The sequence below is a fragment of the Phyllobates terribilis genome, unplaced genomic scaffold (genome assembly GCF_046119375.1).
Source record: "Phyllobates terribilis strain yellow unplaced genomic scaffold, ASM4611937v1 Scaffold_5__5_contigs__length_657084704, whole genome shotgun sequence".
Taxonomy (NCBI): domain Eukaryota; kingdom Metazoa; phylum Chordata; class Amphibia; order Anura; family Dendrobatidae; genus Phyllobates; species Phyllobates terribilis.
Window position 1 is genome coordinate 7237221 of NW_027362765.1, and position 71793 is coordinate 7309013.

The 71793-nt window shown below is 48.9% G+C and overlaps 3 protein-coding genes across 5 annotated transcripts in view; all 3 read right to left on the reverse strand.

Annotated features, from left to right (window-relative positions):
- Positions 1-3291: 3291 nt before the first annotated feature.
- On the reverse strand, positions 3292-45621 carry LOC141270824 (uncharacterized). Its single transcript, XM_073680926.1, has 4 exons — positions 45489-45621; positions 45307-45404; positions 38628-38718; positions 3292-7401 (listed from the first exon to the last, which is right to left on the reverse strand). Exons 1-4 carry the CDS (start codon positions 45619-45621, stop codon positions 6689-6691), a joined length of 1035 nt encoding a protein of 344 aa, XP_073537027.1. The 3' UTR covers positions 3292-6688.
- Positions 45612-46159, reverse strand: LOC141271733 (oocyte zinc finger protein XlCOF29-like). The gene is made up of 2 exons (XM_073681829.1): positions 46005-46159; positions 45612-45875 (listed from the first exon to the last, which is right to left on the reverse strand). The coding sequence occupies exons 1-2, from the start codon at positions 46080-46082 to the stop codon at positions 45651-45653; spliced, it is 303 nt and encodes a 100-aa protein (XP_073537930.1). The 5' UTR covers positions 46083-46159; the 3' UTR covers positions 45612-45650.
- A 21372-nt stretch (positions 46160-67531) lies between these two features.
- The window catches only part of LOC141271727 (uncharacterized), a 390989-nt gene continuing 386727 nt past the window's right edge, over positions 67532-71793 (reverse strand). For 2 of the 3 annotated variants that reach the window (XM_073681822.1, XM_073681821.1), the window contains exon 7: positions 67532-71793. This exon is cut by the window's right edge and continues 2230 nt beyond it. The gene's annotated coding sequence lies outside the window, so the exon portion shown is untranslated. The other variant, XM_073681823.1, reaches the window with a different exon arrangement.

Genomic DNA, 71793 nt, shown 5'->3' on the forward strand with positions numbered 1-71793 from the left:
GTACCCTCGGACTGCAGGGCAGCTTGAACTTGTTTGGATGTTAGTTGAGGTTCTTTATCCACCATCCACACAATATTGCGTTGAAATCTCTTGTCAATTTTTCTTTTCCGTCCACATCTAGGGAGGTTAGCCACAGTGCCATGGGCTTTAAACTTCTTGATGACACTGCACACGGAAGACACAGGAACATACCGGTCTTTGGAGATGGACTTGTAGCCTTGAGATTGCTCATGCTTCCTCACAATTTGGTTTCTCAAGTCCTCAGACAGTTCTTTGGTCTTCTTTCTTTTCTCCATGCTCAATGTGGTACACACAAGGACACAGGACAGAGGTTGAGTCAACTTTAATCCATGTTAACTGGCTGCAAGTGTGATTTAGTTATTGCCAACACCAGTTAGGTGCCACAGGTAAGTTACAGGTGCTGTTAATTACACGAACTAGAGAAGCATCACATGATTTTTCAAACAGTGCCAATACTTTTGTCCACCCCCTTTTTTAGGTTTGGTGTGGAATTGTATCCAATTTGGCTTTAGGACAATTCTTTTTGTGTTTTATCATAGAAGACAAATTAAATGAAGATAATAATACCAAAGAATTTGTGATTGCAATCATTTTCAGGAAGAAACTGAGTATTATCTGACAGAATTGCAGGGGTGCCAATACTTTTGGCCACCACAGCATAAGTCAGACTTACTACTAAAGAATTCAAAATTTGAGTAAGAGAGCATGTTAGGGACATTATCAAAGCCAAAACGGTGGAAAACCCTAGCACTCTCAAAACTTTACCACACCATTTTTTACATCACCATCAATGCAGCCCAAGAGAATTCCGCATCATAGATATTGATCAAGTCACCATGGGAGCAAGAGGATGGTACCTGGGGAGGATTTTAGCACAATTGGAGAGTAAGTGGATCTATCGACTGGGTACCCTAGCACCGGCAGGACTTAAATGAAAGCTTTGCGTTCAGTTCCTTCCTATAATAGAGGCTAATGAGTAGATGGGGGTTTCTTTTAATATCTTATGGTTTTATTGTATATGTATTGGTGCTTGTTTTTAATTGTTTTTATTCATCCTTAGGAAAGCTTTTGCCTGGGTAGATGGGTCGTGCGGGATGTCCGTTTCCAGTGGCTGGGGGACCAGCTCAACTGTACGAGCAAGGCAGTTGCGCGTCTATCCTCGCGGATGACCCTATAAGTGAGGGATAGAAGTCTACAGTGACAATATAGTCGACTATGTGAATTAATGTATCAATAGGTTAGATGTGGTTCTTAAATGTATAGGGGTTATTTTATACTAATATATACAGTGGGTACGGAAAGTATTCAGACCCCTTTAAATTTTTCACTCTTAGTTTCATTGCAGCCATTTGATAAATTCTAAAAAGTTCATTTTTTTTCTCATTAAAGTACACTCTGCACCCCATCTTGACTGAAAAAATAAACTGAAATGTAGAAATTTTTGCAAATTTATTAAAAAAGAAAAAACTAAAATATCACATGGTCATAAGTATTCAGACCCTTTGCTCAGACACTCATATTTAAGTCACATGCTGTCCATTTCCTTGTGATCCTCCTTGAGATGGTTCTACTCCTTCATTGGACTCCAGCTGTGATTAATTAAACTGATAGGACTTGATTTGGAAAGGCACACACCTGTCTATATAAGACCTCACAGCTCACAGTGCACGTCAGACCAAATGAGAATCATGAGCTCAAAGGAACTGCCCAAGGAGCTCAGAGACAGAATTGTGGCAAGGCACAGATCTGGACAAGGTTACAAAAGAATTTCTGCATTACTCAAGGTTCCTAAGAGCACAGTGGCCTCCATAATACTTAAATGGAAGATTGGGACCACAGAAGTCTTCCTAGACCTGGCCGTCCAGCCAAACTGAGCAATCATGAGAGAAGAGCCTTGGTGAGAGAGGCAAAGAAGAACCCCAAGATCACTGTGGCTGATCTCCAGAGATGCAGTAGGGAGATGGGAGAAAGTTCCACAAAGTCAACTATCACTGCAGTCCTCCAGCAGTCGGGCCTTTATGGCAGAGAGGTCCTACGGAAGCCTCTCCTCAGTGCAAGACATATGAAAGCCCACAAAGAGTTGGCTCAAAAACAAATGAAGGACTCCCAGACTATGAGAAATAAGATTCTATGTTCTGATGAGACGAATATAGAATTTTTTGTGATAATTCTAAGCGGTATGTGTGGAGAAAACAAGGCAGTGCTCATCACCAGCCCAATACAATCCTAACAGTGAAACATCGTGGTGGCAGCATCATGCTATGGGGGTGTTCTTCAGCTGCAGGGACAGGATGACTGGTTGCAATTGAAGGAAACATGAATGTGGCCAAGTACAGAGATATCCTGGATGAAAACCTCTTCCAGAGTGCTCTGGATCTCAGACTTGGCTGAAGGTTCACCTTCCAACAAGACAATGACCCTAAGCACACAGCTAAAATAACAAAGGAGTAGCTTCAGAACAACTCTGTGACCATTCTTGACTGGCCCGGCCAGAGCCCTGACCTTAAACCCAATTGAGCATCCCTGGAGAGACCTGAAAATGGATGTCCACCAACGTTCACCATCCAACCTGACGGAACTGGAGAGGATCTGCAAGGAACAATGGCAGAGGATTCCCAAATCCAGGTGTGAAAAACTTGTTGCATCATTCCCAAGAACACTCATGACTGTACTAGCTGAAAAGGGTGCTTCTACTCAATACTGAGCAAAGGGTCTAAATACTTATGACCATGTGATATTTCAGTTTTTCTTTTTTAATAAATTTGCAAAAATGTCTACATTTCTGAGAAAAAAATGAACTTTTTAGAATTTACCAAATGGCTGCAATGAAACAAAGAGTGAAAAATGTAAAGGTGTCTGAATACTTTCCGTACCCACTGTATTTATGTTATGTATCAACTTTTGCATATTTATTGTAGGTTTTGGGGTATTTAAGTTATATTTCTTTTTAATGTGTATGGACTATCTAGGGTCACTACTAGTGTTGAGCGAGTATGTTCTATTAAACCTTTTGCCAAGTATGCTCGGGCCAAGCTCCGAGTATTTACAGCTGATCGGTGATATGGTTGAATCGCTCCCGTGTGCATGATTTGCGACTGACAGTTTTATTACATGTGAGGAATGTCTATTTCTTACACATTCCTCACATGTAATAAAGCTGTCAAACAGTTGCAAATCATACACACGGGAGCGATTCAAACATATCACCGAGCAGCTGTAAATACTCGGATGCTCGGCCCGAGCATACTCGGACAGAACATACTCGCTCAACCCTAGTCACTACCCTTGCCCTTATATTGAGCACTTATGCACTTTATTTATATAAAATTGGAAATATATAGCTATCCTAGCTTGTTTTTATATAGTATGGGTTTCACAATACTACATACTCTTTGCACTAGGCACTTTTTTCTTTTTATAATTTGGTCTTTAATGCTCATTAAGATAAGTGTTCCAAACTGGGTTTTTATTTTATATTTATTTCTATTCGGGAATATTTACTATATTTCTCTCCTTCGATTCCCTATATTGTATGAGGAATGTCCTATTACATTTTATATATAGATCTCTCTATGTCCTGGGCCCTATACCCCTTGACTGAATCCAAATTGATAGATTGATAGAGCGCACATATCCCTTCAGACTTCCGGCACACGTGACCGCTATGCGTTTCAGCATGCTGGTCACGGCGCGCTTCTCAGGAAGTCCCATTTGCCATAAGGGACGGACCGATGCGTGTATGCGCCACCCACTCCAGGCATGTGACAACAAGCAATAATGCGGACACTCCGACGTGGCAATTTTTTATTGGATGGTGTAATATTTATATATCACGGCCCCTATTTTTATAGACAGGCCCTCGGAAGAAGCATTGGCGAAACGGTGTCGGGGTGGGGAGGACACTGCATGTGGTGACAGCGGATTGACTAGGTAACTTTACTCTGTGTATATATGATTGATCAAGCCTGCAGTTTATCTGTATTCATAGGCCTGTTTTACATCATGACATAGCAATCCATTACCTGTATGACCATCATAGTCACTTAAGCACTGGCACCTTAAACGTTGGCATTTTAGGCTGTATTTTGTGAATTTTTCCATTAGGATAGTCTCTTCAGTATTGATTTAAATTAATTTTTGAGAATCTATGTTACCATCATGTGCATGATTCATGTCACTTAGTAACAAGTACATTGTATGTATACGTATATGGCATTATATTAATTCATTTCTTGTTTATTAGTGATGTTCAATTTTTTGGCCTTTTTAGGGGGGTTAATTTTCCCTCCCAGCTCATGTATGTGTCACTCCCTTATAGAGGTTGTTGCCCTGTCTTGTTAATTGGTTTTATCAATTTGATTAAATAAAATCTATATCTTTTATAAGCAGCTGGTATCTCTTCATTGTCCAGACGTTTAGTACATATTGATCTGGATATTTTGGTTGTTTATTCATGTTGAAGTGTCCAGGAATGGATTAACATAGGACATTTAATGTAATTAATTGTAAGTTACGTTGTCCATTTACTTGGTAACTGGAATTATTGATACTTGGATTGATAATATTGTCTCTTCTTTTCATGTACCTATATTTGTAGACTCACATGGTTGTCTCTCTGTCCTTTTTGTAGTTTTCACCCATGACATACTATTTTATTGGTTGTGCTCTATTTAGGAGTGTCCGTGGGACCTTCTTTTTAGATTTTGGATACACAATAAAACATTATGATGGTGACCTGACTCTTTTTGGGGCTCTGTCACTCCACTCTTTTTGTAGCTTGTACTTTATTGGGAGTGCCCACATATGAACTATGGTTTATCTATACCGCCATGTTCTTCGGTTTATATGCTTCTGACTATACACAATGCAACCTAGCAGAGATCTGCAGCATGTACTTGCAATGCTAACACCCTGCCTCCCTTTTCCTCTCCCTCGTATTAAATCTCACCCTACGCTATCTGAACCTAACAGAGAACTAATCTTCACTCTAAGTAGCTCTTAAAAGAGCTTTTTGGACTCAGAAACACTCCCTATACGCTGCTTTCACTCTCCCTACATTCACACTACGTTGAGTCCGCATGTAAAATGCGCAAGATGGCGCCGGCAGGGCTTAAATATCCCCCTACGATGCTGTAAGGCCAGCCAATCACAGTAATGCCACAACAAAGATGGCAACGGCATTACTGTGATTGGCAAGCAAGCCCAGCATGTTCATTGGCTGCAAATAAAGCGCCAAACATGCTGGGCGGGTCACTCGAATATACCGAGGTGAATAGCTAATGACTCGTCGAAGAGCCTGAATTGTGTACTATTCGTGAGAGTAAAGAATAGTGCCGAATGTATTCGCTCATCACTAGTAAAAAGACATAAATCCAAGTGACACATTCATTCCTGCTCCGAGTGTGTCAAAGGTTGTCATAACTCTGTCTCTCTGAGATTTGAAGTTACCTTTTAATACAAGTAATTTCATGTCCATGATGCTGTGATCAGGGATACAAAAATGTTTGGCCACAAGTAGATCTATTCTTTTTTTCTTTTATTGTGTGGCGATGAGAATTCATCCTTGTTCTAAGTTTTTGCCTTGTCTCCCCTACATACAGACCCCCAGTTGGACCTTTGGTACATATAATTAAGTACACTACATTAGTTGTGATGCAGCTGAAAGTACCTGGGATCTTGTGGTCCTGATGTGAGTTGGGAATCTTTATCTTGTCCGTGGTCATTATAAACGGACAGGTTTACATTTACAGTTGGTGGGGATGAATTGTATAAGTTTCACCACAAAGGTGAAACTATCCTTCCGGTCAGTTTGCTTTCCCTCCCAGTACCTTTTCATTCTAACAATGTTAGGTTTCTGGGAGATTATACTTGTTCTTTTTATTTGTGGTTCTCCTTAGCTTGCCTTCTTTGCCCTATATGAATGTGTTTTAGTTTCTAACTCAGGGTTTTCGTATTTTACTTCATACTTTCCTTTCCCCTGGTTGACAGTATGTTGTGGCCTCCCCTCTGGTTCCTCAGGAGGTACGAGAAACTCCTCAATTAGAGAATTAGGTCCGTAGTATTTTTAGTTGTGCAGCTAGGGCCTTTCTAGTCTGTACAGAGACTAGTTGGGTGTAGCTGCGGCATTCTCCTCTGTGTGGGTTCTCCGGTGGCTATCAAGATGCGCTTTCTGGTTAAAACATTTCCCACATTTTGAACATGAAAATGGCTTCTCCCCTGTGTGAGTTCTCTGATGTTCGATAAGCGTTGATTGCTCTGTAAAACATTTCCCACATTCTGAACAGGAAAAAAGCTTCTCCCCTGTGTGAGTTCTCTGATGTTTGATAAGACTTGATTTCCGTACAAAACATTTTCCACATTCTGAACATGAAAATGGCTTCTCCCCTGTGTGAATTCTCTGATGTTTGATAAGATTTGATTTCTTTGCAAAATATTTACCACATTCTGAACATGAAAATGGCTTCTCCCCTGTGTGAGTTCTCTGATGGTCGATAAGCGTTGATTGCAATGTAAAACAGTTCCCACATTCTGAACATGAAAAAGGCTTCTCCCCTGTGTGAATTCTCTGATGTCTAATAAGATTTGATTCCTGTACAAAACATTTCCCACATTCTGAACATGAAAATGGCTTCTCCCCTGTGTGAATTCTCTGATGTGCAATAAGATTTCATTTCTGTACAAAACATTTCTCACATTCTGAATATGAAAATGGCTTCAACCCTGTGTGAGTTCTCTGATGGCTGATAAGATTTGATTTCTTTATAAAACATTTCCCACATTCTGAACATGAAAATGGCTTCTCCCCTGTGTGAGTTCTCTGATGTGCAATAAGATTTGATTTCACTGTAAAGCAGTTTCCACATTCTGAACATGAAAATGGCTTCTCCCCTGTGTGAGTTCTCTGATGTCCAATAAGATCTGAATTCTTTGTAAAACATTTCCCACATTCTGAACAGGAAAATGGCTTCTCTCCTGTGTGAGTTATCTGGTGCCTAACAAAATCTGATTTCTGATTAAAACATCTCCCACACTTGGAACAAGAAAATCTATTCTTCGCTTTGTGAATTTTTTCATGCTTAAGAAAAGACTTTTTGAGGGGAAAACTATTTCTATATTCTGAACGTGAAAATGGCTTCTTTGCTTTAGGAGCAATTTGTTTTTTAATGCTTATTTTGTGACTCTGATTTTTCTGAGTAGTCGGTAATGAATCAGAAGACAGGATCTGTTTCAAAGGATCAGAAGACAGATCTTTGATGTGAAGGGATGATGGTATATCTGGAGTAATGGCATTCACTTCAATTGTATCCTCTGAGATCTCAAAATTATCTGATTTGAAAATTGAAGATGTCAGCTGTCCCTCTGATCTCCTGGTACAATCATCTGCCAATAATAAAACCAATTATTATTTTTTAATAAAAAATCCATGTAACTATATATTTTTGAACATTTCTACTTAAACTGTCTGTAAAAATGGGAAGTTATGCAAAAAAATTGAATTATTCACCAAGACAATGACAGTTCACAGTCTAATAGATAACCTCATAGGATGAACCAGAAGAGCGTGGTGTTCAATTGTTTGTTCATTCTGCTTCCCATATATGGAATAAAAAGCCACCAAACAATGTTATGTAAGCGAAAATAATACCAAGAAAAACTTCTCATCTCACAAAAAAACAAGTCCTCACTCAGGTCCATCATCTGAAAAACAGAGGTTTCCACATTATTAGTGGCTCAAAGGCTCTTGAAAAGCAACATGGCTTCCATAAACCAATCCAGCAGTATCCGCTCTCCCAAAGTCAAATCTCCCCCTTGTTCTGAGCTTTGCAGTGTGCCCAAACCACATTTATCATCCATGTATTTGGCATTACTATAGTGAGAAGAACCCACTTAATTGATGGTGTGTGTCTCCTGGAGCACAATCCGGACACTATGTGTTGGGTTATAAAACAACAAATGTGCAATTTTCACTCTACAACATCCACAGCGTGCTAATTTCAGGAAAGTGGCTTTGGAGTCAAAATAGTCACTACTCCTATAGATTAATTCACTGAGGGTTATAATTTCCAAAATGGAGCCACTTTAAGGTGATTTCTACTGATCTGGTTTTCTGCCATTGTGTCATATAAGAGCTTCTGCAAATGGTGTGTCCTATCTCCTCTGGGATCTCCTACTGTGACATCTGCTTCTGTCACCAGGAGCCACCTTTTTCCCTTCCCCCATGACAGCACCATACGAGAGAGAGTAGGATCTGCCCCTATTACCGGACAGGAAGCCCTGAGCACAAAATAAAAAGGCAACCCCCACTTCCTCCTTCAATGTGGTTTCCTGTCCTCAAGGATGTAGAAGCCTGGAGCTCACGGCTGGAGCAGCCGTAAATCATGGAACACCAGTGAATCATGGAACACCATGCTGAGTTCTATAGCTACCTCTAGTGAGTGGCAATGAGCAGGGGCCCAGTTGGGCGCTGAAATGATAACATCAGTCTGGAAGAATCTAAATTTAATGATTCCGTACCTACCTACGTTTTTTTGGCCTAAGCCTCATGGCTTGTGTATTGAGCCTCATGGTTAGGCCTCATGGCTTGTGTATAAAGCCTCAAGGCTAGGCCTCATGGCTTGTGTATTGAGCCTCACGGCTAGGACTCATGGTTTGTGCATTGAGCCTCACGGTTATCCCCCTGATAGGAAATGGTAGGAGGAGCTGCGAGTTGTAGTCACCGGTGGGGGGCTGAAAATCCAACATTTGCCCCAATCTACCCTTCTGGCTTACAGTGATAAGAAACTTGATTGTGCCAAGAGGGCAGCACTATACCGGTCTGACCTCCTAAGGGAGGTATGAGTTGGTTGATAGACTACCAATTGCCCCAAACTACCCTCCTGGTATGGAATGGTAAGATAAACTTGATTGTGCCAAGTAAGGCAGCACTATACCGATCAGCCTTCCTAAGGGAAGTGCGAGCTGGACTCACTGGTAACTATGGTTGATAATCCAAAAATTGCCTCAATCTACCCTCCTGATTCGGAATGGAAAGATAAACTTGATTGTACTGAGTCGGGCAGCACTAACGGCTTGCCCTACTAAGGGAGGTATGAGTTGGACTCGCTGGTATGGGACTGACGAACCAGTAAATATCCCAGTCCATCTTCCTAATGGAGTTGCCCGACAGACATGATTATGCAGGATCTGGTAAAATTATTTCAAGACCAGTGTATCCTCCCAGTTAGAAGTGCAGATGGACAAATTGGAAATTAAGTCAATGGAACCATATTACACTATGTATTCTTGCGATTAAAGTCATAAACTGGTAGACTCAACTAAGTGGCGAGTTGGTTAAATATCCAGTCAGTGCGCTCTTGGAGTGATAAGATGGCAGCGCTGCAATAAACCTATAAAAGGAGGAATTAGTGGATGAGTTAAAATGTCCTTGTATCGGTGAGACTCCTGTGGTGAAGGAGAAGCATCTTTGCTAGTTAAGACGAATGCCTTCACACTGAGGTAAGACTGTTCTGATTATTACTCAAGCAAAGGATGATACGTACTTAAGGTACATGTTTAACGGGACGGGATGCTAATACCTTAGCTTAAGACCATCTGAGATTTGTCCAATACCGTAAGAGATCTAGATCTCTTTCTGAATGAGTTGCTTTGGAAAAAAAAAAGGGTATCAGAGGTGATGGTTATCACTCAGTTTACTTAGTTTCTTTGCTTGAAAACTAATCTATTTTTCATTTGAACTATTTTCATCTAACAATCTACATGGTTGGATTATAAAGTTGCAGAATTAATGCTATTATAGGGGAATAGTGTAAATACAATCATTCCTGAATAGTGTTGAGCATTCCGATACTGAAATATCGGGTATCGACCGATATTCGCGGTATCGGAGTTCCGATACTTTTAGAATATCGGATACCGGAATTGGAAGTTCCCATAATGCCTGCACTCTGCAGTGTCTCTGAAGGATGACAAGCTGGATGGCAGCGCTCAGCTGCGATCCAGCCTGTCATCAGAATGCCATCCCAGCGTGGGAGAATTCTCCTGATTGTTTAAAAGCCGGCGGGCGGTAAAAAGCCGCCGGCTTTTAAACAATCACACAGCCCCATACTGCTTCCCCGCAGCCTCCCATCCCGATCCTAAGTTAGGACCGGGCGGGGAGCGCAGCACCAAGGAGCGGGGAGTGAAGGACCCGGGCGGGGAAGCCGGCAGTGAAAAGACTATACCGCCGGCTTTCCCGTTCTGTGCTGCGCTCCTCGCTCCCTGATGTATGTGGTATGATGTATAATTGGTGTGTGCGCGGTGTCTGCGTGCAGGCAGACATAGGCCGATGTGACACTACTACTCCCATCGGCCTATGTCTGTCCCCCGTCCACTCGTGCCAGCTCGATGGGAGCAGTAGTTCCCATCAGCCTGATCCTGCTATTTAAATTGCCCTACTGTGTCCTTTAAACTGCCCCATATGTTATTTTGGCCCCCATAGGTTTATATTTTTGGCCCTATACATGTTTTATTTTTTTAGGCCCCCATATTTTTTTGTTTGTTTTTGGTCGCCAATAAATTTTAAATACATTTCATTGGTGGCCAGTGGTTACCTAAAATAAATTAGTTTATACATTACCTGTGCCCGCCGATCGCCACATAAAATAAAGTAAAAAATAAAAAAATACACCTATACTCACCTAGACACCTAATTCCCCGAAGCCATCGATCACCTGTAATAAAATATAAAATAATAAACCACAATTTTATCCTTACCCCTCCGTAGTAGTCCAAATCGAGTGTCCCACGATGATCTAAACAATCAGGAGAATTCTCTCACGCTGGGGTGGCATTGAAGGAGGAAGTGGGAGTTGCCTTCTTATTTTGTGCTCATGGCTTCCTGTCCGGTAATAGGGGCGGATCCTACACTCTCGTATGGTGCTGTCATGGGTTTCAGGAAAATCAAATTACCGGTAAGTAATTACCGTTTATTCATTCTGCAGGCAGTGCTGGTGATGGAAGACGTTGGAAGAAGCTCTTGGCGGCGCAGGCTCTGTCCAGCCACTAATAGCCCCAGCTCCCTGAGGAAGCCAGACATGGCGAAACGTGTTGGGGTGGCTATGTATATATTTTTGGTAGCACTAGGGAACCTGTGTATGTCCTAGTAAATAATCTGATCAATTAATCTATAAACTGCAGACAGAGGAAAACTATAATGAATATAATGAGCTCATGATATCAGATGTATCGTAATACTATACAGTTTCTAGAGACTTAATATCACAGTAAGGGCACAGACAAACTAGTGTAGTTTTAATTTACTTCTTTACCACATTTTAGTAAAGCAGTAATAAGACATTTTTTTATACACCCCTCAACCAGGGTTTTTTTTACCCTCTCGGTAATTTGTCAATATGCATATGACAGAAAATACCCAAAAGTGACACCATTCTAAAAACTGCATCCCTCAAGGTGCTCAAAACGACATTCAAGAAGTTTAGTAACCCTCCAGGTGTTTCACAGGAATTAATGGAATGTGGAAGGAAATTTTTAGTTTCACAACAGGAGAAAATGGACCCCAAAATTTGTTGTGCATTTTCTCTTAAGCATGCTGATATCCCATGTAGGGGAAAACAACTTTTTGAGACCATGGCAGGGCTCAGAAGAAAAGGATCGCCATTTGACTTTTTAAATGTAAAATTTGCTGGAATAATTAGCGGACGCCATGTCGCGATTGGAGAGCCCCTGATGTGCCTAAACAGTGGAAACACCCCACAAGTGACACCATTTTGGAACCTAGACCCCTCAAGGAACTTATCTAGAAGTATGGTGAGCACCTTGAACCCCATGTTCTTCACAGAAGTTTATAATGTTGAGCCGTGAAAATATAGAAAATCTAATTTTTCCCACAAAAATGTTTTTTTGCCCCACATTTTGCTTCTTCAAAAGGGTAACAAGAAAAATTGCACCACACAATTTATTGTGCAATTTCCCCTGAGTATGCAGATACCCCATATGTGGGGGACAACTACTCTTTGGGCGTACGACACGGCTCAGAAAGGAAGGAATGACGTTTCTTTGATGGAATGGTCTGCAGGTGTCATGTCATGTTTGTAGAACTCCTGATGTGCCTGAACAGAGGAAAACCTCCACAAGTGAACCAATTTTGGAAACTAGATCCCTTAAGGAATTTATCTACCTTATTATTTGGACTATAAAATGCATTTTTTAACAAAAAAAACTTGTTAAAAAGTGTGTGCGTCTTATAGTCCGGAGGCAGCTTCCTGTGATGGAGGAGAAAGCTGACACCGCATCCTCCCCAATCACAGAAACCGGAGGCTGCAGGAGCTGAGCAGCTGAAGGACCTTCTGCAACAGTAATTTCAAGACCTTTCAGGTCTGCGAGTGTCATGTCGCATTTGGAGAGCCCCTGATTTGCCTAAACAGTGAAAAACTCCCACGAAGTGACCTCTTTTTGGAAACCTGACCCCTCAGGGAACTTATCTAGATGTGTGGTGAGCACATTGAAACCACAGGTGCTTCACAAAATTTTACAACGTTGATCTGTGAAAATGAAAAAAATATATTTTTCCCACAAAAATGTTGTTTTAGCCCCAATTTTTTTCATTTTCACAAGGATAGCAGGAGAAAATGGACCCGAAAATTTGTTGTGTAATTTCTCCTGTGTACGCCGATACCCCATATGTGGAAGAAAACTACTTTTGACGCACAGTGCAAAGCTCAGAAGGGAAAAAGTGCCATATTGGAGTTCAGATTTTGCTGGACTAGTTTGAGGGTGCCATATCACATTGGCAGAGCCCCTGAGGTGCCAGAACAATAGAACCTCCCCCATAAGAGACCCCATTTTACAAACTAAACCTCTCAATGAATCAATCTAGGGGTGCAGTGATCATATTGACACCACGGGGGGGGGGGGGGGTCACAGAATTTTATACTATTGGGCAGTGAAGAAAAAATAATATTTTTCCCACTAAAATTTTGTCTTAGCCCTTGATTTTACATTTTCACACTGGGAAATGGATAAAAATGGCACCAAAATTAATCGCACAATTTCTGCTCAATGTAGAAATACCCCATATGTGGCTGTACAGTACTGCTTAGCCACACGGCGAGACTCGGGAAGGACGGAACACTATTCGCCTCCTAGAGCAAAGGATTCCATATAAAAAGCCCCTAAGTGCTAGAAGAACAGAATACCCCCTCAAGTGATCCCATTTTGGAAAATATATCCCTTTGGGAATTTACCTACAGGTGTAGTGAAGACTTTGACTCCATGGGTGTTTTCCAGAAACAAGCAGCAGTGGATGTTGCTGAGTGAAAATTGCAAACTGCCGTTGTAGTACCCAGTACATAGTAGTGCCTGTACATAGTGCCCAGCTCATGCTTCTGGAGACATGCACCAGTTAATTAGGCCGACTCTCATCGCTACAGAAATGCCAAACATATGGACGCTAACTGCGGTTTGGGCACACTGTGGTGCTCAGAAGGGAGGGGAGCATTTGCATTAGGGAGAGTAGAATTTGCTGAATTTCTTTTGGGGGACGAGGAGCCATTTTCACTTTTCCAGAACCTCTCTGCTACCAGTAATGTGGTTAGTCCCTCATTATATGGGAACTATTGGCAGTGAGACGTCAAACTAGTAGGAGACGCCCTCTAGTGGACGTGTTCATTATCAATGAATATAGGTGATACCATGGAAAAGATAATATAGTTTCTCTCACTGGTGACAAATTAATAAATTAGAACTAGTGATGAGCGAGTATGTTCTGTTAACCCTTTCAGCTAGCACCAAGTATCTTCAGCGTGCTCGGTGTTATGTTAAAATCACTCCTGTGTGCATGATTTGCAACTGTTTGACAGCTTTAATACATGTGAGAAATGGCTGCTTCTTAAGCATTCTTCACATGTATTAAAGCTGTCAAACAGTGGCAAATCATGCACACGGGAGTGATTTTAACATTACTCTGAGCATGCTGAAGATACTAGGTGCTCGCTCGAGCATGCTTGTAAATCTCGAGTAACGAGCATGCTTGTAAATCTCGAGTAACGAGCATGCTCGCTCATCTCGAGTAACGAGCATGCTCGCGCATCTCGAGTAATGAGCATGCTCGCTCATCACTAATTAGAACGTGTCAGTAAGAAGATAGATAGCATTCATCTTGAGACAAGTAGAAGCGCAAGGAAGCGCGAAACGGCCGTCATCCACAATATGTTCCACTTACTCCCCAGCTCTTAGGTTTTAAAGTGATGAAATAAAGACTGGTATTTTTACAGTCGGTGAGTGCTATCTATCCTCTTACTGACACAGAGGATTGCTCACTGATTCCATTGAGATATGCACCCTACTTGCGTGGGATGAGGTGTCCTGGCTGCTTTTGTAACATTGCTGCTTAAAGGGGTTGTTCGGTACTTTTAAAAAAATGCCAGTGTGTTTTAATGATAAATACAACCTTCCTTTTAATTACCTCGCGCTGCTGATACTGCCTGTGAGCAGGTGGCCGCTCACAGTCAGCACATGACCCCACGCTGACGTCACGACAAGAGAGGCGTGACTCAGCGCTGGGGTCCCCGCGGTGGCTGCTGGGTTGTGGGCGGAGTTATTCCCCTGCGTCACACCCAGCATCCACCGCACGCTTTCCCAGTGAATGAGAGCGCGTGGTGGAAGCCAGGTGTGACCCAGCAGCCACTGGTGGAACGCGGAAGAGGGACCCCTGGCTGCAGCCGCAACTTGTCGTGACATCAGCGGATGTCAGCGCCGGCTGCAGCCGGGGGTCACGTGCTGCCTGCGAGCGGCCACCAATAGCGCCGCTCACAGGCAGTATCAGCAGCGCAAGGTAATTGAAATACACAGGTGCCGGCTTTTTGTCTTTATCTCCGATAATAAATTAGAATGCTTTACATCAAGACCATATAAAGACCACACATTCATTGTAATTTTAAAATTGCACAAATTTTCTTTTATTGTTATTGGTAAATATATATATATATTAATAGAGAATCTTGAGTTGAGGGATTATTTGCTTATGGCAATTAGTTAATAAATTACTAATACCCTATGCTGATTCCAAGAACAGTTGAGGTGTTGCTGTCAGATTATCCTGAGACATAAAACTACACAAAGCAAATGGAAGACATTTATTAGCATCCTGAATAGGACCTGTGCACAATATATATCCTATGGGAATAAACATGCTAGAAATAGGAGGAAACCACTGTGGCTAAATAGAGCTGTAAGGGGCGCAATAAGTGACAAAAAGAAAGCATTTAGAGTACTAAAGCAAGTAGGTAGTGATGAGGCATTAAATAAATACAGAAAATTAAATAAATTCTGTAAAAACTAAATCAAGGCAGCAAAGATTGAGACAGAGAGACTCATTGCCAGAGAAAGTAAAAATAATCCCAAAATATTCTTTAACTAGATAAATAGTAAAAAACTAAAAAATGATAGTGTTTGCCCCCTTAAAAATAGTCTGGGTGAAATGGTGGATGTGGATGAGGAAAAAGCGAATATGCCAAATGATTTTTTTTCAACCGTATTTACACAAGAAAATTGCATGACAGAAAACATGATTAGTGATGCCAAAAATTCTCCATTAAAAGTCACTTGCTTAACCCAGCAGGAAGTACGGCGGCCAGTGGCATCCGCCAATGGCGGCAGGCCAAGCGACTGCTATGGGGCCCGTGAGTTGGGGGGGCCCCATAGCAGTCCCCCCCTCCTTCACTCACCGCTCAGCTGCTTGATTGCCGCCGCCGCCTCCCACCGACACTGTCTTCAGGCATGGCAGTGCGCTGTGTGGCTGTGTATTGTAGTAATGACACGGCAGGGGCGACACTGCGCTTTTAATTGTGCTTGTGTCGCCCCTGATGAAGGCAGGCCCCGAGGGGGTTCCTGACGAAGGGAGGCCCCGATGGGGGCCCTGATGAAGAGAGGCCCCAAGGGGGGCCCTGATGAAGTGCCGTCAATTAAGCAGCGCCGGTGGAGCAGGAGGGGGCCCCTGATGAAGTGCCAGCAATCAAACACCGCCGGAGGTCCTCCCTGCGGAGATGTTGGGGAAGCGGTGTGGGCCCCAACGGCGAGTGGACCGCTCGGATGGTCCAGGGCCTGTGATGGCCATCAGACAAGCCGGCGGCCCTGCACAGCTGGACTGGACACAGGCTTGTCGCCAGATTCACCAATCCCCATATTAAGTATATTTCTAATGTGTCTTGTGTGTATGTCAGTGTGTATGACTGTGTGTGTATATATATATATATATATATATATATATATATATATATATATATATATATATTATATATATGTCTGTTTTATGTGTTTTTAAGAATGTGTTCAAATATGTACGTATGTCTGTATGTGTAGTTATCTGTGTATCTGTTTGTGTATGTGCATGTCTGCTTACCGTGTGCACGCGCATGTCTGCGTAACGTGCGCGCATGTCTGCGTACCGTGGGTGCGCGCGCATGTCTGCGTACCGTGTGCGCGCGCGAGCATGTCTGCGTACTGTGTGCGCGCGCGAGCATGCCTGCGTACCGTGTGCGCATGTCTGCGTACCGTGTGCGCGCGCGCATGTCTGCGTACCGTGTGCGCGGGCATGTCTGCGTACCGTGTGGGCGGGCATGTCTGCGTACCGTGTGCGCGCGCATGTCTGCGTACCGTGTGCGCGCGCATGTCTGCGTACCGTGTGCGTGCGCATGTCTGCGTACCGTGTGCGCATGTCTGCGTACTGTGTGCGCGCGTTCGCATGTCTGCGTACTGTGTGCGCGCGTGCGCATGTCTGCGTACTGTGTGCGCGCGTGCGCATGTCTGCGTACTGTGTGTGTGCGCATGTCTGCGTACTGTGTGCGTGCATGTCTGCGTACTGTGTGTGTGCATGTCTGCGTACCGTGTGCGCGCGCATGTCTGCGTACTGTGTGTGTGCATGTCTGCGTACCGTGTGCGCGCGCATGTCTGCGTACCGTGTGCGCGCGCATGTCTGCGTACCGTGTGCGCGCATGTCTGCGTACCGTGTGCGCGCATGTCTGCGTACCGTGTGCGCGCATGTCTGCGTACTGTGTGCGCGCGTTCGCATGTCTGCGTACTGTGTGCGCATGTCTGCGTACTGTGTGCGCGCGTGCGCATGTCTGCGTACTGTGTGTGTGCGCATGTCTGCGTACTGTGTGCGCGCGCATGTCTGCATACTGTGTGTGTGCGCATGTCTGCGTACCGTGTCCACGCGCATGTCTGCGTACCGTGTCCGCGCGCATGTCTGCGTACCGTGTCCGCGCGCATGTCTGCATACCGTGTCCGCGCGCATGTCTGCGTACCGTGTGCGCGCGCATGTCTGCGTACCGTGTGCGCGCGCATGTCTGCGTACCGTGTGCGCGCGCATGTCTGCGTACCGTGTGCGAGCACGCATGTCTGCGTACCGTGTGCGAGCACGCATGTCTGCGTACCGTGTGCGAGCACACATGTCTGCGTACCGTGTGCGAGCACACATGTCTGCGTACTGTGTGCGCACGTGCGCATGTCTGCATACTGTCTGTGTGCTTGTTTGCGTACCGTGTGCGCGCACGCATGTCTGCGTACCGTGTGCGCGCGTGCGCATGTCTGCGTACTGTGTGTGTGCGCATGTCTGGGTACTGTATGTGTGCATGTCTGCGTACTGTATGTGTGTGCGCGTGTCTGCGTACTGTGAGTGTGTGCATATCTGCGTACTGTGTGTGTGCGTATATCTGCGTACTGTGTGTGTGCGCATGTCTGCGTAATGTGTGTGTGCGTGTCTGCGTAATGTGTGCGTGTGCATGTTTGCATACAGTATATGAAGGATGAGGGGACAGCCTGGGCCCTGTGTACTATACCTATATTTCTCTACGGTATCTGTGCATCATGAATGGTGTATGTGTTAAAAGGCCCACTGAGACTCTTTCGCCCGGGGCCCACGAAAATCTGGAGTCGGCCCTGGTTGATAGCAATGATGGAGGAGGGAACGTCATGTGACACTCTCTCTCCCATCATTCCTCCTCTGCGTCTGACGCAGCGGCGTGATGACGCTCCACGCTGTCAGACAGTGGAGCTGGCAGCTACTGAGGTGATGACACAGACGCGCTGCAGAGACTGAAGCAGTGGGGAACGAGGAGCGGTAAGTATGTATTTATTTATAAATCAGTGAATACTGATAAAACTGGAGGACTGGGGGCTGCATTTTACCCTATAGTGGGGGGGAAGCTGCATTTTACCCTATGGGGGGCTGCATTATACTGCGTACAGGACCATGGGGTGCATTATACTGTGTTGAGGACCATGGGGAGTGCATTATACTGCGTGGAGGACCATGGGGAGTTCATTATACTGTCGCATTATACTGCATACAGGACCATGGAGAGAGCATTATACCGTGTGGAGGACCATGGCGAGTGCATTATACCGCGTGGAGGACCATGGCGAGTGCATTATACAGCGTGGAGGACCATGGCGAGTGCATTATACCACGTGGAGGACCATGGCGAGTGCATTATACCACGTGGAGGACCATGGCGAGTGCATTATACCGCGTGGAGTACCATGGCGAGTGCATTATACCGCGTGGAGTACCATGGCGAGTGCATTATGTAACATACCTGGCGGCGTCCTTGCATAGTGGTCCATCTCCCACTGTGCAAGAGCGCGCACTTGATCTCCAGTCCAGTTTGCTAGCCTGGCTTCCCTCCATGCTGTCTGTTTGCCTCTGTGTCTGCTGCTTAAGGGCGGCACCCGATCACTTCCTGCTTTTTGTACCTGCTGCAGGCACACCCCTTGTGCGTCCTCAGCCTATTGCTGTCTGCCATCTGGTATTTAACCCAGCTGCTCCAATGAATCCCTGCCTGAGCATTGTGTTCTATCAGTTGGCCTTTGGTCACTGATATGCCAGGTCCCGTTTATGTTTCCTGCCTTCGGTTTCAGTTCCCGTGTCTGAACTGTGTCCTGTCTGTATTATCTTCTAGCTTGTTGTCTTCTGCCTATCCTGGAGGCTGTATTTCCAGGCCTGTGTGAACTCGCTCCTGCCTGTTCGTTCCGCCTTCTAGGGACCGCATACCTAGACCCGCTCCTGTATCTTGCTGCTGTGTCTGTTCTTGTCTGAATACTGTCCTAGCCTGTTTTGTTTTTCTCTATGTTCGTACTTTCCCTTTTTTCTGCAGAGTCTGAACTCGTACCTAACTCCTGCTCGTTGTCACTGTACTTCCGTTTGTGAGTTTGTGGTCCACTCGCTACTTCTCTGCAAGTACCCTGTGGGTATCTGGTTCTGCCTTTCCCTTCTAGTCTGTTCCGTGTGTACAGAGCCCTGTCCCCACCGCGTCTGCGGTTTTCGCTTTGCTCATCTCTGTCCACCGCGTCTGCGGTTTTCGCTTTGCTCAGCTCTGTCCACCGCGTCTGCGGTTTTCGCTTTGCTCAGCTCTGTTTACCGCGTCTGCGGTTTTCGCTTTGCTCAGCTCTGTCCACCGCGTCTGCGGTTTTCGCTTTGCTCAGCTCTGTCCACCGCGTCTGCGGTTTTCGCTTTGCTCAGCTCTGTCCACCGCGTCTGCGGTTTTCGCTTTGCTCAGCTCTGTCCACCGCGTCTGCGGTTTTCGCTTTGCTCAGCTCTGTCCACCGCGTCTGCGGTTTCAAATTGGTCTCCCAGTCTGTACTGGACCCTACCCAGCCTGCGCCCTAGTCTGCCTGTTCCTGTATTCCCCGGTGTGGGTCAACAGCCGTGTCCGGAGTCTGACCTGGAGTAGACCCTGGTTCCTCTGCTCGGTTTCTCCCTGGTGCACTGGCGTCGTATGCCGTCGTGCGACCTTGGTCGGATCGGGCAGATACTTAGTTACGCCCCTCCAGGCACTCTCCGGTTCATGGCACAGTGGAATCACTACATAAACACGCACACGCCAGTCAGTCCGGGCGTGTGCATTACAGCATGCTCAGGCCATGGTTCCCGTTGAGCCCCACGGCCTTCGATCTCTGAGACGTTTTCCAGCGAATACATGCATTAAAAATAAATAATTTTTTTTTTCTCTAGCTGAGTTCCAGGCGAACTACGCACCCGTCCAGATGGATCTATCAGCTCTCGTTCCTGCAGATCCGCCACGGTACTATGGGGATCCAAGACAGAGTCGTGCATTTGTGGAGCAATGCATGCTACACTTCAAGTTCTACCCTCTTTGTTTTCCCACCGATCGGGTTAAGGTGGGATTCATTATGTCTAACCTAGCGGGTGATGCCTTGGAATGGATCAACCCCCTATTGGAAACACAGGATCCTATCGTCCTCGACATAATGGCCTTCCTGGTGGCCTTTCTAATGGTCTTCGATGATCCTAACCCGGAGGCTCCTGCTGAAGCTTCACTTCCCATCCCGGAGCAGCCCCGATGGGTAATGTGTGTGGGTAGCGCACTAGTCCTCCTGCCCGAAGAGACTACTGCCCAATCAGAATCCACACAGGATGACTACGCTCTCCGGAATACTTCTCCCAACCTTAAGAGGCAGTCCAGACGTGCTAGGCGTACAGGCAAGCCGTCACGCCAGGGTCTGTCCTCCCAAAGACCTCCTGACCCCAACCTTGAAGTCCCTGTTGAAGCTTCATTTCCCAGAATCCCGGAGGAGCCCTGATGGGTAATGTGCGTGGGTTGCGCACCAGTTCTCCTGCCCGAAGAGACTGCTGCCCACCCAGAATCCACACAGGAGGACTTCCTGCACCTGGTATCTGATACTTCACCCACTTTAATAGGTGAGCCTGTCCAAGGGTACTCCGAAGCAGAGGTTACCCCCGAGTCTCTACACCCCTCTGACCAGGCGGAGGACCTCCAGTTGTCTCCTGAACCCTTCGGGGTGCTATCTGGTAGCGAATGGACAGAGACTTTCCTATACTCTGCACCTGATACCTCGCCCGCTTCATTCAGTGAGTCCGACCTAGTGTACTCCGAAGCAGAGGTTACCCCCGAGTCTCTACACCCCTCCGACCAGGCGGAGGACCTCCAGTTGTCTCCTGAACCCTTTGGGGTGCTACCTGGTAGCGAATGGACAGAGACTTTCCTATACTCTGCACCTGATACCTCGCCTGCTTCGTCCAGTGAGTCCGACCTAGTGTTCTCCGAAGCAGAGGTTTCCCCCGAGTCTCTACACCCTTCCGACCAGGCGGAGGACCTCCAGTTGTTTCCTGAACCCTTCGGGGTGCTACCTGATAGCGAATGGACAGAGACTATCCTATACTCGGTATCTGATACCTCGCCCGCTTCTTCCAGTGAGTCCGACCTAGTGTACTCCGAAGCAGAGGTTACCCCCGAGTCTCTGCACTCTTCCGACCCGGCGGAGGACCCCCAGTTGTTTCCTGAATCCTCTGGGGTACCACCTGATAACAAAGAGACAGTGACTTTTCTACACCTTGTACCGGATACCTCGCCCATTTCATCCTGTGAGCTTGACAAGATGTACCCCGAAGCAGAGGTTACCCCCGAGTCTCTGCACCCCTCCAACCCGTCGGAGGGCTTCCAGTTGTCTCCTGAACCCTCTGGGGTGCTACCTGATAATAAGTGGAGAGAGACTTCCTTGTGTGCTATTCCTGGTACTCCCCCCGTTTCGTCTGTTGCTGAGGATGGCTGGATAGGAGGTAGCATCCTAGCTACCCAGAGGAGACCAGTTTTTCCGGTGGACAGTGGAAGTGATCTCCTTGAAGTAAAGGATTGGCCCTCGAATTCCCTGCGGAACATTCTGGCAGGCCTGAAGAAGAGGGGGTGTAAGGGGGGGGTACTGTAACATACCTGGCGGCGTCCTTGCATAGTGGTCCATCTCCCACTGTGCAAGAGCGCGCACTTGATCTCCAGTCCAGTTTGCTAGCCTGGCTTCCCTCCATGCTGTCTGTTTGCCTCTGTGTCTGCTGCTTAAGGGCGGCGCCCGATCACTTCCTGCTTTTTGTACCTGCTGCAGGCACACCCCTTGTGCGTCCTCAGCCTATTGCTGTCTGCCATCTGGTATTTAACCCAGCTGCTCCAATGAATCCCTGCCTGAGCATTGTGTTCTATCAGTTGGCCTTTGGTCACTGATATGCCAGGTCCCGTTTATGTTTCCTGCCTTCGGTATCAGTTCCCGTGTCTGAACTGTGTCCTGTCTGTATTATCTTCTAGCTTGTTGTCTTCTGCCTATCCTGGAGGCTGTATTTCCAGGCCTGTGTGAACTCGCTCCTGCCTGTTTGTTCCGCCTTCTAGGGACCGCATACCTAGACCCGCTCCTGTATCTTGCTGCTGTGTCTGTTCTTGTCTGAATACTCTCCTAGCCTGTTTTGTTTTTCTCTATGTTCGTACTTTCCCTTTTTTCTGCAGAGTCTGAACTCGTACCTAACTCTTGCTCGTTGTCACTGTACTTCCGTTTGTGAGTTTGTGGTCCACTCGCTACTTCTCTGCAAGTACCCTGTGGGTATCTGGTTCTGCCTTTCCCTTCTAGTCTGTTCCGTGTGTACAGAGCCCTGTCCCCACCGCGTCTGCGGTTTTCGCTTTGCTCATCTCTGTCCACCGCGTCTGCGGTTTTCGCTTTGCTCATCTCTGTCCACCGCGTCTGCGGTTTTCGCTTTGCTCAGCTCTGTCCACCGCGTCTGCGGTTTTCGCTTTGCTCAGCTCTGTCCACCGCGTCTGCGGTTTTCGCTTTGCTCAGCTCTGTCCACCGCGTCTGCGGTTTCAAATTTGTCTCCCAGTCTGTACTGGACCCTACCCAGCCTGCGCCCTAGTCTGCCTGTTCCTGTATTCCCCGGTGTGGGTCAACAGCCGTGTCCGGAGTCTGACCTGGAGTAGACCCTGGTTCCTCTGCTCGGTTCCTCCCTGGTGCACTGGCGTCGTATGCAGTTGTGCGACCTTGGTCGGATCGGGCAGATACTTAGTTATGCCCCTCCAGGCACTCTCCGGTTCATGGCACAGTGGAATCACCACATAAACACGCACACGCCAGTCAGTCCGGGCGTGTGCATTACACATTATACCGCGTGGAGGACCATGGCGAGTGCATTATACCGCGTAGAGGACCATGACGAGTGTCTTATACCGCGTGGAGGACCATGACGAGTGTCTTATACCGCGTGGAGGACCATGACGAGTGTAACGGGTCCGGGAGGCGGAACCTCTGAGCTACTATACAAGGGGGCGGCCCTTGTAAGGGAGCGGGTGGCAGTCTCTGGATGAACGGACAGGGAGATACGGCAAGTGATCAGGGCAGTCTCTGGGTGAACGGACAGGGAGATACGGCAAGTGATCAGGGAAGTCTCTGGGTAAGGGGTAGGTACGACCTGTGATGGCAGAGCCTCCGGGTAGGCTAGCAGGCAGATGGTAGATTGGTGCTCCCAGGTGAGCAAGCGAGAGTCTCTGGAATAGCAGGTGGTCACGGCACGTGACGGCGGAGCCTCCGGGCTGGCAGGCAGGCAGGTAACGGAGAAGCGCTCCCAGGTGAGCGGGCAAGAGTCTCTGGAATAGCTGGTGGTCACCGCACGTGACAACGGGACCTCCGGGCTGGCAAGCAGGCAGGTAACGGAGATGCGCTCCCAGGTGAGCGGGCAAGAGTCTCTGAGATAGCTGGTGGTCACAGCACGTGACAACGGAGCCTCCGGGCTGGCAAGCAGGCAGGTAACGGAGAAGCGCTCCCAGGTGAGCGGGCAAGCTGGTCCATAGACAGACTGACCGGAGTAGTAAGGCAGACCGTCGGACCTCAGGCAAGCAGGCAGGTAGCTGATATGCGCTCCCAGGTGAGCGGGCAGGCTGGTCCTTAGACAGACTGACAGGAGTAGTAAGGCAGACCGTCGGACCTCAGACTGGCAGACAGGTAACAAGTATTCAGGCAGGAATCAGGCAGGTAACTGGCAGGAATCAGGCAGGTAACTGGCAGGTAACTGGCAACGGGACCTGAGGGCTGAAGCACAGGTGAGACACAGGTGCAAACAACATTGCTCGGGCACCTCCATTTTGGAGGAGGTGCCTTATATATGATGAAGTCCTCCGGCCATTGGCCGGGGACTCCTTAGGACGGCGCGCGCGGCCCCTTTAAGAGGAGGGGAGCGCGCGCGCGCGCGCCCTAAGCACAGGGGCCGGGAAGGAGCGCGCGCTGAGAGCAGAGCGGGAGGAGGACGCCGGGAAGGAGCGCGCGCTGACAGCAGAGCGGGGAGAGGACGCCGGGCACGGAGCAGAGCAGGAGGAGGACGCCGGGACGGAGCGCGCGCTGCCAGCAGAGCGGGGAGAGGACGCCGGGACGGAGCGCGCGCTGACAGCAGAGCGGTGAGGGGAGCAGCGTCCCTGCCTAGCAGAGGGCAGGGACGCCAGCGCTACAGTACCCCCCCCTTTAGGCCCCCCCTTTTTTAGGCCAGACAGAAATTTAGCTAGGATGAGAGGGGCATGGATATTCTCCCGGGGCTCCCACGTTCTCTCCTCAGGACCAAACCCCCTCCAATCTACCAAGAAAAAGGTCTTTCCTCTTACCCTTTTGGTGGCAAGAATGTTCTCTACCTCAAACTCGTCCTCAGCAGAAACCGGAGCAAGAGGCGTACCTGTAGACTTAGAAAAAGAGTTAAGTACCACAGGTTTGAGGAGAGATACATGGAAGGAGTTAGGGATCCGTAAGTTGGCCGGGAGTTTCAATTTATAGGCCACCGGGTTGATCTGACTGATAACCTCCAGTGGGCCGATGAACCGAGGCCCCAACTTATAGGAAGGGATCTTGAGCCGGACATATTTGGACGAGAGCCAGACTTTATCCCCAGGACGGAATTGAGGAGGATCCAGACGTCCTTTGTCAGCGTGCCTTTTCATACGCTCGGATGACAGAAGGAGTGCGGACCGGGTACTCTCCCATATGGAGAAAGACTCGCTCTTGTGATTGTTGTACGAGAATTCGGCCCTTGGCAGGAGATCCACCCAGTCAGAATGGTGAGCATTAACGAAGTGCCGGAGGTAACTGGTCAGGTTCTGATTGATCCGCTCCACTTGACCATTAGACTGTGGGTGGTAAGCGGAGGAGAAGTCCAGAGTGACGTCTAGCAATTTACAAGTGGCTCTCCAGAAACGAGAAGTGAACTGTACTCCTCGATCCGACACGATGTGACGGGGCAGGCCATGAAGACGGAAGATGTGGCGGATAAAGACTCTGGCCAGCTCGGGTGCAGACGGAAGACCTGGCAGGGGAATGAAGTGAGCCATCTTGGAAAAGCGGTCAGCGACCACCCAAATGACCGTACAACCGGCAGAGACGGGCAGATCAGTTACGAAGTCCATCGCTATATGCTGCCAGGGGGCAGCAGGTGCTGGCAGAGGAAGAAGGCGGCCGGCCGACAGGTGTCTCGGAACCTTGTTGCGGGCGCAGGACACACAGGCAGAAACAAAGTCCATAACATCCTTGTGCAGGTTAGGCCACCAGTAGTGCCGGGTAATAAGCTGGAGGGTCTTTTTCTGACCGGCGTGGCCAGCTAGTTTAGACGAATGACCCCAGTGTAGGATCCTCTCCCGATCAGGTACCGATACGAACGTCTTACCAGGAGGGAGACAATTTAGACTCACGGGGGCCACCTGCATTACTCTGGCGGGATCTATGGGGCAGTCACATGGTCTACGAGGTGGTAATGTCTCTGCCTCCTCCATATCAAAGACATCAGCACAAGACCAATAAGGAATCGGAAGTCCAGGTAGATTAGCTGGGATAGGAGAGGGACGAACGGAATGAACGGGAACCAGACAGGTTTTATGACAGTCTTGTCCCCAGCGAAGGACTTCTCCGGTTTGCCAGTCAAGCACGGGTGCATGTCTCTGGAGCCAAGGCAGACCTAGCAAGAGGGCGTGAGAGAGTCCAGGCAGAACGTGAAGGGAGATACTCTCTGAATGCAGCATACCCACTTGCAGAGTAATGGATTCGGTGATGAATTGGATGGGGCGAGATAAGAGGCCCCCATCCACGGCAACAACAGACAAGGGTACAGCCAGAGGTTTGGTGGGGATGCGGTATTTCTCCACCAGGGACAGTGAAATAAGATTTCCGGCTGCTCCAGAGTCAAGTTGGGCTAGTTCGGAATAACGATTCTCCCCGCAGATGATTGAGACAGACAGCAGCAGGGATGGAGAGGATTTATTTTTGTCTAGATCAAGTCCTCTGAGCGAACCTAGACACAGGCGTTCTCCCGACCTCTCCGGGCAGGCACGGATCCGATGCTCCTTACTGCCACAGTAGAAGCAGCTCCCCTCGGCACGGCGAAAGTCCTGACGGGATTTGACCATCTTGGTCTGGTCGACCTGCATAGGCTCAGGAGAGTGTACCTGGGGAGAAACGGAAGGAGTGACGGGTTTCAGAAAAGTAGGACCCAGACGTGGAAGCCCCTTTTCACGGGTGACCTCTTTGGCACGTTCCTGGAACCGTAGGTCAATCCGGGTGGCAAGAGTTATTAGGTCATCGAGAGTGGTAGGAATGTCCCGACCAGCAAGTTCATCTTTAATACGGCCGGACAGACCCTCCCAGAAGACGGATACCAGAGCTTCGTTATCCCAGGCCAGCTCCGAGGCAAGGGTGCGGAACCGTATGGCATATTGACCCACGGTGAGGCTTCCCTGACGGAGGCGTAGCAGAGATGATGCGGATGAGGTCCTCCGTCCGGGTTCGTCGAAGGCTTTCCGGAAAGCCGTGAGAAAGGCAGGCAAGTCGGACACCAGGGGGTCTCCTCTCTCCCACAGAGGATTTAGCCAGGCCAGAGCCTCCCCGGTGAGATGGGACATGATGAATGCAATTTTGGCTCGGTCGGAGTTAAACTGGTGGGACAATAGTTCAAAATGCAGGGTGCACTGATTTATGAAGCCCCGAGCCAGGACGGAGTCGCCTCCGAAGCGAGGAGGTGCAGAGAGCCGGGGTCCGGAAAAGGATACCATGGTACTGGCCGTAGTTGCAGGATCAGACAGGGTGTTCAGGCGAGTATTAACATTCCGCAGATGACCCAGGATGGCCTCCTGTTGGGACTTCAGACGGGACAGTTCAAGACAGAGGTCCGAGAGCGAGGGAGCTTGGGTGCCACCGGGTTCCATGGCCCGAGCAAACTGTAACGGGTCCGGGAGGCGGAACCTCTGAGCTACTATACAAGGGGGCGGCCCTTGTAAGGGAGCGGGTGGCAGTCTCTGGATGAACGGACAGGGAGATACGGCAAGTGATCAGGGCAGTCTCTGGGTGAACGGACAGGGAGATACGGCAAGTGATCAGGGAAGTCTCTGGGTAAGGGGTAGGTACGACCTGTGATGGCAGAGCCTCCGGGTAGGCTAGCAGGCAGATGGTAGATTGGTGCTCCCAGGTGAGCAAGCGAGAGTCTCTGGAATAGCAGGTGGTCACGGCACGTGACGGCGGAGCCTCCGGGCTGGCAGGCAGGCAGGTAACGGAGAAGCGCTCCCAGGTGAGCGGGCAAGAGTCTCTGGAATAGCTGGTGGTCACCGCACGTGACAACGGGACCTCCGGGCTGGCAAGCAGGCAGGTAACGGAGATGCGCTCCCAGGTGAGCGGGCAAGAGTCTCTGAGATAGCTGGTGGTCACAGCACGTGACAACGGAGCCTCCGGGCTGGCAAGCAGGCAGGTAACGGAGAAGCGCTCCCAGGTGAGCGGGCAAGCTGGTCCATAGACAGACTGACCGGAGTAGTAAGGCAGACCGTCGGACCTCAGGCAAGCAGGCAGGTAGCTGATATGCGCTCCCAGGTGAGCGGGCAGGCTGGTCCTTAGACAGACTGACAGGAGTAGTAAGGCAGACCGTCGGACCTCAGACTGGCAGACAGGTAACAAGTATTCAGGCAGGAATCAGGCAGGTAACTGGCAGGAATCAGGCAGGTAACTGGCAACGGGACCTGAGGGCTGAAGCACAGGTGAGACACAGGTGCAAACAACATTGCTCGGGCACCTCCATTTTGGAGGAGGTGCCTTATATATGATGAAGTCCTCCGGCCATTGGCCGGGGACTCCTTAGGACGGCGCGCGCGGCCCCTTTAAGAGGAGGGGAGCGCGCGCGCGCGCGCCCTAAGCACAGGGGCCGGGAAGGAGCGCGCGCTGAGAGCAGAGCGGGAGGAGGACGCCGGGAAGGAGCGCGCGCTGACAGCAGAGCGGGGAGAGGACGCCGGGCACGGAGCAGAGCAGGAGGAGGACGCCGGGACGGAGCGCGCGCTGCCAGCAGAGCGGGGAGAGGACGCCGGGACGGAGCGCGCGCTGACAGCAGAGCGGTGAGGGGAGCAGCGTCCCTGCCTAGCAGAGGGCAGGGACGCCAGCGCTACAACGAGTGTCTTATACCGCGTGGAGGACCATGACGAGTGTCTTATACCGCGTGGAGGACCATGACGAGTGTCTTATACCGCGTGGAGGACCATGACGAGTGTCTTATACCGCGTGGAGGACCATGACGAGTGTCTTATACCGCGTGGAGGACCATGACGAGTGTCTTATACCGCGTGGAGGACCATGACGAGTGCATTATACTGTGTGGAGGACCATGGCGAGTGCATTATACTGTATACAGGACCATGGGGAGAGCATTATACTGCGTGGAGGACCATGGGGAGTTCATTATACTGCGTGGAGGACCATGGGGAGTTCATTATACTGCGTGGAGGATCATGGCGAGTGCATTATACTGCGTGGAGGACCATGGAGAGTGTCTTATACTGTGTGGAGGACCATGGCGAGTGTATTATACTGTGTGGAGGACCATGGCGAGTGCATTATACTGTGTGGAGGACCATGGTGAGTGTCTTATACTATGTGGAGGACCATGGTGAGTGTCTTATACTGAGTGGAGGACCATGGTGAGTGCATTATACTGTATGGAGGATCATGGCGAGTGCATTATACTGTGTGAAGGACCATGGCGAGTGCCTTATAATGTATGGAGGACCATGGCGAGTGCATTATACTCTCTGGAGTGTGGAGAGGTGTGGGGCCATTATATTGTATGTAGGCCCATTATACTGCATGGAGGGCTGTGTGGGGGTCACAGTTGGGGGATCATACTGTGTTGGGGTCACCATACTTTGCCTTGGGAGTTGAGGTGGGGTACAATAGGGTCATTATACTGTGAATGTGGAGGAATTCACCATGGGGGTATCATACTGTGTTTGGGGACACTTTTGTTGGCATTGTTGGCATCACACTTTATGGGGCAATGAAAAAGGAATCTAGGACTTCAGCAGGAGGAAAATTACTATGTAAAGGCTGCAAAGTTGTGAGATCTGCTCTTCTGTGACCCCGACAATTATTTACTTTTTTTTTGGGGGGGGGGGGGCCCAATTAGAACTTCTGCTATGGGGCCCCATGATTCCTATGTGCGCCCCTGATGGCGGTGTCTAAAAATCACTAAAGTTGACAAATCCCCGGGCCCGGATGGGATACACCCGCGAGTACTGCAGAAATTAAGTAACGTCGTAGATAGACCATTATTTTTAATCCTTAAAGATTCCATAATAACAGGGTTTGTACCATAGGACTGGCGTATAGGAAATGTGGTGCCAATATTCAAAAAGGGGACAAAAACCAAACTTGGAAATTATAGGCCAGTAAGCTTAACCTCTACTGTGGGTAAAATCCTGGAGGGTTTCATAAGAGATGCTATACTAGAGTATCTGAAGAAGAATAACCTCATGACCCAATATCAACATGGGTTTACGAGGGACCGTTCCTGTCAAACTAATCTGATCAGTTTTTATGAGGAGGCAAGTTCTGGACTGGACCAAGGAAATGTAGTGGATGTTGTGTATATGGACATTTCAAAAGCTTTTGATACGGTTCCACACAAAAGGTTGATACATAAAATGAGAACAATGGGGATAGGGGAAAATATATGTATGTGGGTTAAGAATTGGCTCAGTGATAGGAAACAAAGGGTGGTTATTAATGGAACACACTGAGACTGGGTCTCAGTTAACAGTGGGGTACCACAGGGGTCAGTATTGGGCCCCCTTCTTTTTAACATATTTATTAATGACCTTGTAGGGGGCATACAGAGTAATATTTCAATATTTGCAGATGACACTAAACTCTGCAGGGTAATCAATACAGAGGAGGACAATTTTATATTACAGGAGGATCTATGTAAACTAGAAGCTTGGGCTGATAAATGGCAAATGAGCTTTAATGGGGATAAATGTAAGGTAATGTACTTGGGCAGAGGAAACAAAATGTATAATTATATGCTTAATTGTAAAACACTGGGCAAAACTGTCACTGAAAAAGACCTGGGTGTATTGGTGGACGACAAGCTCACGTTTGGTGACCAGTGTCAGGCTGCTGCTGCAAAGGCAAATAAAATAATGGGATGCATTAAAAGAGGCATAGATGCTCATGAGGAGAAGATAATTTTACCTCTATACAAGTCATTAGTGCGACCACACTTAGAATACTGTGTACAGTTCTGGTCTCCGGTGTATAAGAAAGACATAGCTGAACTAGAGCGGGTGCAGAGAAGAGCGACCAAGGTTATTAGAGGACTGGGGGGTCTGCAATACCAAGACAGGTTATTACACTTGGGGTTATTTACTGTGGAAAAAAGAAGGCTTAGGGGTGATCTTATTACTATGTACAAGTATATGAGGGGACAGTACAAAGACCTTTCTACTGATCTTTTTACTCTGAGGCCTGAGACGGGGACAAGGGGGCATCTTCTACGTCTGGAGGAAAGAAGGTTTAATCATAATCACAGACGGGGATTCTTTACTGTAAGAGCAGTGAGACTATGGAACTCTCTGCCGTATGAAGTTGTAATGAGTGATTCACTGTTAAAATTTAAGAAGGGCATGGATTCCTTTCTTGAAAAGTATAATATTACAGGTTATATATACTAGATTCCTTGATAGGGCGTTGATTCAGGGAACTAGTCTGATTGTCGTATGGAGTCGGGGAGGAATTTTTTTCCCCAATGTGGAGCTTATTGTTTGCCACATGTTTTTATTTTTTGCCTTCCTCTGGATCAACATGTTAGGCTATGGGTTGAACTAGATGGACTTAGTCTTCCTTCAACCTTAAAAACTATGTTACTATGACACCCGGCGGCAATCGTGCGGCACAGCTCCTGTGCACGCAAAATCGCATGGGCATATCTATACATCCAAGGTCGGTAAGATCTTACCGACCTGGATGTATGGATAAGTCCAATGTCGTGAAGAGGTTAAAGGGTGATGAGCAAGGCAATCCCTGGGATCTGGAAAATGGGGTATATAGCACCAAGTTTGTTTGTGGTCACCATCTTTTGAGCTGCCAGGTGACCATGAACAGTGTCCCAATACATTGTGTCTGCAAACTACTCCAACAAAATCTGCATTCCAATAACTAAATGGCGCATCTTCCTTTCTTAACCTGCCAGGTGCTCAGACAGTAGTGTACAATCGTATATAATGTATCATCGGATTTGGCTGCGGAATGCATTCCAACAGCAGGAAGACTGTGTTCTGAGTGGGTGGAGTGCGTTCCAGAACAGGGGAGTTTGCGTTTCACTGTGGGATGAGGGATGGACGCCGTGCAGGACTATAGGACAAAAGAATAATAAGCCTGGAAATATCACAGGAGGCGAACAGGTGTAAGTGGATCAGCCTGTGGGCCGTGGAGGATGATGATCAGTGATTAAAATAAGGAGAAGCCGTTCTGCAACATAAAGAATACAAAATAAATACCAGGATAATGAAAGAAAATTAATCTCCCTTAAATGACATGCAAATACTGTATCTCAAAACACATATATGTACACTCCAACAGTGAAAAACTCATGGTTAACAAGAACAATGTGGTACATCTTATGCAGTTCTCCCATCACAGGAATGACAATAAATTATAATCCATATTGAGCCCCCTGGGGGTAAGAGTTTGAAGTTCATGGATCCAAAAGGCCTCCCTTATCTTCAGTAGGCGTACAAGGTCACCTCCGCGTGTAGGGGGAAGCACCAGTTCAATGACCTGGAACTTGAGTTGAGATACTTATTATACAGTGTAAGGTGGCGGTGTTCACACAGTGCAGTAACTGAGGCAGTGACCCAAGCAAGTCCAACATAAGCAGCTTTTATTCAGCAGACTCACGGGTAAACAGAAAAGTCCTCCGGTTCGCAGCCGGGTTAACACAAGTCCATAACAACGGGCTCAGAGCCTGACGGGTGCAGAGCCTTCCCAGGCATGGGTTCAGCTACTCACAGGTCCACCAAGCTTTCCTGCTATGCTCCTAGCAGGTTCCAACACTGAACAACACTAATCCTTAATGTAGGGTTTTTAAAGGACCTGTGGCAAGAGCCACTGGAAAACCCGGGTTGGAGTGAGGAGGCCGCCCCACTGCCTTCCTGTAGCCTCCTCTAAGAAATGAAGGCCCTGCCGGGTTTTACTTAATCTGCCTTAGCCAGATAGCCTGACCAGGTCCATGCTCACCTTCATTCCTGCATTGCAGCCGCAGCTGTGTCTGTGACTGCAATGCACTCCAATGGGTTTAATAGGTCTCTGCACATATTCTGGGGATATATTCCGTCCCTCGTATACGATCCCAGTCACTGCCTCACAACAGCTATTATGTGCACTCTATTGTAATGTTTTGGATTTTCAGATGATTATGAATTTCAGAAATACCTTATGACAGTTTGTTTCTAGTACTTTTTATGCTTTTGTCTGATATATGTAGTTTTTATTTTTATGTGTTTAAGCTGCAGTACACACTGATGAAGGTCTTAAGGACCAAAACGTTTGTACCTGTGTTGGACTAGTTAACTACTTTAAAATTATGCCTGTTTAAGTGCCAAGTTTCATTTGCCTTTTCAAAGGTTTTGGACCCTATTCCACCAGTGCTGCGGTTTTCTACACTATTATCTACTCCAGTACGTAAGCATGCTGAAGTGTCATGTCCTCTTCTACGTTCTCCAATATCATTGCACAATCTAACCTATCATGTGATTTCTTAAAAGTCCCCCCGTTGGAGATGCGAGGATGGAACTTGAAGCGAGAATTTAGCCACCTCCCCAGCATCGAGTTGCATTGTGCCACATTGACGGAATACTTGAGAGTATAAAGGATCCCAATGGGATTGATTCGTCCAACCCTGTATAGCGATTAGTCTGAGTACTGTTTGAAATTTGAACATATACTTAATAAATGCTCTTTCAATCTTATGACCCTAACAGTTGACTACTTACAGAAGGCTATTCTATCTATCAAGGAACAGGTAAAAAATATTGAGACTCAACTTGCTGCTACTAGCTCTACAACAAAACTCAGCACTCTACAAAACAAAATCAAGACGAGCATCGACCAGCGTCAAAGAGATAAGGAGAGCAAGAAAAGGAATAAGTTTGCGAGAGATACCGAAGATTATGAGCAAGAATGGGTCTATAGATGGCAAAACAGATACACCTCAAGAAATTATGCTCCCAGATTTGCCAAATCCACTACAGATTCTTCTACCTCCAGTTCGGACACGGACAGGAGGGACCTTTTTATCACTTCTGCTCATTATTTAGGTCAACGAAAAAGATATTACCGATGCAGAAGACCAGAAGAGGTGGCCAACACAAGCGGAAACATGGACTTCATCCGAGTTATCTGCTCCCAGGCACAGCACAGTTGGTGGTAAATATCTCCTCTAGGACTTTGAGTATTGCACAACTTCCTGTACTACAAATGGGGTTATTTTTTGTCACTAACAAGTACAACATATTAAATCTTGATATGGAGTTACAATGTTTTTATCTCTCACTACGCCTTAGGACACACTAGGCAATACCTTTTCTATTCCCTCTACCCTCTCTGATATTAATACCTTCATCACGGCTGCCAGTCTCTGCCTACGCCCCAAAAGTTCATACAGTCCTCCACATGGCTTATACGCGCTCGAGACCTTCATTGGTTTTGTGGATAGTGCCTTTCAGGACTAAAGTTCCAAGGTAGATAAAGGGCTGCTTCATTACCAGTCCAATATTTCTCCCCTTAACAGTCAGGTCCTCAGAAGCCTTCAGGAAGAGAGCAATCTTATCATCAAACCGGCAGACAAAGGGGGCGCCATAGTAGTGATGTATAAAGAGGATTATCTCCTGGAAGTCAATAGACAACTTAACGATAACTCCACATACCAACGACTACCCCATGACTCAACACATCAAGTCAGGACTGCAATAGCATCTGTGATGGAACATTTTCTCTCCAGAGGAGTGATTGATAGTAAGGCACATGATTTTCTCACTAAGCAACATCCCATCACACTTGCCTTTTATGTACTCCTCAAAATTCACAAAAGCCTTGACCATCCTCGCGGTCGTCCTATAGTAACCTCAACAGATTTGCTTCTTTCACCTTTAGCAATTTTCATAGACAAAATATTGACACCTTTAATTAAAAAAAAAGTCCCTCCTTTTTACTAGATACAGGAGCTTTTCTCAGTTTTATCACTGACCTAAAATGTGTCCCCCACTAAATGCATCTTGGTTTCTTTTGATATCAACAGCCTCTATACGGGCATTCCACACTACAAAGGTATACATGCTGTACACAGTCTGTTGCTTGAGTCACAGACAGATCATTGAACTTTGCATTGAACTCCTGACCTTAGTTCTTAACAAAAATTATTTCTTGTTCCAAGATACTTACTTCCTACAGACTAAAGGGACAGCAATGGGCTCTGACATGGCCCCCCTTATGCAAACTGTTATATGGCCACCTTCGAAGCCCAAATAGTTTACTCCAATCTATTCTTCCATACTCACTCCATCGCATGGAAACGTTACATCGATGACATTTTTTGCATATGCGGGGTGTCCACAGGAATCTATAAATGAGTTCTATGACCTTTTGAACTCCTCCTTGACAGACCTGCGCTTTACCATGACTCACAGATCTCATCAAATCAGTTTCCTGGATACCATGTTCCTCAAGGACTAACAAGGATTACTAATCACTGACATACACAAAACCTACCGATCGAAATGGTCACTTACACTTTTCGAGTAATCACTCTTTACAAATGAAATGGTCAATTCCAAAATCTCAGCTCCAGCGAGTAAATAGGATAGTGAGCAATGATCAATTACACTCAAAGAGGCTACCGGAAATGTGCCACAAATTTGAGGAAAGGGGCTATCCCCCCTGAAATCCTACACCAACATAACACACCTTCAGCCCACACCCTTCTTAAATTCATGAACCGGATTCGGTTTGTCCACACTTACCATCCGTTTGCATACATTTTGCCCAAAACCATCCAGAAACATTGGAACATTCTACAAACCGCTTATCCCCACATCCCAGAGTTCCAATAATCATTTTTTCCGTGTTTCAAAAGGGCACCCAATCTCAAGGATTCACTAGTTCATGTCGACATGGGCCCCACACATACAGGGGTCAAACAACGTTTTTTACAAATTCCTAAGGGGGACCTTCCACTGCTTGCAGTGCCACCAATGGAACAACGACCTACATGGGAACACAAATTTACCATCCCATACCGGTAAACAATACCCGGTCAAAGGGTATTTTACCTGTTACACCAACTTCATAGTATACCTCATTAAATGCCCTTGTGGTCTGGCATACATTGGTGAGAAGACACAACCACAAGCATAAGTCCACAATTAGATGTAAGAATCTACTACTACTCTTGCTACAACATTTTGTTACATTAGGCCATAACATATCTAAACTCAAGTTCCAGGTCATTGACCAGGTGCTTTCCCCTACACGAGGAGGTGAACGTGTACGCCTACTGAAGTAAGGGAGGCCTTTTGGATCCATGAACTTCAAACCCTTACCCCCAGGGGGCTCAATAGGGATTATGTTTTATTGTCATTCCTGTGATAATTTTAGAGAGCTGCACAAGTTGTACCACATTGTTGTCAGCCTTGAGTTTTTCACTGTTGGAGTGTACATATATGTGTTTTGAGATACAGTATTTGCATGTCATTTAAGGAATTTTCTTTCATTATCATGGTACTAATTTTGCTTTCTTTATGTTGCAGAACGGCTTCTCCTTATTTTAATCACTGATCATCATCCTCCATGGCCCACAGGCTGATCCACTTACACCTGTTCACCTCCTGTCATATTTCCAGGCTTATTATTCTTTTGTCCTATAGTCCTGCACGGCGTCCATCCCTCATCACACAGTGAAACGCAAACTCCCCTGTTTTGGAATGCACTCCACCCACTCAGAACACCGTTGCTGTTGCAATGCATGACACAGTCTCTGACATGCACATCCTGCACAGTGGAACAAACGCTTGCCCTCAGTTTCTCCAGCCACGCCTCCTCCTAAGCCTTCAGGCAATCGATAGCGGCGCTCGACATGTCGTCATTTCCGGTGACATCACTGCTATCCAGACACCGCCTCCTATCACTTCAGTCCACATCTTGGAACGTTACACTAGCGTTTCACCCTGACTGGTCTCCTGGGACATTAGGTCCCGCCCTCTGACCACATATACTAGACTTTCTCCTCCCTTGACATGGCGACCTTAGGAACCAGCGGGGAATACCACATTCCACGCCTGTCATACCTCCTGCTCTCACAACTGGGTATGTTTCTACATACAGTGGGTACGGAAAGTATTCAGACCCCTTTAAATTTTTCACTTTTTGTTTCATTGCAGCCATTTGGTAAATTCATTAAAGTACACTCTGCACCCCATCTTGACTGAAAAAAAACAAATGTAGAATTTTTTGCAAATTAAAAAAGAAAATCTGAAATACACGGTCATAAGTATTGAGACCCTTTGCTCAGACACTCATATTTAAGTCACATGCTGTCCATTTCCTTGTGATCCTGCTTGAGATGGTTCTACTCCTTCATTGGAGTCCAGCTGTATTTAATTAAACTGATAGGGCTTGATTTGGAAAGGCACACACCTGTCTATATAAGACCTCACAGCTCACAGTGCATGTCGGACCAAATGAGAATCATGAGCTCAAAGGAACTGCCCAAGGAGCTCAGAGACAGAATTGTGGCAAGGCACAGATCTGGCCAAGGTTATAAAAGAATTTCTGCATTACTCAAGGATTATGGAGGCCACTGTGCTCTTAGGAACCTTAAATGGAAGATGTTTGGGACCACCAGAAGTCTCCCTAGACCTGGCCGTCCAGCCAAACTGAGCAATCGTGGGAGAAGAGCCTTGGTGAGAGAGGTAAAGAAGAACCCCAAGATCACTGTGGCTGAGCTCCAGAGATGCAGTGGGGAGATGGGAGAAAGTGCCACAAAGTCAACTATCACTGCAGCCCTCCACCAGTCGGGCCATTATGGCAGAGTGGCCCGACGGAAGCCTCTCCTCAGTGCAAGACATATGAAAGCCCGCATACAGTTTGCTCAAAACCTATGACTATGAGAAATAAGATTCTCTGGTCTGATGAGACAAAGATAGAATTTTTTGGTGATAATTCTAAGCGGTATGTGTGGAGAAAACCAGGCACTGCTCATCACCTGCCCAATATAATCCCAACAGTGCAATATGGTGGTGGCAGCATCTTGCTGTGGGGGTGTTTTTCAGCTGCAGGCACAGGACGACTGGTTGCAATTGAAGGAAACATGAATGCGGCCAAGTACAGACATATCCTGGATGAAAACCTCTTCCAGAGTGCTCTGCACCTCAGGTTTGGCCAAAGGTTCACCTTCCAACAAGACAATGACCCTAAGCACACAGCTAAAATAACAAAGGAGTGGCTTCAGAACAACTATGTGACCATTCTTGACTGGCCCAGCCAGAGCCCTGACCTAAACGCAATTGAGCATCTTTGGAGAAACCTGAAAATGGCTGTCCACCAACGTTCACCCTCCAACCTGACGGAACTGGAGAGGATCTGTAAGGAAGAATGGCAGAGGATCCCCAAATCCAGGTGTGAAAAACTTGTTGCATCATTCCCAAGAAGACTCATGGCTGTACTAGCTCAAAAGGGGGCTTCTACTCAATACTGAGCAAAGGGTCTGAATACTTATGACCATGTGATATTTCAGTTTTTCTTTTTTAATAAATTTGCAAAAAATTTTACATTTCTGTTTTTTTTCAGTCAAGATGGGGTGCAGAGTGGACTTTAATGAGAAAAAAATGAACTTTTTAGAATTTACCAAATGGCTGCAATGAAACAAAGAGTGAAAAATTTAAAGGGGTCTGAATACTTTCCGTACCCACTGTATATCTGCTGGTACCTATTGGATAATCCCTATGAGGCTGGTGTTCTTATGGCTGTTTGTCTCCCTAGATCCTGTCTATCCACTGAGACACTGTGTACTTCCTGCTTTCACCTTTAACTATATTCCTAGCAGTCTGGTAGGTCACACTTATTATACAGCCATTATGTGCACTCTATTGCAATGTTTTTGATTTTCAGATAATTATGAATTTCAGAAATACCTTATGACAGTTTGTTTCTAGTACTTTTTATGCTTTTGTCTGATATATGTAGTTTTTACTTTTATTTCTTTATGCTGCAGCACACACTGATGAAGGTCTTGAGGACCAAAACAATTGTACCTGTGTTGGACTGCAATTAAATACTTTAAAATTATGCCTGTTTGAGTGCCAAGTTTCATTTGCTTTTTGAATGGATTTGGACCCTACTTGCGCACCTATTCCACCAGTGTTGCGGTTTTCTACACTATTATCTGAGATGAATCTGTGACTTCTCTGCATTTAGTGGTCAGTACTCACCTGGGTAGTCATATGTAGGAATCTCCTCTTTACACCGCTCATCACCCCTCACATATGTCTCTGTAGTATTAATATGGGTCAGATCTTCACCCTGAAACAAATATTGTAAAAGTCACTGTAGAGTCGGAGTCTTTGCCTCCTGCCGGGCAGAGACGCCGATCCCCTCACAGCCTCGGTCCCGGCGTCTTCCGGCTCCCCTGCTGCATCTGCCCGGGGTGTGCGCAGCACGCGCAGTTCCCCGGACACTGTTCTTGCCGTCCTAAAGAGTCCCCAGCCAATGGCCCCGGAGGACTGCTCCTATATTAGGCACCTCCTCGAAAATGGAGGTGCCGGTGCAAGGTTGTTGTTTGCGTGCTAACACTCTCCTCAGCCCTCAGGTTCCAGTGCCCGCCAGCCTGTGTATCTGCTGTGCCCGTCTGTTTGTCTATCAGCCGTGCCCGCCTGCTTGTCTACCTGCATCACCTGTAGACAACCAACAGGAGATTAGACACATAAAATATAACTTTTATTCGAATATGCTAAAAAGGACTCAATAGTCACCACAACAACAAACACAAAAACAAGACAAAATGCCAGGGAACAGGGATAAGTCACACATCAGTCAGGAAGGATTACGGGCTCTATCTGTCCCTATTTTGTCCCGAAATTCTCTCCCTTCCTAACAGCGGAGGTTGGCACCCTAATTTTTGCTCCGTGGCGCCCCCGCTCAACGTCGGTGTCCCTAATATCCCTGGTAAATATCTATCTTTATATTTAAAAAAACACAATCGTGAATAAAAGATAGAGAAAAGTGAACGTACAGATTAAGAAGCCGACAATTCATCATAGATATGCATTTAAGGAGACCCAAGTCTGTATATTGCGACAATAATAATAGCCCTGGGAATTTTTAAAAGGTAAGATTTGTCTCAAGATAGCTGGTTTATTACATTCATACATAAACCAGCATATACTAAATAACCAAAGCTAATAAAGCTGGTTCTGTTATATATGAGACTAATCCCCAGAAGTAATGCCCACAGACCGGTATCACATGTGCATCCTGCTCTATGTCGTTCTAAGTTGTCAGAGCCAGAATGTGATAGAGACTGTAACACATACAAGCAAAACAAATGACCAATTCTAAATGCATTAAAACAATCTCAATATCATTTAGTAAGGAATAGCATTTATCATTGGTAATGCATTATGTCACATCTCATAGATATCAAAGAAATAACACATATCATTGGTGATTCCTAATATCCTATCTCAGAAAATACAGGGACTTAGCACTTATCATAGATAGTCCCTCATATCATGTCCCAAATGCAAAAACAGTCTGATATCACAGCATATTCGAATAAAAGTTATATCTTAGGGGTCTAATCTCCTGTTGGTTGTCTAGTTTTGTAATTGGGCCCCGCTTATACATTCCTTGTTCAGGTGTTTAACCTGCATCACCTGCCTGTCTACAAGCCGTGCTCATCTGCTGTGCCTGTCGGCTTCGGCCATCAGTCCCATGGGAGTCGCCTGCTCACACACAAGGTCGGTCCCAGAGTTGCACCTGGTTCACCTTACCGGTCCCTCCTTGGTTCACGGAGTCGACTAAGCCGCCGTCTGGCCAGGGTTGGTCCAGGTAGGCACTTAGTTACGCCCCTCTGGTCCCTCTTTGTGTCACAGCACAGAGGTTCCACCACCCAGATCCGTAACAGTTTGCACAGGCCATGGAATCCGGTGTCTCCCAGGCTCCTTCGTTCTCAGACCTGTACCAAGAGGTCTCTCACCAGAGATCCCAACAGGATACTATCTTGTCCTATCTGCGGACAGTCAACTCTCACTTGGACGCGCTGTTCACCCCGACTGTGTCGGCCTCTAACCAAGCGGCACCCGCTCCGACGGCACCTCAACCTAGTGCCGCTGTGGCATCTGGCTTAGGACCCCGGCTTTCTGCTCCTCCACGTTTCGGTGGTGACCCTGCCCTATGTCGGGGCTTCATTAATCAGTGCACTCTGCACTTTGAACTCCTGGCACACCAGTTCACCTCCGACTGGGCCAGGGTGGCATTCATCATGTCTCATCTCACCGGAGAGGCGTTGGCGTGGCTTAACCCTCTGTAGGAGAGAGGGGATCCTCTGGTGTCCGACCTCCAGGCCTTCCTCGCGGCTTTCTGGAAGGTGTTCGATGAGCCTGGACGAAAATCTTCGACTGCCTCCTCTCTTCTCCGACTCCGCCAAGGGAGTCTCTCTGTGGGACAGTATGCCGCGCGTTTCCGCACCCTCGCATCTGAACTTGCCTGGAACAATGAGGCTCTGGTGTCCACCTTTTGGGAGGGCCTTTCTGGACGGATCAAGGATGATCTAGCCGGTCGTGACATACCTCCCTCTCTGGACGACCTGGTGTCATTAGCTACACGGATCGACATCCGTTTTCAGGAGCGTTCTAAGGACAAGACCCGTGAGAGGAGGCCCCTGCGCCTCGCACTGGCCTTCCAAAGGCCAGTCTCGCAACCAGCATCCCCTCCGGTGTCTTCTCCAGAGTCTATGCAAATAGACCAAGTTAACATGGTCAAGTCTCAGCAGGAGATCCGCCGTGCCGAGGGGAGTTGCTTCTACTGTGGCAGTATAGAGCATCTAATGTGCACCTGTCCGGTGAGACCGGGAAACTCCAGTGTCTAGGACCGCTTGGAGAGGTCGTCCTAGGCCAAAGTTCTTCCTCTCCACCTTTGACTCTGTCCGTTTCAGTTACTAGTGATGAGACCCGCTTCTTCGAGACTGCCTATCTGGATTCCGGAGCCGCTGGGAGCCTTATTCAACAGGCCGTTGTGGAGCGATATCAGATTTCTACCATACGTCTGGCTGATCCTTTAGCGGTTTCCTCTGTGGATGGAAAGCTTTTCTCTGAGACCATCTTGTTTGTCACTGAGCCTGTAACTCTTCAGGTGGGAATGCTACATTCGGAGAGGGTCTCCTTTTACATGCTGTCCGCTCTCTCTCTTATCCCCTCTTGCTTGGCCTGCCTTGGTTACAGAGACATGAGCCCGTCCTGAATTGGAGCTCGGGTGAGGTGCTCCATTGGGGTCAGGAATGTCATAAGTCCTGTCTGGTTCCGATTCGTCCTGTTTGACCTCCGTCTACTCAAGCTAACCTACCTGGTCTGCCGGCACCCTACTGGTCATATGCAGACATCTTTGATAAAAAGGAGGCAGAGACACTACCACCTCATAGGCCGTATGATTGCCCCATCGACCTAATACCTGGTGCTTCACCTCCTGGCGGGCGAATCTACCCCTTGTCGCTGGCCGAGACCCGTGCTATGTCTGAATACATAGAAGAGAATATTGCTAGGGGATTTATCCAGAAATCCACCTCTCCGGCTGGAGCAGGATTCTTCTTCGTCAAAAAGAAAGATGGCTCTCTTCGTCCATGTATGGACTATAGGGGACTAAACCAGATTACCATCAAAAATAAGTACCCCATGCCTCTCATCTCGGAGCTGTTTGACAGTCTAAAAGGTGCGAAGATCTTCACTTAGCTCGATCTTCGTGGGGCGTACAATCTGGTCCAGATTCGCCAGGTAGACGAGTGGAAGACGGCATTCAACACTCGGGATGGTCAGTACGAGTACCGCGTGATGCCCTTCGGTCTCTGTAATGCTCCAGCAGTCTTCCAGGAGTTAGTGAATGACATCATCCGAGATCTCCTGTATTCCCGCGTGGTGGTGTGCCTGAACGATATCTTGGTGTTCTCCCCTGATCTCCCTCTCACCGGAGGGATGTTCGTCAGGTACTGCTGAGGCTCCAGAAGAATCGTCTGTATGCTAAGTAGGAGAAATGCCTCTTTGAGCAGACCTCCCTACCATTTTTGGGGTATATCATCTCTGAGACCGGACTGCGGATGGATCCCGAGAAGGTGTCAGCTGTCTTAAAGTGGCCCCGACCTGAGGGGTTTAAGGATATTCAGTGGTTTCTGGGATTCGCTAACTATTACCGCCTCTTCATTCCTTATTTCTCCTCCCGGACTGCTCCCATCTCTGCTCTCACCCATAAAGGAGCAATTCCCAGGGAATGGACTTCCGAGGCAGAAAGTGCCTTTGTTTCTCTTAATCAAGCCTTCTCCTCCGCTCCTGTGCTACATCGTCCAGATTGCAATAAACAGTTCTTCCTGGAGGTTGACGCCACTTCCTCCGGGACCGGAGCAGTGCTCACCCAGAAATCCTCGTCCGGGCGAATGGTAACCTGCGGCTTCTTCTCCAAACTCTTTTCTTTGTCCGAGCTTAATTACTCCATAGGAAATCGAGAACTGATGGCCATCAAATTAGCGCTGGAGGAGTGGTGCTACTTGCACTCGGTGGTCATCTACACGGACCATAAAAACCTCGCTTACTTGCAGACCGCCCAAAGATTAAATCCGGGCCGGGTCAGATGGTCTTTGCTCGTTTCAGCTTCACTCTCCATTTCCACCCGGCAGACAAGAATATTAAAGCTGAAGCTCTATTCCGCTCTTTTCTGTCTACCGATCAAGAGGAGGAGCCTCTACACATCATTGACCCCTCCAGTATAATGACCGTTGCTCCGTTTGACCTGTCTCATCTACCTCCTGGTAAGACCTTTGTAGCGGCTCAGGATCGGAAGAGGGTCTTACTCTGGGGGCATTCGGCCAAACTGGCTGGTCATGCCGGCCAGAGGAAGACGCTTCTGCTCATTGCCAGATATTATTGGTGGCCCACCCTGCACAAGGATGTTTCAGATTTTGTCGTGGCCTGTTCCTCCTGTGCCTGTAACAAGATACCTAGGCACCTCCCAGCTGGTCGTCTTCTTCCTCTACCCGTGCCTTCTGCTCCTTGGCAACACATTGCTATGGACTTCATCACTGATCTTCCGGTATCTGTCATTTCTACCGTCATATGGGTGGTCGCTGACCGCTTCTCCAAGATGGCTCACTTCATTCCTTTGCCTGGTCTTCCGTCCGCATCGGTGCTGGCTAAGGACTTCATCCGTCACATCTTTCGTCTCCAAGGCTTACCCCTCCACATTGTCTCAGACAGAGGAGTTCAGTTCACTTCTCGCTTCTGGAGAGCCACGTGCAAGCTGCTGGATGTCTCTTTGGACTTTTCTTCAGCCTATCATCCTCAGTCCAATGGAACGTATTAATCAGATCCTTACCAGTTTTCTTCGGCACTTTGTCAACGCTCATCATAGCGATTGGGTAGAACTTCTGCCTTGGGCCGAGTTTTCTTATAACAACCATGTGAGCGAGTCCGCTGCTAAGTCTCCGTTTTTTGCGTTTACGGTTGACACCCCCGAATTCCGTTTCCCATCTCTTCTTCAGTGGACAATCCTGCCGCGGAATCTCTCGTCAGTGAATTTGAGACACTTGATCCGCGCTTCTTCAGTCCTCCGAACGGATGAAGAAGCATGCTGATAAGAGACGTCTGGATCCACCTCTATTTCATCCGGGAGACAAGATCTGGCTTTCCTCCAAATATGTCCGTCTCAAGATACCATCATACAAGTTGGGCCCGGGTTTTATCGGTCCTTTCTAGATTCTGAACCAAATAAATCCAGTGGCGTACAAGCTGAAACTCCCTGCCTCCTTACGGATTCCCAATTCCTTTCATGTGTCTCTCCTCAAGCCTATTGTGCTTAATCCTTTCTCTGACGATCCAGGTACCACTCCAGCTCCAGTCTCCGCTGAGGACGTCTTTGAGGTAGAGAATATTTTGGCCATCAAGAGGGTAAGAGGAAAGAATTTCTTTCTTGTGGATTGGAAGGGGTTTGGTCCTGAGGAGAGGTCTTGGGAGCCCAGGGAGAACATTCATGCTCCTTGTCTTCTAGAAAAATTTCTTGCGAGCCTAAAGAAGATGTGGCATAGAGGAGGGGGTACTGTAGCGTCTCTGCCTCCTGCTGGGCAGAGACGCCGATCCCCTCACCACCGCGGTCCCGGTCCGGCGTCTTCCGGCTCCCCTGCTGCATCTGCATGGGGTGTGTGCACCACACGCAGTTCTCCACGCACTGTTCTTTGGGCGCACGTGCGTGAGCTCTTTCCCTCTTAAAGGGGCCACGCGATCAGTCCTAAAAAGAGTCCCCGGCCAATGGCCGGAGGACTGTTCCTATATTAGGCACCTCCTCCAAAATTGTGGTGCCTGTGCAAGGTTATTGTTTGTGTGCTAACACTCTCCTCAGCCCTCAGGTTCCAGTGCCCGCCTGCCTATCAGCCGTGCCCGCCAGCCTGTCTATCAGCCGTGCCCGCCTGCTTGTCTACCCGCATCACCTGCCTGTCTACCAGCCGTGCTCATCTGCTGTGCCTGTCGGCTTCGGCCATCAGTCCCGTGGGAGTCGCCTGCTCTCACACAAGGTCGGTCCCAGAGTGGCACCTGGTTCACCTTCCCGGTCCCTCCTTGGTTCACGGAGTCGACTAAGCCGCCATGTGGCCAGGGTCGGTTAAGGTAGGCACTTAGTTACGCCCCTCTGGTCCCTCCTTGTATCACAGCACAGAGGTTTCACCACCCGGATCCGTAACAGTCACAGACAGATGGAGAATTCACATCTATGATCAGCTCTAATCCTGCCATCTCCACCATTCTCATTACACAAGTATAAAACATATAACACTGGTGGATAAAACAAGACTGAGCACAAGACCATCACAGGCGTCTACACATCATAGGGGAGATCTCATGACACATTCTCTCCATCTACCTGATGATCCTGAGGAACATCGGGATCTTCAGGTTTACAGTCCTGTGGAAGAAGAGGACGAGGACATCTCTCTGGTGTTGTCCTCTCACTAGATAGATCTGAAGGAAACACATACAGGGACTGAATTCATTCTTTACATACAGATAATTATAGGCCATGTGTATTTAGTTCTGTCTTATTACCTGTTGATGTCAGGGGCTGGGGAACCTCCATCTTGATGTCCCTGTACAGATGTTGGTGTCCTTCTAAATACTCCCACTCCTCCATGGAGAAATAGACAGCGACATCCTGACATCTTATAGAAGCCTGACACATACAATGACACCGTTACTCCCCCGATCCCTTCACAGCGTTACTGTATAAAGTCCCAGCATTCCCAGCAGTGTCACCTCTCCAGTCAGCAGCTCAATCATCTTGTAGGTGAGTTCTAGGATCTTCTGGTCATTGATGTCCTCATGTATCAGGGGGTGAGGTGGAGGCCTTGTGATTGGGCTCAGGGGTCTTCCCCATTCCTCAGACACATGAACCTGACAGCACTCACTAGAGGTCTTCTTCACTACTGTGTAATCCTGGTTATGGAGAGACACATTAATAAATCTCCCTCCAGACATTTCCAGAGTCCTCACCTCTCCAGTTCTGTCCATCTGTTATTCCCATAGACAAGAATGATGTAATGTGACGTCATCAGAATCTCTCACCTCTCCAGTAAGACGGAAGAGGATCTCTAGGGTCAGATGCAATATCCTCTCCGCCATCTTGTCCCTGTCCATATCCATGCTTAATGGATGAAGCAGAAAAATGTTCTTATTTAGAGGATTCGATTTTGTAGAGACCTTAAATAGGAAGATGATGAGCCGATGTAAATTCATAAAAATCTTGTGTAATAATACAATCACTGGAGATAATAAGGGAAACATATGAGATTTACTATTTTATACTATTTAGTTTTCTTCTTTACATCTAGTAATAAAACCTTTATATTTTAGGCCACAGACAACAAGCAGTTTCTTCCTTGGAGTCTGTAGCTGAATACCTTTCTCATAGACTCATCTTCCTTATTGCTAATTCTCGTCTTATTTACCGACACTGGAATCAGCATTAGCAATACTGCAGGAGATATTCATAACAAGTGACATGAGAAATAACTACTTCATCATGAGGACGACATCTTCATCTTCTACTACGGCTCTAGAAACATATTGGGCCAGAGTCCTGTCACCCACTACATCACCATCAGCCGTCTATATGAATGTTTCCCGTCTTCCCCGGGCTCTACCATGTTAGATCTCAGGTCTGATTCACACACAGAAATTTGAGACATTTATAAAAGCTTGTTTGTAAGAACACCAAGACAGGAGGTATTTGATGCCAAATTCTCCATATACAATGTATTTTTTCTCTCTGGATATGATAGGATTTTTTTAGCATTTTCATGTAGGTTTCCATATATTACATGAAAAACACCCCAAAAAAATACAGTTGGGGATGGAGGTACTGGGGGAACATTATACAGAGTGTGGGTGGATGGCGGTACTAGGGGAACAGTATACTGTGTGTAGGGGCCAAGAAAGGGGCACTGTACTATGGGAGCAATACATGATTCCTTCACAAAAACACCCCAAATATAACATTTTTTAAGCTAAAGTGTCTAAACAGACTTTCTTTCAGATCCATATAGGGGCACTTTTCCGTGTTTGTCATGTCAGAACTGTTGGAGGATTATTAGAGGTGATAGTTTTCCCACCAATTAGAAGGGACACCTGTGGAAATTGGTGTTTTTTTTACCAGCTACAGTTCTGATGTGATTTACTCGGTAAAGTGCCCTTGTGGTAAAGTGGACAAACGTCACGATCAATGAAATCAGCCTGAAGGAACATCGTCCTCTATTCAGCTCTATGAATCTAGGATGAAATCCACTGCAGCCACTGCAAGAAAAAGAATGAGGAAGAGCAGACGTTTGGGGAGACCACCGTGGCCAGACATTTCTCGGAGATGGTGATAAAAGTTCTGATCTCACATGGTCGGTGTTAGAAGAAACGACCGCAGCGGATTCACAATCACAACAGCTGTAAACTTCTACTGAGACGAGTTCTAGATTTACTCCCTGGAATCACTTTCTCCCAAAGGGTTAAATGACGTCTGTAACGTCAACGTCTTTCTATGAAGCTTCTTCTCTGAACTTTATTCCTCAGTTGTCTGTCGGGAAGTTTTTTCTAAAAAAATATTTTTGTGTGTTTTTTTTTCTTTTAGTTTACTGGGTTAGTAATAGACGCTTCTCCAATACTAACTCTTGGGACTGATACCAGCTGAGAATACACAACTGATGTAAACCCAAAAAATATTACCCCGGTTGCCAACATACCAGTGCAATTGGGAAGAAGACGGCAAAGTGCCAAAATTTTTCGCATCTAATGTGATTTGCAAATTCTGGGGCTGCTGCGGACTGGTATTTTTTGGCTGGAAGGGGCCAATATCCATGAACCTTGCCAGCAGGATAATATCAGCCCCCAGCTGTCTGCTTTACCTTAGCCGGTTATCAAAAATAGGGGGGGGGGGGGGGGGACTCCACATCATTTTTTTTAATTCATTATTTATTTAATAGGTTTAAAAAAGGTGAAATACACCCTTTAGTGCCACATGGAAGGCACTAAAGGGTGCAACTTTGTAATATTTAGGGGGAGGGAGCGGACATTAATCTAAGCATTCACTCCTATTAACAACTCTCCTTGAACAACCGTACTTTCTGAGGACAGTGGGCCGGGCATCGCATCACTTCTGTAAGACCCAATAACTAGTGATCAGTGAATGGTCTTTGGATAAGGGGTTAACCAAGTACGCTCGAGCATAACTGAGTATCTTTGGAGTGCTCGTATATCATGTTCGAGTCCCTGTGCCTGCATGATGTGCGGCTGTTAGACAGCCTCAACACATGCAGGGATTGCCTGTTTGTTAGGGAATCCTCACGTGTTGAAGCTGTTTAACAGCCGCAAATCATGCAAACGCAGGGATGCGAACATGATATACGAGCACTCCGATGATACTCAGTTATGCTCGAGCGTGCTCGGTTAACCCCTTATCGGAGCACGTTCCCTCATCACTACCGATAACAAGATGCGGCCGGCCAATCACAGTAATGCTAGTAGAAAACATGGCTACAGCACTACAGTGTATGGCAGGCAATGCCCGAATGTACAGGGTGGGCCATTTATATGGATACACCTAAATTAAATGGGAATGTTTGGTGATATCAACTTCCTGTTTGTGGCACATTAGTATATGGGAGGGAGAAAACTTTTCCAGATGGGTGGTGACCATGGTGGCCATTTTGAAGTCGGCCATTTTGGATCCAACTTTATTTTTTTCAATCGGAAGAGGGTCATGTGACACATCAGACTTATTGAGAATTTCATAAGAAAAACAATGGTGAGCTTGCTTTTAACGTAACTTTATTCTTTCATGAGTTATTTACAAGTTTATGACCACTTATAAAATGTGTTCAAAGTGCTGCCCATTGTGTTGGATTGTCAGTCAACCCTCTTCTCCCACTCTTGACACACTGATAGCAACACCGCAGATGAAATGCTAGCACAGGCTTCCAGGATCCGTTGTTTCAGATGCTGCACATCTCGTATCTTGATGGTATGGTGTGGTATATGGGGTACAAAGATAATGGGGCCATTCTTCATCAATGGAAACCTCAATGCCACTGGATATCTGAAATTGCTACATGATGATGTGTTGCCCTCTTTATGCACTGAAGATGACACGTTCCGTGAGTTTTTCCAACAAGATGGTGCACCACCACATTATGGGTGTCAGATCAGAGCATTCCTACATGAACAGTTTCCTGGAAAGTGGATTGGCTGTCATGGGCCAGTTGAATGGCCACTAAGGTCTCCCAATCTGACCCCCTTAGACTTTTATCTTTGGGGTCATCTGAAGGCAATTGTCTATGCTGTGAAGATACAAGATGTGCAGCTTCTGAAACAGCGGATACTGGAAGCCTGTGCTAGCATTTCTTCTGCGGTGTTGCTATCAGTGTGTCAAGAGTGGGAGAAGAGGGTTGCATGGACAATCCAACACAATGGGCAGCACTTTGAGCACATTTTATAAGTGGTCATAAACTTGTAAATAACTCATGAAAGAATAAAGTTACGTTAAAACCAAGCACACCATTGTTTTTCTTATGAAATTCTCAATAAGTCTGATGTGTCACATGACCCTCTTCCCATTGAAAAAAATAAAGTTGGATCCAAAATGGCCGACTTCAAAATGGCCACCATGGTCACCACCCATCTGGAAAAGTTTCCCCCTCCCATATACTAATGTGCCACAAACAGGAAGTTGATATCACCAACCATTCCCATTTAATTTAGGTGTATCCCTATAAATGGCCCAACCTGTATATTGGCTGCATAGCAGACACAAGACATACGAGAGGCGGTCTAGAACTCCCCCGATACTCGATCCAGTAATGGAGAGATATCACTACTATCTACATTACTGTGCTGGAGCTAGGAGAGGAACAATGGCGTTGTGTGAGGACTTCTCTGGGCTTCTGTCCTTCATCCTGCAGTCGTCTGAATGGATCTAATGTGGACGGGAACCAACTAAGCCGCATTCTGTCCACAGCTGTTACCTCACTGTTCACACCACACAGAGACCCCAAAAGAGTCTCCGTGCTGAAGGGGTTAATGCCACCTGCGCCCAGTAATGGGAGATCTCCACAACATACCTCCACCTGCAGAGCCGCCACCACATATATGGCTGCTCTGTGCGCACAGGAGCTGTGATGAGGTCACAGGAGGGGAGGAGTCAGGGGGTCACATGATCAGGGGCCTCAGTGGATGCAGGACTCTGCTGTGCTGGTTGTCATGGTGCTGGATGAGCTGAAGTTTATGTGTGGGGTCAGGAGGGGTTTACAGTGTGGATGTAGCAGAGCCGCGTGTGTACGAGGTGTACGGAGCGGAGCCGCGTGTGTACGAGGTGTACGGAGCAGAGCCGTGTGTGTACGAGGTGTACGGAGCGGAGCAGTGTGTGTACGAGGTGTACGGAGCAGAGCCGCGTGTGTACGAGGTGTACGGAGCGGAGCAGTGTGTGTACGAGGTGTACGGAGCAGAGCCGCGTGTGTACGAGGTGTACGGAGCAGAGCCGTGTGTGTACGAGGTGTACGGAGCGGAGCAGTGTGTGTACGAGGTGTACGGAGCAGAGCCGCGTGTGTACGAGGTGTACGGAGCAGAGCCGCGTGTACGAGGTGTACGGAGCAGAGCCGCGCGTGTACGAGGTGTACGGAGCGGAGCCGCGTGTGTACGAGGTGTACGGAGCGGAGCCGCGTGTGTACGAGGTGTACGGAGCGGAGCCGCGTGTGTACGAGGTGTACGGAGCAGAGCCGCGCGTGTACGAGGTGTACGGAGCAGAGCCGCGTGTGTACGAGGTGTACGGAGCAGAGCCGCGTGTGTACGAGGTGTACGGAGCAGAGCCGCGTGTACGAGGTGTACGGAGCAGAGCCGCGTGTGTACGAGGTGTACGGAGCAGAGCCGCGCGTGTACGGAGCGGAGCCGCGTGTGTACGAGGTGTACGGAGCGGAGCCGCGTGTGTACGAGGTGTACAGAGCGGAGCCACGCGTGTACGAGGTGTACGGAGCAGAGCCACGCGTGTACGAGGTGTACGGAGCAGAGCCGTGTGTGTACGAGGTGTACGGAGCAGAGCCGTGTGTGTACGAGGTGTACGGAGCAGAGCCGCGTGTGTACGAGGTGTATGGAGCAGAGCCGCACGTGTACCAAGTGTACGGAGCGGAGCCACGCGTGTACGAGGTGTACGGAGCGGAGCCGCGCGTGTACGAGGTGTACGGAGCAGAGCCGCGTGTGTACGAGGTGTACGGAGCAGAGCCGCGTGTGTACGAGGCGTAGGGAGCAGAGCCGCACGTGTACCAGGTGTACGGAGCGGAGCCACGCGTGTACGAGGTGTACGGAGCGGAGCCGCGTGTGTACGAGGTGTACGGAGCGGAGCCACGCGTGTACGAGGTGTACGGAGCAGAGCCGCGTGTGTACGAGGTGTACGGAGCAGAGCCGCGTGTGTACGAGGCGTAGGGAGCAGAGCCGCACGTGTACCAGGTGTACGGAGCGGAGCCACGCGTGTACGAGGTGTACGGAGCGGAGCCGCGTGTGTACGAGGTGTACGGAGCGGAGCCGCGTGTGTACAAGGTGTACGGAGCGGAGCCGCGTGTGTACGAGGTGTACGGAGCGGAGCCACGTGTGTACGAGGTGTACGGAGCAGAGCCACGTGTGTACGAGGTGTACGAAGCGGAGCCGCGTGTGTACGAGGTGTACGGAGCGGAGCCGCGCGTGTACGAGGTGTACGGAGCAGAGCCGCGTGTGTAAGAGGTGTACGGAGCGGAGCCGCGTGTGTACGGAGCGGAGAAGCGTGTGTACGAGGTTTACAGAGCGGAGCAACGTGTGTACGAGGTGTACGGAGCGGAGCCGCGTGTGTAAGAGGTGTACGGAGCGGAGCCGCGTGTGTACGAGGTGTACGGAGCGGAGCCGCACGTGTACGAGGCGTACGGAGCGGAGCAGCGCGCTTACGAGACGTACGGAGCGGAGCCGCGTGTGTACGAGGCGTACGGAGCGGAGCCGCGTGTGTACGAGGTGTACGGAGCGGAGCCGTGTGTACGAGGTGTGCGGAGCCGCGTGTACGAGGTGTACGGAGCAGAGTCGCGTGTGTACGAGGTGTACGGAGCGGAGCCGCATGTGTATGAGGTGTACGGAGCGGAGCCGCGTGTGTACGAGGTGTACGGAGCGGAGCCGCGTGTGTACGAGGTGTACGGAGCAGAGCCGCGTGTGCACGAGGTGTACGGAGCAGAGCCACACGTGTACAAGGTGTACGGAGCAGAGCCGCGTGTGTACGAGGTGTACGGAGCAGAGCCGCGTGTGTACGAGGCGTACGGAGCAGAGCCACACGTGTACCAGGTGTACGGAGCGGAGCCACGCGTGTACGAGGTGTACGGAGCGGAGCCACGTGTGTACGAGGTGTACAGAGCGGAGCCACGCGTGTACGAGGTGTACGGAGCAGAGCCACGCGTGTACGAGGTGTACGGAGCAGAGCCGCGTGTGTACGAGGTGTACGGAGCAGAGCCGCGTGTGTACGAGGCGTAGGGAGCAGAGCCGCACGTGTACCAGGTGTACGGAGCGGAGCCACGCGTGTACGAGGTGTACGGAGCGGAGCCGCGTGTGTACGAGGTGTACGGAGCGGAGCCGCGTGTGTACGAGGTGTACGGAGCGGAGCCACGTGTGTACGAGGTGTACGGAGCGGAGCCACGTGTGTACGAGGTGTACGAAGCGGAGCCGCGTGTGTACGAGCTGTACGAGGTGTACGGAGCGGAGCCGCGCGTGTACGAGGTGTACGGAGCAGAGCCGCGTGTGTACGAGGTGTACGGAGCGGAGCCGCGTGTGTAAGAGGTGTACGGAGCGGAGCCGCGTGTGTACGAGGTGTATGGAGCGGAGCCGCACGTGTACGAGGCGTACGGAGCGGAGCAGCGCGCTTACGAGACGTACGGAGCAGAGCCGCGTGTGTACGAGGCGTACGGAGCGGAGCTGCGTGTGTACGAGGTGTACGGAGCGGAGCCGTGTGTACGAGGTGTGCGGAGCCGTGTGTACGAGGTGTACGGAGCAGAGTCGCGTGTGTACGAGGTGTACGGAGCGGAGCCGCGTGTGTATGAGGTGTACGGAGCGGAGCCGCGTGTGTACGAGGTGTACGGAGCAGAGCCGCGTGTGCACGAGGTGTACGGAGCAGAGCCACACGTGTACAAGGTGTACGGAGCAGAGCCGCGTGTGTACGAGGTGTACGGAGCAGAGCCGCGTGTGTACGAGGCGTACGGAGCAGAGCCACACGTGTACCAGGTGTACGGAGCGGAGCCGTGTGTACGAGGTGTGCGGAGCCGCGTGTACGAGGTGTACGGAGCAGAGTCGCGTGTGTACGAGGTGTACGAAGCGGAGCCGCGTGTGTACGAGGTGTACGGAGCGGAGCCGCGCGTGTACGAGGTGTATGGAGCATAGCCGCGCGTGTACGAGGTGTACGGAGCGGAGCCGCGTGTGTAAGCGGTGTACGGAGCGGAGCCGCGTGTGTACGAGGTGTACGGAGCGGACCGCGTGTGTACGAGGTGTACGGAGCGGAGCCGCGTGTGTACGAGATGTACGGAGCGGAGCCACGCGTGTACGAGGCGTATGGAGCGGAGCCGCACGTGTACGAGGCGTACGGAGCGGAGCCGCACGTGTACGAGGCGTACGGAGCGGAGCCGCGCGCTTACGAGACGTACGGAGCGGAGCCGTGCGTGTACGAGACGTACGGAGCGGAGCCGTGCGTGTACGAGGCGTACGGAGCGGAGCCGCGTGTGTACGAGGTGTGCGGAGCCGCGTGTACGAGGTGTGCGGAGCCGCGTGTACGAGGTGTACGGAGCAGAGTCGCGTGTGTACGAGGTGTAGGGAGCGGAGCCGCGTGTGTATGAGGTGTACGGAGTGGAGCCGCGTGTGTACGAGGTGTACGGAGCAGAGCCGCGTGTGTACGAGGTGTACGGAGCAGAGCCACACGTGTACAAGGTGTACGGAGCAGAGCCGCGTGTGTACGAGGTGTACGCAGCAGAGCCGCGTGTGTACGAGGCGTACGGAGCAGAGCCACACGTGTACCAGGTGTACGGAGCGGAGCCACGCGTGTACCAGGTGTACGGAGCGGAGCCGCGTGTGTACGAGGTGTACGGAGCGGAGCCGCGTGTGTACAAGGTGTACGGAGCGGAGCCGCGTGTGTACGAGGTGTACGGAGCAGAGCCACGCGTGTACGAGGTGTACGGAGCGGAGCCACGTGTGTACGAGGTGTACGAAGCGGAGCCGCGTGTGTACGAGGTGTACGGAGCGGAGCCGCGCGTGTACGAGGTGTACGGAGCGGAGCCGCGCGTGTACGAGGTGTACGGAGCGGAGCCACGTGTGTAAGAGGTGTACGGAGCGGAGCCGCGCGTGTACGAGGTGTACGGAGCGGAGCCACGTGTGTAAGAGGTGTACGGAGCGGAGCCGCGTGTGTACGAGGTGTACGGAGCGGAGCCGCGTGTGTACGAGGTGTACGGAGCGGAGCCGCGTGTGTACGAGATGTACGGAGCGGAGCCGCGTGTGTACGAGATGTACGGAGCGGAGCCACGCGTGTACGAGGCGTACGGAGCGGAGCCGCACGTGTACGAGGCGTATGGAGCGGAGCCGCACGTGTACGAGGCGTAGGGAGCGGAGCCGCGCGCTTACGAGACGTACGGAGCGGAGCCGCGTGTGTACGAGGTGTACGGAGTGGAGCCACACGTGCACAAGGTGTACGGAACGGAGCCACACGTGTACGAGGTGTACGGAACGGAGCCGCACGTGTACGAGGTGTACGGAGCGGAGCCGCGTGTGTACGAGGTGTACGGAGCGGAGCCGCGTGTGTACGGAGCGGAGCCGCGTGTGTACGGAGCGGAGCCGCGTGTGTACGAGGTGAGCGGAGCCACGCGTGTACGAGGTGAGCGGAGCGGAGCCGCGTGTGTACGAGGTGTACGGAGCGGAGCCGCGCGTGTACGAGGTGTACGGAGCAGAGCCGCGTGTGTACGAGGTGTACGGAGCGGAGCCGCGCGTGTAGGAGGCGTACTGAGCGGAGCCGCGCGTGTAGGAGGCGTACGGAGCGGAGCCGCACGTGTAGGAGGCGTACGGAGCGGAGCCGCACGTGTACGAGGCGTACGGAGCGGAGCCGCGCGCTTACGAGACGTACGGAGCGGAGCTGCGCGTGTACGAGGCGTACGGAGCGGAGCCGAGTGTGTACGAGGTGTACGGAGCGGAGCCGCGTGTACGAGGTGTGCGGAGCCACGCGTGTACGAGGTGTACGGAGCAGAGTCGCGTGTGTACGAGGTGTACGGAGCGGAGCCGCGTGTGTACGAGGTGTACGGAGCGGAGCCGCGTGTGTACGAGGTGTACGGAGCGGAGCCGCGTGTGTACGAGGTGTACGGAGCGGAGCCGCGCGTGTACGAGGTGTACGGAGCGGAGCCGCGCGTGTACGAGGTGTACGGAGCGGAGCCGCGCATGTACGAGGTGTACGGAGCGGAGCCGCGTGTGTAAGAGGTGCACGAGATGTACGGAGCGGAGCCGCGTATGTACGAGGTGCACGGAGCGGAGCCGCGTGTGTACGGAGCGGAGTCGCGTGTGTACGAGATGTACGGAGCGGAGCCACGCGTGTACGAGGCGTACAGAACGGAGCCGCACGTGTACGAGGCGTACGGAGCGAAGCCGCACGTGTACGAGGCGTACGGAGCGGAGCCGCGCGCTTACGAGACGTACGGAGCGGAGCCGCGTGTGTACGAGGTGTACGGAGCGGAGCCGTGTGTACGAGGTGTGCGGAGCCGCGTGTACGAGGTGTACGGAGCAGAGTCGCGTGTGTACGAGGTTTACGGAGCGGAGCCGCGTGTGTACGAGGTGTACGGAGCGGAGCCGCTTGTGTACGAGGTGTACGGAGCAGAGCCGCGTATGCACGAGGTGTACGGAGCAGAGCCACACGTGTACGAGGTGTACGGAGCGGAGCCGCGTGTGTACGAGGTGTACGGAGTGGAGCCACACGTGTACGAGGTGTACGGAACGGAGCCGCACGTGTACGAGGTGTACGGAGCGGAGCCGCGTGTGTACGAGGTGTACGGAGCGGAGCCGCGTGTGTACGAGGTGTACGGAGCGGAGCCGCATTTGTACGAGGTGTACGGAGCGGAGCCACGCGTGTACGAGGTGTACGGAGCGGAGCCGCGTGTGTACGAGGTGTACGGAGCGGAGCCGCGTGTGTACGAGGTGTACGGAGCGGAGCCGCGCGTGTACGAGGTGTACGGAGCAGAGCCGCGTGTGTACGAGGTGTACGGAGCGGAGCCGCTTGTGTAAGAGGTGTACGAGGTGTACGGAGCGGAGCCGCGTGTGTACAAGGTGTACGGAGCGGAGCCGCGTGTGTACGAGGTGTACGGAGCGGAGCCACGTGTGTACGAGACGTACGGAGCGGAGCCGCACGTGTACGAGGCGTATGGAGCGGAGCCGCACGTGTACGAGGCGTAGGGAGCGGCCGCGCGCTTACGAGACGTACGGAGCGGAGCCGCGTGTGTACGAGGTGTACGGAGTGGAGCCACACGTGCACAAGGTGTACGGAACGGAGCCACACGTGTACGAGGTGTACGGAACGGAGCCGCACGTGTACGAGGTGTACGGAGCGGAGCCGCGTGTGTACGAGGTGTACGGAGCGGAGCCGCGTGTGTACGGAGCGGAGCCGCGTGTGTACGAGGTGTACGGAGCGGAGCCACGCGTGTACGAGGTGTACGGAGCGGAGCCACGCGTGTACGAGGTGTACGGAGCGGAGCCGCGTGTGTACGAGGTGTACGGAGCGGAGCCACGCGTGTACGAGGTGTACGGAGCGGAGCCGCGTGTGTACGAGGTGTACGGAGCGGAGCCGCGTGTGTAAGAGGTGTACGGCGCGGAGCCGCGTGTGTACGACGTGTACGGAGCGGAGCCGCGTGTGTACGAGATGTACGGAGCGGAGCCGCGTGTGTACGAGATGTACGGAGCGGAGCCGCGCGTGTAGGAGGCGTACTGAGCGGAGCCGCGCGTGTAGGAGGCGTACGGAGCGGAGCCGCACGTGTAGGAGGCGTACGGAGCGGAGCTGCACGTGTACGAGGCGTACGGAGCGGAGCCGCGCGTTTACGAGACGTACGGAGCGGAGCTGCGCGTGTACGAGGCGTACGGAGCGGAGCCGAGTGTGTACGAGGTGTACGGAGCGGAGCCGTGTGTACGAGGTGTGCGGAGCCACGCGTGTACGAGGTGTACGGAGCAGAGTCGCGTGTGTACGAGGTGTACGGAGCGGAGCCGCGTGTGTACGAGGTGTACGGAGCGGAGCCGCGTGTGTACGAGGTGTACGGAGCGGAGCCGCGTGTATACGAGGTGTACGGAGCGGAGCCACGCGTGTACGAGGTGTACGGAGCGGAGCCGCGCGTGTACGAGGTGTACGGAGCGGAGCCGCGCGTGTACGAGGTGTACGGAGCGGAGCCGCGTGTGTAAGAGGTGTACGAGATGTACGGAGCGGAGCCGCGTATGTACGAGGTGCACGGAGCGGAGCCGCGTGTGTACGAGGTGTACGGAGCGGAGTCGCGTGTGTACGAGATGTACGGAGCGGAGCCACGCGTGTACGAGGCGTACGGAGCGGAGCCGCACGTGTACGAGGCGTACGGAGCGGAGCCGCACGTGTACGAGGCGTACGGAGCGGAGCCGCGCGCTTACGAGACGTACGGAGCGGAGCCGCGTGTGTACGAGGTGTACGGAGCGGAGCCCTGTGTACGAGGTGTGCGGAGCCGCGTGTACGAGGTGTACGGAGCAGAGTCGCGTGTGTACGAGGTGTACGGAGCGGAGCCGCGTGTGTACGAGGTGTACGGAGCGGAGCCGCTTGTGTACGAGGTGTACGGAGCAGAGCCACGTATGCACGAGGTGTACGGAGCAGAGCCACACGTGTACGAGGTGTACGGAGCGGAGCCGCGTGTGTACGAGGTGTACGGAGTGGAGCCACACGTGTACGAGGTGTACGGAACGGAGCCGCACGTGTACGAGGTGTACGGAGCGGAGCCGCGTGTGTACGAGGTGTACGGAGCGGAGCCGCGTGTGTACGAGGTGTACGGAGCGGAGCCGCGTGTGTACGAGGTGTACGGAGCGGAGCCGCGTGTGTACGAGGTGTACGGAGCGGAGCCGCGCGTGTACGAGGTGTACGGAGCGGAGCCGCGTGTGTACGAGGTGTACGGAGTGGAGCCGCGTGTGTACGAGGTGTACGGAGCGGAGCCGCGCGTGTACGAGGTGTACGGAGCGGAGCCGCGCGTGTACGAGGTGTACGGAGCGGAGCCGCGTGTGTAAGAGGTGTACGAGATGTACGGAGCGGAGCCGCGTATGTACGAGGTGCACGGAGCGGAGCCGCGTGTGTACGAGGTGTACGGAGCGGAGTCGCGTGTGTACGAGATGTACGGAGCGGAGCCACGCGTGTACGAGGCGTACGGAGCGGAGCCGCACGTGTACGAGGCGTACGGAGCGGAGCCGCACGTGTACGAGGCGTACGGAGCGGAGCCGCGCGCTTACGAGACGTACGGAGCGGAGCCGCGTGTGTACGAGGTGTACGGAGCGGAGCCCTGTGTACGAGGTGTGCGGAGCCGCGTGTACGAGGTGTACGGAGCAGAGTCGCGTGTGTACGAGGTGTACGGAGCGGAGCCGCGTGTGTACGAGGTGTACGGAGCGGAGCCGCTTGTGTACGAGGTGTACGGAGCAGAGCCACGTATGCACGAGGTGTACGGAGCAGAGCCACACGTGTACGAGGTGTACGGAGCGGAGCCGCGTGTGTACGAGGTGTACGGAGTGGAGCCACACGTGTACGAGGTGTACGGAACGGAGCCGCACGTGTACGAGGTGTACGGAGCGGAGCCGCGTGTGTACGAGGTGTACGGAGCGGAGCCGCGTGTGTACGAGGTGTACGGAGCGGAGCCGCGTGTGTACGAGGTGTACGGAGCGGAGCCGCGTGTGTACGAGGTGTACGGAGCGGAGCCGCGCGTGTACGAGGTGTACGGAGCGGAGCCGCGTGTGTACGAGGTGTACGGAGTGGAGCCGCGTGTGTACGAGGTGTACGGAGCGGAGCCGCGCGTGTACGAGGTGTACGGAGCAGAGCCGCGTGTGTACGAGGTGTACGGAGCGGAGCCCCTTGTGTAAGAGGTGTACGAGGTGTACGGAGCGGAGCCCCGTGTGTACAAGGTGTACGGAGCGGAGCCGCGTGTGTACGAGGTGTACGGAGCGGAGCCCCGTGTGTACGAGATGTACGGAGCGGAGCCGCGCGTGTACGAGGCGTACGGAGCGGAGCCGCACGTGTACGAGGCGTACGGAGCGGAGCCGCACGTGTACGAGGCGTACGGAGCGGAGCCGCGTGTGTACGAGGTGTACGGAGCGGAGCCGCGTGTGTACGAGGTGTACGGAGCGGAGCCGCGTGTGTACGAGGTGTACGGAGCGGAGCCACGCGTGTACGAGGTGTACGGAGCGGAGCCACGCGTGTACGAGGTGTACGAGGTGTACGGAGCGGAGCCGCGTGTGTACAAGGTGTACGGAGCGGAGCCGCGTGTGTACGAGGTGTACGGAGCGGAGCCCCGTGTGTACGAGATGTACGGAGCGGAGCCGCGCGTGTACGAGGCGTACGGAGCGGAGCCGCACGTGTACGAGGCGTACGGAGCGGAGCCGCACGTGTACGAGGCGTACGGAGCGGAGCCGCGCGTGTACGAGGCGTACGGAGCGGAACCGCGTGTGTACGAGGTGTACGGAGCGGAGCCGCGTGTGTATGAGGTGTACGGAGCGGAGCCGTGTGTACGAGGTGTGCGGAGCCGCGTGTACGAGGTGTACGGAGCAGAGTCGCGTGTGTACGAGGTGTAAGGAGCGGAGCCGCGTGTGTACGAGGTGTACGGAGCGGAGCCGCGTGTGTACGAGGTGTACGGAGCAGAGCCGCGTGTGTACGAGGTGTACGGAGCGGAGCCGCGTGTGTACGAGGTGTACGGAGCGGAGCCGCGCGTGTACGAGGTGTACGGAGCAGAGCCGCGTGTGTACGAGGTGTACGGAGCGGAGCCGCGTGTGTAAGAGGTGTACGAGGTGTACAGAGCGGAGCCGCGTGTGTACGAGGTGTACGGAGCGGAGCCGCGTGTGTACGAGGTGTACGGAGCGGAGACGCGTGTGTACGAGGCGTACGAAGCGGAGCCGCACGTGTACGAGGCGTACGGAGCGGAGCCGCACGTGTACGAGGCGTACGGAGCGGAGCCGCGCGCTTACGAGACGTACGGAGCGGAGCCGCGCGTGTACGAGGCGTACGGAGCGGAGCCGCGTGTGTATGAGGTGTACGGAACGGAGCCGTGTGTACGAGGTGTGCGGAGCCGCGTGTACGAGGTGTACGGAGCAGAGTCGCGTGTGTACGAGGTGTAAGGAGCGGAGCCGCGTGTGTACGAGGTGTACGGAGCAGAGCCGCGTGTGCACGAGGTGTACGGAGCAGAGCCACGCGTGTACGAGGTGTACGGAGCGGAGCCGCGTGTGTACGAGGTGTACGGAGTGGAGCCACACGTGTACGAGGTGTACGGAACGGAGCCGCACATGTACGAGGTGTACGGAGCGGAGCCGCACGTGTACGAGGTGTACTTTCATTTCAGCTCCCAACGCACATTTCGGCTGGGCTTTGATGAGAGAAAATTAAAATGAAAATTATTTTGTTGTGTATTTAATATACACTGGGTACGGAAAGTATTCAGACCCCTTTCAATTTTTCACTCTTTGCTTCATTGCAGCCATTTGGTAAATTCTAAAAAGTTCATTTTTTTTCTCATTAAAGTCCACTCTGCACCCCATCTTGACTGAAAAAAAAACAGAAATGTAGAAATTTTTGCAAATTTATTAAAAAAGAAAAACTGAAATATCACATGGTCACAATTCTTCAGACCCTTCGCTCAGTATTGAGTAGAAGCACCCTTTTGAGCTAGTACAGCCATGAGTCTTCTTGGGAATGATGCAACAAGTTTTTCACACCTGCATTTTGGGATCCTCTGCCATTCTTTTTTGCAGATCCTCTCCAGTTCCATCAGGTTGGATGGTGAACGTTGGTGGACAGCCATTTTCAGGTCTCTCCAGAGATGCTCAAATGGGTTTAGGTCAGGGCTCCGGCTGGGCCAGTCAAGAATGGTCACAGAGTTGTTCTGAAGCCACTCCTTTGTTATTTTAGCTGTACTTAGGGTCATTGTCTTGTTGGAAGATGAAGCTTTGGTCAAGTCTGAGGTCCAGAGCACTCTGCAAGAGGTTTTCATCCAGGATATCTCTGTACTTGGCCGCATTCATGTTTCCTTCAATTGCAACCAGTCATCCTGTCCCTGCATAAACACCCCCATAGCATGATGCTGCCACCACCATGTTACACTGTTGGGATTGTATTGGGCAGGTGATGAGAAGTGCCTGGTTTTCTCCACACATACCTCTTATCAAGACTTATCACCAAAAGTTCTATCTACGTCTCATCAGACCAGAGAATCTTATTTCTTATAGTCTGGGAGTCCTTCATGTGTTTTTGAGCAAACTCTATGCGGGCTTTCATATGTCTTGCACTGATGAGAAATGGAGTATGTAGAGCCAACCATGTTCGTGGTATCCATCTTTTCAGCTGCCAAGTGACCATGAACACTGCCCCCAATACATTGTGTCTGTAAACTATTCCAGCAAGATCTGCATTCAAATACCTAAATGTTGCTCCTTCCTTTTTTAACCTGCCATGTGCCCAGACACTAGTGTACAACCGTATATAGGATATTGTCAGATTCAAGAAAAGTTGGAAAATAATCTGTAAGGTCCATTTGTTTCCTATTATCCTTTGTGAAGAATTCCAAAGTTATCACCACATAAAGTGACACACGTCAGATTTGAAAAATGATTAGGAACACAAAACTTGCTGCGGGAAGAGGTTAAATCAGAGGATTTTGAGCGTTAACTACTGTAGTCAAAAACTGTGAGTATAGACAATAACACATCTACTGAAATGATCAAACTCCGCAGTCTCCATCAGTAAGTAGTGAGTAACTAGTGGTGAAACCTCTCTGGGGTAATTGGAGTATGGGGCTCAGTGGCTCTTGGGAATCTAAACTATCGTAAGGGACAATATTTTCTGTCAGAAATATTAGACATTCAAAGAGAACTTTTTACAATAGTGCAGTCCCGACCAGAAGAGTAGAGAAAGTATTAGTGTCCCCATTTCAGGAGAGATTGTGCAGTAATCTGAATTTCTTAGGATTGAAAACATAATGTAATTTATGACGTGGAGTGAATCCATGAAACCAGGGCTGGAGCCAACACATCGCCTGCAGGCGGGAATAAATGTATATTACAGCCATCAGCCGCGCACAGCTTAGAGATATATCATGCACAGGTGTAATGTTTTCTGTATAGTTTATCACAATCCTGTTTGAAGTTAGTCGGTTTCAAAAGAAACTAAGAAGTCAGGATAAAGGGAAACTCTGCTGTTATTGTACAGAAATTCACACTTGGCCTCACTGCACATTTAATGTTGTCGATCATAAAAGTGAAGTTTGGCCAGAAAGACTGGACCTGGTCTTGTAGGGACCATATGAGCACATTCAGCAGCACAGAAGGGAGATTCATCCTAGAAGATATCAGGGATCTAGGAAGCCAACAGCATCATTTTTTTAAATCAAATGTTTTTTATTCATTTTTATAACATTTTCAGAGGAAGGCAGTCCTCTACCCCTCAACAGTAACAAACATTTCACAAGTAGTGTTTATGTTTCTTGGTTCTGCAAAATAAGGATATTCTTTTCCAGGTGTAGATAGCAGTATGCTGGGTCACAATAATATTTTAGCTTTTTATAGTTTATGAAAATACTTGTTTATTCTTAGGGAAGTCTAAGGTGTCACATAAAACGTGGAGTCAAACAGACCTATGCGGAATCTCTGCAATTCCCTAGACCCCAAAAACGGAGCCATCAATCCATAACTTATCTAATTTAGAGATAGAGTCTATTTTTAGGTAAATACCTTTTTCCATATTTACTATCCAATTAACTTTGTCTATAAATTCTGATGTCATAGGTTCCTGATCTGTTATCCATTTTTGGCCTGTTAACTTCCTCGCCATATACAACCCTTGGCAAAAATGATGGCAACTTTAGGGCATTAAGAAACACTAAAAAAAATCAAGATTAAAAATGTGGTACTCAGTAAGGGTAATTTTTTTCAGACCAAGCAGAGGGAAAAAATTATGGAATCACCCTGTAAATTTTCGTTTCCAAAACTAACACCTGCATCAAATTAGATCTGCTCGTTAGCCTGCATCTAAAATGCAGTGATCACACCTTGAACAGCTGTTGCACCAAGTGGACTGACATGAATCATGGCTCCAATATGAGAGATGTCAATTGAAACAAAGGAGAGGATTATCAAACTCTTAAAAGAAGGTAAATCATCATGCAATGTTGCAAAAGATGTTGGTTGTTCACAGTCAGCTGTGTCTAAAATCTGGACCAAATACAAACAACATGGGAAGATTGTTAAAGGCAAACATACTGGTAGACCAAGGAAGACATCAAAGCGTCAAGACGGGAAACTTAAAGCAATAGGTCTTCAAAACAGGAAATGCACAACAAAACAAATGAGGAATGAATGGGAGGAAACTGGAGTCAATGTCTGTGACCGAACTGTAAGAAACCGCCTAAAGGAAATGGGATTTACATACAGAAAAGCTAAACATAAGCCATCATTAACACGTAAACAGAAAAAAAACAAGGTTACAATAGGCTAAGGAAAAACAATCGTGGACTGTGGATGACTGGATGAAAGTCATATTCAGTGATGAATCACGAATCTGCATTGGGCAAGGTGATGATGCTGGAACTTTTGTTTGGTGCCGTTCCAATGAGATTTATAAATATGACTGCATGAAGAGAACATGCAAATTTCCACAGTCATTGATGATATGGGGCTGCATGTCAGGTAAAAGCATTTACATCTTCAATAAATGCCCAAGTTTACATTGATATTTTGGACAGTTTTCTTATCCCATCAATTGAAAGGATGTTTGGGGATGATGACATAATTTTTCAAGATAATAATGCATCCTGCCATAGAGCAAAAACTGTGAAAACATTACTTGAAAGAAGACACATAAGGTCAATGTCATGGCCTGCAAATAGTCTGAATCTCAATCCAATTGAAAATCTTTGGTGGAAGTTGAAGAAAATGGTCCATGACAAGGCTCCAACCTGCAAAGCTGATCTGGCAACAGCAATCAGAGAAAGTTGGAGCCAGATTAATGAACAGTACTGTTTGTCACTCATTAAGTCCATGCCTCAGAGACTGCAAGCTGTTATTAAAGCCAGAGGTGGTGCAAGAAAATACTAGTGATGTATTGGAGTGTTCTTTTGTGTGTTTGTTTTTCATGATTCCATAATTTTTTCCTCAGAATTGAGTGATTCCATAATATTTTCCCTCTGCTTGGTCTGAAAAAAATTACCCTTACTGAGCACCACATTTTTTATCTTGATTTCTTTTAGTGTTTCTTAAAGCCCTAAAGTTGCCATTTGAAATGACTTTAGTTTTGTGCCATGTCTGTGATCTGCTTTTTTTCATCAACATTAAACAACTGAATAAATATCCTCCGAGCCCGGTGATTCCATAATTTTTGCCAGGGGTTGTATAACATACGTGCCACCGCTATTTTGTCGTGCTCATCAATAGTCAGATCTTCAACATATCGTAGAGTACACATACGAATGGTGAAAGTTCTACATTAATTGAATAAACCCTGTTAATGACTGCTACAACTCCTTTCCAAAAGGACATTAGGTTAGGACAATTCCACATTATATGAAACATGTCTGCTGAGTGAATTTTGCACCTAGGACAAGAATTATATAAGAATTGAGGCGTCCTATATACCTGGTGTATCACATATATATATGAGACAGTCTGTGGGATTCGCTTAAAGATAATTGTGGGGCTCTTTCCAATATATCTAACCAATGGTTTTCTTCTATAGGGAGCATCACACTCTCCCATTTTTCCACTGAACGTATAGGATGATTTGTCAATATCTTTTCCAGGACAATGTTATAAATTATTGAGATCAGTCCCTGAGAGCTATGTAAATTAGCTATTCTCTGTTTTATTATATTTTGAGGAACCCCTCCAATCTAAATTAATGCCCTCCATCTCATATGCGTGCCGAAATTGTAATATTTATAGAATTCAGAATGTAATAGCCAAAATTACTTTTGCAATTGTGAGAATTCATTAATTAAATCACCTATTAACACCTGATTAAATCTATTTAAACCCCTCGAAGTCCAGGATTTGAATCCCACCAGTTGGTATAAATTGGGGAGCCACAGAGTGTTCCATAATGAAGTGAATTGTGAAACTCCTTCTGTACCCTGTAGTTTTTTCACCGTCCCCCAAAGCTTGTGAATTAGTAGTATTCTTGGCATTCTACCCCCTAGTGTCATAAATTTATTTGCCTCCAGCGCCTCATAGTTTGTCCGATTGGAGATAATGTTGCAGCAGCAAACGTTGAGCTTCCCCTCCCCCAGGGTCATCCCATCCCCAAATATGCTGAAGCTGAGATGACACATAATAAACCCATGGATTGGGGACTGCAAGCCCTCCCATTGTCTTGTGTCTTTGCAGTATTTCCAGTTTAATTCTCGGAGTCTGTTTGTCCCACATTCATTTTCTAAACTCCTGACTGACTTTAAAGAAATATCTCTGATTTATCCATATTGGGGAGTTGTGTAGAACATACAGCAACATTAGGAGCATCCAAATCATTTTGATCAGATTAGCACGGCCCACAACCGACAACAGTAACTTGGACCAAGCCCCTAATTTACTTCTAAACTTTGTTAATATTGGGTGAAGGTTCAGCTTCTCATAATCATCTATTTTAGCCGTTATGTTAAAGCCTAAGTACTTAACTCCGATACTACCTGTAGGCCCGAGTTAGTGTAGTGGGAATCATTCTCATCTGTATTATCTAATGGAAGTATAACTGATTAGCTCCAATTTATCCCTAGACTCAAATTTTTTCCAAATGTTTCAATCGTTTTCATTGCTATAGGAAGGGACTCAGAAGCTCTAGCCAAGAACAGCAAAGTGTCATCGGCATAGAGAGCAACCTTCTCATTTCTATTCCCCCTATGGAACCCAATTATACCAGGATGCTCCCTAATAATCGCTGACAGGGGCTCAATGGCCAATGTAATGAGCAGGGGAGATGGGGAGCATCCGTGCCATGTGCCCCTACTTAACCCAAAGGTCGAGGTGAGATGTCCAGTCACTCGTATTCTGGCCACAGGCCTACCATATAGTAATTTAACCCATGATATGAAGCCAGACCCTATACCAAATGTTTCCATTCCTGCCGAAAGATATTCCCATTCAATAGAGTCAAACACCTCAGCGGCATCTAGTGAGCATACAGCCCTATCCCTATCACCATCCACCGGCAATTGAAGGTTAAGAAACAGTTGTCGAATATTGACAGCTGTGGATCTAGCAGGCATGAAGCCTGACTGGTCAGTATGGATTACTGTAGATATTACTGTATTTAATCTAGAGGCCAGAACCTTCGCTTTGATCTTGGTATCTGTTGACAGCAAAGATATTGGCTTGTATGAATCGGGAAGTAAAGGATCTTTACCTGGCTTAGGTATGACTATAATCACTGCCTCCTGCGTTGAATGAGGCAAAGCCCCTTACTTAATTACATCCTGAAAAGTAGTCAGTAAGTGAGGAAGTAGGATGTTTCCAAATTTCTTATATACACTGCTCAAAAAAATAAAGGGAATGAAATATTCTCATTGAATACAATTCTGTACAAAGTTAAATGTGCTGACAACAAAATCACACAAAAATCATCAATGGAAATCAAATTTATTAACCAATGGAGGCCTGGATTTGGAGTCACCCCCAAAATTAAAGTGGAAAAACACACTACAGGCTGATCCAACTTTGATGTAATGTCCTTACAACAAGTCAAAATGAGGCTCAGTATTGTGTGTGGCTTCCACGTGCCTATATGACCTCTCTACAACGCCTGGGCATGCTCCTGATGAGGTTGCGGATGGTCTCCTGTGGGATCTCCTCCCAGACCTGGACTAAAGCATCCGCCAACTCCTGGACTGTCTGTGGTGCAACGTGACGTTGGTGGATGGAGTGAGACATGATGTCCCAGATGTGCTCAATCGGATTCAGGTTCGGGGAACGGGCGGGCCAGTCCATAGCTTCAATGCCTTCATCTTGCTGGAACTGCTGACACACTCCAGCCACATGAGGTCTGGCATTGTCCTGCATTAGGAGGAACCCAGGGCCAACCGCACCAGCATATGGTCTCACAAGGGGTCTGAGGATCTCATTTCGGTACCTAATGGCAGTCCGGCTACCTCTGGCGAGCACATGGAGGGCTGTGCGGCCCTCCAAAGAAATGCCACCCCCACACCATTACTGACCCAAACCAAACTGGTCATGCTGAAGGATGTTGCAGGCAGCAGATCGCTCTCCACTGCATCTCCAGACTCTGTCACATCTGTCACATGTGCTCAGTGTGAACCTGCTTTCATCTGTGAAGAGCACAGGGCGCCAGTGGCGACTTTGCCAATCCTGGTGTTCTGTGGCAAATGCCAAGTGTCCTGCATGGTGTTGGGCTGTGAGCACAACCCCCATCTGTGGATGTCGGGCCCTCATACCACTCTCATGGAGTTGGTTTCTAACTGTTTGTGCAGACACATGCACATTTGTGGCCTGCTGGAGGTTATTTTGCAGGGCTCTGGTAGTGCTCCTCCTGTTCCTCCTTGCACAAAGGCGGAGGTAGCGGTCCTGCTGCTGGGTTGTTGCACTCCTACGGCCCCCTCCACATTTCCTGGTGTACTGGCCTGTCTCCTGGTAGCTCTCTGGACACTACGCTGACAGACACAGCAAACCTTCTTGCCACAGCTCGCATTGATGTGCCATCCTGGATGAGCTGCACTACCTGAGCAACTTCTGTGGGTTGTAGAGTCTGTCTCATGCTACCACGAGTGTGAAAGCACAACCAACATTCAAAAGTGGCCAAAACATCAGCCATAAAGCATTGGTACTGAGATGTGGTCTGTGGTCCCCACCTGCAGTACCACTCCTTTATTGAGGGTGTCTCACTCTATGTGCCCTCTCAACAGCAAAGAGACAGGTGGTCAGTCCCAAACAAAGAGTCCAGCGATTTCTCAAAATACTCAGTAGGGTTATTGCCCTCAGTTTTTTCAGGGACACCGACCACTCTTATGTTAGTTTGCCTGAGTCTGTTCTCTAAAACATCTGTCTTAGATAATAAGGCCAAAATCTGTTGATCATGTCTATGAGTGTACCGGATAATTTGAGGTTGTTTATCCTCCAGATCACCAATTCTGCTGCTGTGGTGCGGTCATTAACTTTTTGTAGCCTTTGCCTCATATAGGTAGATTCCTCTTTGATCTCCCCCATCTGGCTGCTGAGTGAAGATAGCGCAGATCCATACTGTGTTACAGCCATAAATACATCTTTTATCATAGGCTCAGTTATGTGCTAATCTGTGTCCTGATGGAGAGTAGCGAGTTCTGACTGAGGCTGCAGGGCGCAGGAACTTTCAGAGTCATTTTCAGCAGTATTATAAAATTTCTCTGAGCGTGCAGAGAAGCGGTTAGATTCCTCAGTAATTTGTATATGTGCCGCATTGCCGGTCTAGGCTTCCGAGCCTGGAACTCGAGCAAAGCCAGCCTAAGTGCTGCGCCTGCAGCCACCAACTTTCCCACTCTTGTAGCTGCTGAAGAAGCGCCAGCACCATCTTGGATGACTCCATCCGCTACTTATCCCCGAAGTTCTTCTGCCGCACATCCGCTCACATGTCCGGCCAGGCCATGCCCCTGAGCCACAGGGAAATTAAACCCCTTTTGGATGCAAGTCATAGACTTTTAAGGGAAAATTGAAGGGGAAATAGACAATCTTGTGATTAAAAAAAAATACAACTTCTATTTTATATGTATGGGAAGCCATGAAGGCCGACCTTAGAGGAATATTTCCAAAATAAATCTCAGCAGCTAAATCCCATACTAAGCAGCAGGAGCAATTGGTGTTTCAGGAGTTGGGAGATGTGTGATGATTACAGATCCAACGCCGGCTGATCGAAACAGGCTGAAAGCAGCTCCGGACCTGCTGAATCAGGTAACATTGCAGATGCAGGAAGGAAGAAGCGGTTTCTAAAGCTTCCGGTCCTTTCCATAGACTCTCAGAATTTATTAGATGAATCACTTAATATACAAGATCTAGAATGGGCACTGAGCTCAATGTCCAACGATAAAGCACTGGGAACAGATGGCCTTCCAGTGGAAGTATATAAGAGACATAAGGAAGTATTACTACCACTGCTATTCGAGATATACAATTCATGTTTTGAGGGGATCATTGCCCATGTCCATGCAGAAAGCCATAATTATGGTATGACCTAAACAAGGCTGTTCTTTTTTACAGTAGCGACCAAAATGATTAAGGCCAACTAATAGGCCGAAACGTCTTGTATTGTTGCCATCCACGACTGGTTTGATACTTCTATTTCTTTATTTGTTATGTTAATAATGAATTTTTGCATCTTCACCTCCCTGTGTGCGATGAATCATATTTGAACTATTGCAGCCGATGCCCATTACATCTGCACCTCAGCTGTGACAGAGTGCTCGCCAATCATCTCCTCTCTATTATTCCATCCATAGACCATACTAAGGACTAAGGGGCACTTATTACAGGTGGAAGAATGGCCATTTCGGCAAACAGGAAAGGGTTCTTTACAGTTAGAGCAGTCAGACTGTGGAACACTCTACCATAAGAGGTAGTAATGGTAAACACTACCAAATTTAAAAAAAGGGCTGGATGACTTCCTCAGTACATATAACATTGTGGGTTAAAGATAATTTAGAGACAAAAAAATTATAATTGGTGGAAAAAGGGTGAACTTGATGGACCTAGGTTATTTTTCAACCCATGTAACATCCCCATGTTTCTATATGGCGACCTCCACCCCAGGACATTCAGAACATATATCTTAGAAAATTCACCAAAATGGGGATGAAAACCATAATAACATAAAAACCTTCCCTGGATCCATCTTAAACCCATCAGCCGATAAAATGAAACCCATGAATGAAATTTCCTGAACAGAAAAAACACATTTCTTAAGTTTAGCAAAAATTTTAGGAAAAATATATATCATTGTATCGTGTTAGCCAGTAGATAGAAAAATATTAAGATTTGAGAGTACTCAGTGGTTGATACCTTTTAATGGCTAACTGAAAAGATGGTAACAAATTGCAAGCTTTCAAGACTACTCAGGTATCTTCATCAGGCATACTATAACACAATCTGAATAGCCACATATTCATACACAGCAGGGCACAGGAATAATGCAATAGATAAGACAAGTGACATGAAGCAGAACTATCAGTATTGAAGAGGGAGAAGCAGTTGTGGCCGTAAATATTACCACTGTTCATAGATAAGGATTGTGAAAGTTTAATTGTCCTGTGATTGAGGTCTGGTCCATGATTGTGATGGTCCCAAAATGTTCTGAGGAGCACATTCCTTAGTTGATGTAGAAAGACATAAATCCATGCGATATACATACATTTATTGCTGCTCTGAGTGTGTCACGCCAGATGTGGGAAAGACTAAGTGAACACAGAGGGAAGAAGGAAAAGGAGCCCAGACACTAGGGAAAGGGGAAAGTGGAGACCTCCTAGTCTGGTCTAGGGTCACCCTGTCTCAACTACCGTCACTATATTCAACAATTGAGCTACTATATTGGCTCCTCGCCAATCACCGCACGTGTGCCTCACCCTGGCTTTCCCTGGCGTATGGCAAAGGCTAGGGAAGGGAGGAGATGAGCACTAGTCGATCTCAATAAACTCTGTAGAAAACAAGGGTAGACAAACATGGGGGAGATTGCTTAGCTTTAGACGAACTCCAGACAAGTGGGCACTCAGCCTCAAGCTCCAGAGATGATGCAGTACTGCTCTTGCTAAGCCTTCACAAGTAGAAATGAATATAGCCGGCACCTCCCTCTCAGACACACCAGATATTTATACACCCAGGCCAGAGAGCTAATTAGCCAGAGGGAGGTAGCCGCTAGGTCCTAGAGACAGCCTCTCCTCTAAGAAGAGGTCTGTAATGCCAAACATAGAGATCTCCTGCAACCAACTGCAGGGTGACTATCTGTCACCTCTGATACACCCGTGACAGTGTGTCAAAGATTGTCATAAGATTGTACTCCCAAATTTTTTTTGTCTCTCTGACATTTGAAGTTACATTTTAATACAAGTAATTTCATGTCCACGGTGCTGTGATCAGGGATAAAAAATGTTTGGCCACAGGTAGATCTATTCTTTTTTTTTTATTGGGTGGCGATGAGAATTCATCCTTGTTCTAAGTTTTTGCCCTGTCTTCCCTACACACAGACACCCAGTTGAACATTTGGTACATATAATTAAGTACACTATATTAGATATAATGCAGCTGAAAGCACCTGGGATCTTGTGGTCCTGATGCTGGTTGGGAATCTTTATCTTGTCAGTGGTCATTATAAATAGACATGTTTTACATTTTTTTCTGGCTGCAGAGAAAAGTTCCTGTAGCTGTTGGAGAGGACTGCCTAAATCACAGAAGTGGGGGGTCTGGAAATATAGATTGTAATCGGGCATCTTTTTGTAATAATGGTTGTAATTTCCATGAAGCTCCCATTAGCACCTCCAGATTTGGATTTTAGGTGACTACGAGAGGCACCCGGTTGCTTTCTTGTTTAGTTTTGAAATGTAGATGATTCCTTGATATTCTGGTGGCTCTTGCAATCTGGTTTTCAATT

Excerpts from the sequence above, each read along its gene's own strand:
- LOC141270824 (XM_073680926.1), bottom strand. The coding sequence starts at position 45,621 with ATGTGTCAGGCTTCTATAAGATGTCAGGATGTCGCTGTCTATTTCTCC. Across the intron at positions 45,405-45,488 it reads CCAGCCCCTGACATCAACAG|ATCTATCTAGTGAGAGGACA; the intron begins GTAATAAGACAG and ends TGTTTCCTTCAG. Across the intron at positions 38,719-45,306 it reads ATGTTCCTCAGGATCATCAG|GGTGAAGATCTGACCCATAT; the intron begins GTAGATGGAGAG and ends TATTTGTTTCAG.
- LOC141271733 (XM_073681829.1), bottom strand. The coding sequence starts at position 46,082 with ATGGATATGGACAGGGACAAGATGGCGGAGAGGATATTGCATCTGACC. Across the intron at positions 45,876-46,004 it reads TCTTCCGTCTTACTGGAGAG|GATTACACAGTAGTGAAGAA; the intron begins GTGAGAGATTCT and ends CTCCATAACCAG.